At 32.9% G+C, this 72,089-nt stretch overlaps 3 protein-coding genes across 3 annotated transcripts; 2 read left to right on the top strand and 1 right to left on the bottom strand.

Moving 5' to 3' along the window:
* The first annotated feature begins 261 nt into the window (after window positions 1–261).
* On the top strand, window positions 262–3,443 carry LOC124940236 (ferric reduction oxidase 2-like). Its single transcript, XM_047480732.1, has 8 exons — window positions 262–477; window positions 659–758; window positions 860–1,066; window positions 1,149–1,383; window positions 1,477–1,804; window positions 2,176–2,419; window positions 2,504–3,213; window positions 3,284–3,443. Exons 1-8 carry the CDS (start codon window positions 282–284, stop codon window positions 3,421–3,423), a joined length of 2,160 nt encoding a protein of 719 aa, XP_047336688.1. The 5' UTR covers window positions 262–281; the 3' UTR covers window positions 3,424–3,443.
* A 23,990-nt stretch (window positions 3,444–27,433) lies between these two features.
* LOC124909521 (ubiquitin-conjugating enzyme E2 4-like) lies at window positions 27,434–30,205 on the top strand. Its single transcript, XM_047453348.1, has 6 exons — window positions 27,434–27,572; window positions 27,666–27,745; window positions 27,931–28,045; window positions 28,721–28,773; window positions 28,853–28,981; window positions 29,887–30,205. The coding sequence occupies exons 1-6, from the start codon at window positions 27,529–27,531 to the stop codon at window positions 30,015–30,017; spliced, it is 552 nt and encodes a 183-aa protein (XP_047309304.1). The 5' UTR covers window positions 27,434–27,528; the 3' UTR covers window positions 30,018–30,205.
* Window positions 30,206–39,561: 9,356 nt separating this feature from the next.
* LOC124919552 (ATP-dependent helicase BRM-like) lies at window positions 39,562–50,865 on the bottom strand. Its single transcript, XM_047459813.1, has 14 exons — window positions 50,309–50,865; window positions 47,714–49,006; window positions 46,282–47,607; window positions 46,051–46,163; window positions 45,605–45,692; window positions 45,410–45,496; window positions 45,156–45,248; window positions 44,993–45,076; window positions 44,685–44,888; window positions 44,236–44,478; window positions 42,511–44,067; window positions 41,481–42,014; window positions 40,899–41,150; window positions 39,562–40,373 (listed from the first exon to the last, which is right to left on the bottom strand). Exons 1-14 carry the CDS (start codon window positions 50,483–50,485, stop codon window positions 39,768–39,770), a joined length of 6,657 nt encoding a protein of 2,218 aa, XP_047315769.1. The 5' UTR covers window positions 50,486–50,865; the 3' UTR covers window positions 39,562–39,767.
* Window positions 50,866–72,089: the final 21,224 nt, after the last annotated feature.

The raw sequence follows: 72,089 nt of genomic DNA, 5'->3' as shown, positions 1-72,089 counted from the left end.
TATATATACATATGAATTGTGATTATCCTAATTTCACACTAAATCAAAACAACATAGATGTACATGAGAAAACGCCGTGGTCTGAGCAGCATATTGGGAGACATGAATCACGCTGATCTAGAAAACCCCTACACAATTCACACTCAAGTCATGTTTAAAATTCAACTTTGTGCCATGTCATCATGCATCCCTTAATATCTATATATATGATTTACTCTCAACTAGCAATCTCATCATTCTTCATCAATATCACCTTCTCTGCAGTTCATCAACAAGATATCATGAAGAGATCGATATCATCAAACTCCGAACGAGGAATCATAAACTATGTCATTAGAGCTTCAATTATGGCAATGGTGGTGATAATCTTCATAGGATATATATTCATCTGGTTCATGACTCCCACTAATCTTTACCGGCAAAACTGGCTTCCCCTAATGCGAATCAATGCTAATTCAACTTACTTTGGAAATCAAGGTTAATTCTTTTTCCTTCACACCATCCTTAGTTATCAAACATTCTTTACAAGTACTCATCATGACATAATTTATTTATAACATATATCAATCAGTAAATTACACTACAAATTAATACAAGTTGTTAAATATATTATTTTTAATTTGTAACATATTTTATTGTGCACCTTTTGCTTGCGCAGGTCCTGTCATATTAGTGTACACTTTTCCAGTTCTATTGGTTGCTATCATGGGAGGTTTCTATCTCCACTTGGGTGCCAAAAACAATCATATACTCCAAAGGTATATGTATATATACATATAAATTTATGTTTATGTTACATTATTTGAAAACAAGATAAAAATAATAAACGAACTAACGAAAATGAATGAATGAAATACAGTGAGAATGAGAAAAGCAAGTCGAGATTGCGGTTGGGAGGTGCATGGAAGCGGCCCATGGTTATGAAAGGGCTCGGAATAGTGTCTCGTATCGAGTTTGCTTTCTTTTTTATGTTCATTGTTCTCCTCACGTGGTCTCTAGCCACCTACTTGCACAATTCCTTTGTCACTATCACTCCAAATTCGCTTCAAAAGTCTGGCCATAAGATGTAATCTACTCAAATTTAATTATTTATTGTTTTCCTATTAATTATTGATTTAGTTTGTTGATAAATCTAATTCCATACATAGGTGGGAAGAAAAGTTGGAGAATGCGGGTCTAAGGCTAGGACTTGTTGGGAATATAATGCTGTCATTTCTCTTCTATCCGGTTACTCGAGGATCATCCATTCTCCCCATAATCGGGTTGACGTCGGAATCTAGCGTCAAGTACCATATATGGCTCGGCCACCTCACCCTTATCTTCTACACCGCACATGGAATTTGCTATATAGTATATTGGGCCGCCACAAACCAATCATCCGAGGTGATACATTTAAATTTTTTAAAAGAGAAGTTTGTATAAGTACAATTAAGTAATTACAAGTTAGTAAACTCGAAGATGAATTGGTTTTGGCAGATGTTGAAATGGGCAAAGCATGATTTTTCAAACCTAGCCGGAGAGATAGCTTTGTTGTGTGGGTTGGCAATGTGGGTGACCGCGATTCCTCGAATAAGACGAAAGGCGTTTGAGCTCTTCTTCTACACACACCAACTTTATGCTCTTTTCGTCATCTTCTTTGTCTTACACGTTGGCCTTGCCTTCCCTTGTATAATGCTCCCGGGCTTCTCTCTATTTCTCGTAGACCGCTTTCTTCGTTTCTTGCAGTCAAGAAGTTCCGTTAGATTGGTTTCCGCTCGTCTCCTTCCGTGTGATGTCGTGCAACTCGACTTCTCCAAGACCCGAGGTACGCATAACTATCTTATGACTTTTGCTGAAATTATACTTTTTTTTTTCATTAGTCACATACAAGAACAACAACAATGGAGATAAGATTTAAAATTTATTCAAGTTAAAACTTTTCACAAAATCTACCCGGACTATAGTGATAATAATATTTTGTAAAATTTACATGGTCACTTCGTTAAATATATATATATATATACAAAATATTTTGAGTTACCGTTACAACTTTGCAGTAAAATAGATCCTTCATTCGTCACACATGATGATGAAGTCAGAAACCAAATACAATCGAGTCATGACATATATTTGTCATAAATAATCGAGTTATGATAATTCATTTGTTTCTCCTTCTTTTGAAAAAAAAATTATTAGGTCTAAACTATAATCCCACAAGCATAATGTTCTTGAATGTGTCAAGCATCTCCAAGATACAATGGCATCCTTTCACCGTCGCCTCCAGCAGCAGTCTCGAACCCGAGAAACTAAGCGTCATTATTAAATGTGACGGAAATTGGTCAAGAAAGCTTTTTAAGACGCTCTCTAGTCAGTCTTTGGTAGATCGACTCGATGTTTCCGTCGAAGGACCTTATGGACCCGTTTCAAACCGCTTTTTAAGGTATGTACATTGAATTTAATTACCATAAACTTACATTTCCGAGTTTTATTTGAAATTATAACAATTCATATCATAACTTCACAGTCATGATTCTCTGATAATGGTGAGCGGAGGGAGTGGCATAACCCCGTTCATCTCCATAATAAGAGAGCTCATCTTCCTTAGCGAAACCCTAAAAACACCTGATATCCTCCTCATCGCTATATTCAAAAACTCCTCGGACCTCACAATGCTCGAGCTCATCCTCCCATCTTCCGGTTCTCCTACAATTCCCTCCAACTTCAACCTCAGAATCGAGGCCTATGTCACCAGACAAAAGCAACCGCCGCCACCAGGAACCCTAACAAAAGCATCTGTTCGAACCGTGTATCTCAAACCAGCCCCCTCGGATGCTCCGATCGCTCCCGTTCTCGGTCCCAACGGTTGGCTGTGGCTTTCGGTCATCATATGTTCATCTTTCGTAACGTTCCTCATCTTCATGGGTATCATGACCCGATACTACATATACCCGATCGACCACAACACGAATGATATCTACTCTTACACTTCCCGTGCTCTTCTCAACATGGTTCTCATATGCGCATCTATTTCGCTCATTTCAAGTGCGGCGTTTTATTGGAACAAGAAGCAGCTCGGTCGTGATACAAATCAAATCCTGAACGTCGAAGGAGCGACACCGATGGCTTCACCTTGTTTCGTTGTTGGAGCTGAGGAAAGGGAATTGGAGTCTCTTCCTCATGAATCACTTCTCGAGTCCACAGCAGTTCACTATGGTGAAAGGCCTGACCTCAAGAGTAAGTTCAATATATTGATTAATCTTCTTGAGTTATTTCTTGCTTATATGTGTTGAATTCCTTTTGATAGGAATCTTGTTTGAGAGGAAGGAGAGGAGCATTGGAGTTCTTGCGTCTGGGCCTAGGCAAATGCGTGGAGATGTGGCTCGAATATGTTCAGCTGGTCTGGAAGATAACCTTCACTTCGAGTCTATCAGCTTCAGTTGGTGATTATTGATGAAGATTATGATCGATTCCTTTTGTGTTTATGTTTGCACTTTTGAAAGGTATATGTTTAAAGAGGAAAAGAAAATCTCCTCTTGGCTTGTTTGGTTATGTTTATACATTAATAATGTTACACCATGTATACATGAAAGAAAAGAGACATGTACTTGTAAAGGATTAATAATATAGATTCAAGGTCTTGTTTTGCTTATAAAAGTGTTTACATATGTTTTTGTAGCTCACTCTTAGTAGTCAAGGACGACGCTATCTTCATACTACTTGTCTATCTCGTCCCTTTACCAAGTCTCCTACATTGATGGATTTTCTTTTACTGTCCGCACCTTCATGAAAACTACAACTAGTTGAAGCACATTATCATGTTATGTTGAGTTTCATATGATATTTTTATTATTTTCTACACTCATTATATCATCAGAGTTTTATTTGAGGCCTTACTTTTACAAGGCTTTCTATCTCATTATTTCAGTTATAAAATTATTATTTTTTCTTTTGTTATTGCGTCAACAATGTTATTTGTTCTTTGCCGAAACGTGACTTTTGTAGGGGTTTCTATTGTTTGAAATAATGGCGTAGTTTTTGCAAACTTCTTTTTCTATTGTACAAGATATCAACAATATTTTACCATAAAATTTGTGACCATCTTATGCGCCACAATAACCTATCGCCAAGTTTTACGATTTTTATTTCAAAATTTTTAAAGAGATATTTATATTTTAAAATTGGTTTATTAAAAGTCGAAAAAATCGTTTATTCTGAGTAGAAGTTTTTAAACGCGTACACACAAATTAGCATGCTTACAATTTGAATCATTAACTCCAAAATATCTTGAATCTCTACGATATTGTTCACCGTAAATATTTTCAAAATATGCGAACTTAAAATTTCATTAAATTCAAATTTTCTACATAATCAAAATTTTCACACGATAAATCAACTATAACGATATATTTTTCCAAATGATCAATGTTGTTAGTGTATATAATATAATAATATATTATATTGATATAATATTATATTATATTCTATAATATAATATATTATATATTATATTATATAATATATTATATTATATTTTCCTTATTATATTACTAATGTAACTCAAGTATAAATATTTTTATTATATTGAATAAAGATATACACTATTATTTTCTTTCTCTCGATCTTCTAACATGGTATCAGAGATTAGACTCTAAATTTTATGGTCGTTTAAGGTTTGTGTATTTATTTCTGAATATTGATGTTCAAATAAATTCAATTTTAATGAATAAGTCTTCCAAGTTTACATTTTCTACCATTGCCGTCATAGGTACTTCATTAGAGAACATTTTCCCCAAATTTTCTTACAGACATTCAATCACTCTTACAAAAACTTCAATCAAATCATAGTACTACACTTCAATCAAATCATGGTACTACATCTATTCCATTCCCAACTTTTTCAGTGTTATCTACCACACCAGGTACTTCTACCTCATGGTTTTTTTATTCAGGATGTTGTAATCATATGACTTCTGAATCATCTTTTCTCACATCTACTAGAAAGCCTATTATTTTGTATGTTGTTCATACAACTGATAATACTACTTTGAATGTTCAAACTATTGGTACCGTTCAAACTTCTATATTGTCCTTACCTGAAATATTTTTTGTTCCAAAACTTTCGGTAAATCTTATTTCTGTTGGACAATTATGTGATCTCGGTTTTAACATAATTTTTTCGAGTAATGGTTGTGTTGTGCAAGATTCTCAAACAAATAAAATTATTGGAACGGGACGTAAGGTTGGACGATTGTTTGAACTCACTTCTCTATCTCTTCTATCACAATATTTTGTTGGAGCCATCACTTCTCAAATTTGACACTCTCGATTAGGTCACCCTTCTAAAGATCGTTTGAGTTCTTTAATTTCTAGTGGTTCTTTAGGCTCTATTAAGACTGAAACTTTTGATTGTGCTCTTGTGAGCTTTCTAAAGGACACGCTTTACCATTTTTCCTAATGATTCTAATTCCTTAGCACCTTTTGATATTATTCACTTTGATATTTTGGGGTCTTGCACCACATAATACTATGGGTGGTTTAAAATATTATGTGATATTTATTGACGATTTTTCTCGTTATACATGGATCTATTTGATGCGTAATAGGTCTGAATTGTCCTCAATTTACATTCGGTTTGCTAATATGATTCAGACTCAATTTTCCTCCAAAATTAAAAAACTTGCGCACTGATAATGCTATGGAATACAAAGACACAAAATTCATAGAGTTTCTAGCACAAGAGGGCACAATTATTCAAAGATCTTGTCATGTAACTTCTCAACAAAATGGTCGGGTAGAATAAAAACATAGACACATTCTTAATATTGTTCGAGCCCTTCTCATCTCGTCTTCTTATCCCGATAACTTTTGGGGATAAGCAGATTTCACCGATGTTTATACTATCAATTGCATTCCTTCTCATGTCATAGGTAACATCTCTCCTTTTGAACGTCTTTTTAATCGAGCTCCAAATTATCAAACTCTCAAAGTTTTTGGATGTGTTTGTTTTGTTTTATTACAACCTCATGAATATAATAAGTTAGAATCTCGAATTCGATTATGTTATTTCTTAGGTTATGGAATCGAACACAAAGGATACAGGTGTTGGGATTCATTGTCTCAATGTCTTCGTCTCTCTCGTCATGTATCAATGTGGGAACAAAGATATTTTCAATTATATCTAAATTTAGAGTCAATGAACCTCCTACTCAATTTTTTTGTGATCCTACCATACCTCTATTTTCTGACATTTCTTGTGTAGGACCATTTAACAACTCATTCGATTCAACTCCATCTGCATTTCCTACATCGACATCTTCTTCATCTCAAAATCCTACACATATCTCATCTGATCATATCATTCAAGAATCTTTTTATTTTTCACCACCACCATCACCGCCATCACCATCACCATCACCACCACCACCTCCTCATCGTACCAAACATGTAAGTCAACCTTCTATTCGTCTTTATAACTTTCATGTGTACTCAGCTATTGTCTCTCTTTATGAACCTCGTACTTTTCGCGAGGCCAACTCTAACCCTTTATGGCAATAAACAATGAAAAAAGAATTGCAAGCACTTACCAAGACAAAAACTTGGGACTTGGTTGATTTACCTTCACATAAGTCATTCGTTGGTTGTAAATTAGTTTTTAAAATTAAGACACAAGCAGATGATTCAGTTGAACGATATAAAACTCGCATTGTTTCTAAGGGATATACTCAAGAATACGGTATTGATTATGAGGAAACGTTTGCTCCTATCGCTCGATTGACCTCGGTTCGTAGCCTCATTGCAGTAGCTGCTAGCAAAAGATGGCAACTATTTCAAATGGATGTCAAAAATGCATTCCTTATTGGTAAACTAACAGAAAAATTATATATGCAACCTCCACCTGGGTATGATCATCCTCCAAATAAAGTTTTTAGACTCTGTAAAGCTCTTTATGGTCTCAAACAAGCTCCTAGGGAGTGGTTCTCCAAATTTAGCTACACCATTGGTAATCTTGGTTTCAAATCCAACTCTTATGATCATGCATTGTTTTTGCGCAACATAGATCAAGGTTGTACCTTATTTTTACTTTATGTGGATGACATGATAATTACTGGTGATGACACAAATAGAATTTGTGATCTCAAAAATTTTCTACATCAACAATTTGAAATGAAAGATCTTGGACATTTAAGTTATTTCTTAGGACTTGAAATAGCTTCCGACAAATCCGGTTACTATTTATCACAAGCTAAGTACGCAACTGATCTCATATCTCAGGTTGGTATTACCGACACAAAAGTTGTTAACACACCCTTTGACTCCACATAACATTTGGTTGCTGCTGATAGTACTCCACTAAGGGATGAAACACTTTATCGACAACTAGTTGGTAGTCTTATATATCTTACTATCACTCGGCCAGATATTGCATATCGTGAGTCAATTTATGTCATCTCCTCGTACAACTCATTTCTCAATCGTTCTTCGTATATTACGATACATTAGAGGAACTTTATTCATGAACTACATTTTGCTCACTCTTCTCCTCTAGAGTTACGAGCATACTCTGATGCTGATTGGGCAGGCGATCTAACTGATCGTCGATCCACTACTGACTATTGTTTCTTTCTTGGCACATCTCTCATTTCATGGAGAAGTAAGAACAAACTGTTGTTTCTCGTTCTAGTACAAAATCTGAATATTGTGCTCTTGCAGATACAACATTTGAGCTTCTCTGGCTACAATGGTTACTTCAAGATATGGGTGTTCCTTCATCCGCTGATATTCTATTTTTCTGTGATAATAATAGTGCAATACAGATTGCTCATAATGATGTATTTCACGAACGTACCAAACATATAGAAATAGATTGTCATCTGACACGACATCATGTCATTAATGGTACCTTACAATTGATTCTCATTTCTTCGCAAGCTCAGATTGCTGACATTTTTACAAAATCTCATCCTCCTCAACATTTTTAAAATTTAGTCTACAATCTCAAAATGTTCAATGTTCTTCCACTTTGAACTTAAGGGAGAGTGCATGTTAGTGTATATAATATAATAATATATTATATTGATATATTGTTATATTATATTCTATAATATAATATATCAATATAAGATAATAATATATCAAAATAATATATTATTATATTATATACACTAACTAATGTGATCAATGTAACATAATGCAAACTTATTTCCCGTATATTTCTTCAATTCATAATTCTCCATTAACAACTTATTATTCTCCCTTTTAATATCCGGCAATATTGGGTCATGCCATGAAAAGTAATTACATCTACTTTCCTAAATATCGAATAAAATTAATTAAAACTAATAAATATTTTTTATAACAGTTTATTCTAAAATATTTTGTATTAAGAAAACATACTCTTTTTCGTCCATGAGGTCCGTACAGAAGATTTTAATCCACATCAATAAACAAGTCAAGATGCTCGGGAGCTGTTCACAAGCTGCTCGATCAAAAGTCGACTTGGGTTTAACTTTGACTAAGCTCGAATCGAGCTCGAGCTCATATAACACTTGTTTGATGACTTGTTAAATTTTTTCGAGCCTGATAATATATAATATATTTTATTTATTTATTTTAATATTTAAACCTAAATCTAAAATAAATATTTTTTTCACAAATATTTAAAAATTTAATTTTAGTTCAAGTTTTTCAAGTCGAGCTAAACTTATAGGGAAATAGTCGAGCTCGTGCTCAAATTTATAGACTTGTTTAGATCAGGTCGAGCTAATAAATACTTAATCGAGTCGAGCTCGAGGCTTAAGCTCGGCTTAACTCGTTTGTCGCCCTACAACAAAGTATATATATATGATGTTTGACCTTATTCGTCACTCGTTCGTTTGCGAGCGAAAGAAGATGATGATGTGGAGCAAACTGCAATACTATGAAGAATATTATTTTCTGTTTTTCAATCAATGTTTCAAAGATAAATTGTTTCCATCATCATCAATAAGTATAAATAATTTAAACTCAACTTTGGAACATAAAAAACATAAAATTCATAATTATATTCAAATAATAATTTTCATATTTTTATTGTTAGAGTTTGTGGCCCGAATTCTTGTTGGGTCGACGGGCTTTGCCCGCACTATATGGACCTATATATAGACTTAATGGGTCTGACCCCCTTTAATTTATATACATTTTATTTTAGGGTTAGACAAAATATAGAGAATACAATCTTTTCTCTAATAAGTTTTACGTTGTCCACCAAAATTGTACAATCTTCGATTTAGTGAAACCTTCTCTTCTGTCCGTAGTTTTTCACCCGTAAGGATTTTCCACGTAATTATGGGTGTTCGTTTTTCCTTTTCGTCTTTATTATCATTTATTGTGGTTTAATTCTAACAAATTGGTATCAAAGCCAAGTTTGTTTGTTTTATATTTGGTCATGACCACTATGAAGTATGATATTCCACTAATGGATCGTAACACTAGATTTTCGTTATGTCAAGTGAAGATGCGGGCTATTTTGCACAGATGAATCTAGAAGATGCGCTATTTGGCGCTGACAAGATGTCGTCTTCGTGGACTGATAAAGAAAAGCAACGAGCGGATCGAAAGGCTCTATCGCAGATTCATTTACATCTATCGAATCAGAATCTTCAAGATTGTTATAAGGAAAAATCAGTCACTGTGCTCTGGATGAGATTGGAGCAATTGTGTATGACGAAAACTCTGACTAACAAGCTACACTTGAAGCAATGCATGTATTCCCAACGTATGTCTGACGCTATGTCTTTAGAAAATCACTTAAGTGTTTTTAAAGAAGTAGTCTCTAATTTGGAATCTATGGAGGTTAAGTACGATGAAGAAGATTTAGGTCTAATATTATTGAGTTCACTACTCCTTCCTATACTAATTTTAGAGATACTATTCTTTATAGTCGCGATACTTTGACTCTAAATGAGGTTTATGTTGGATTGTTCTTGAAAGAGAAGATGCATAAACTCGTTGTTGGTTTAGATAACATGGGTGAAGGCCTCGTTGCACGAGGCAAATAGAAGCAGAGGTAATCTAGCAGTAATAATTGTGGCAGGTCGAAATCTAAGAACATTGATAAAACGTGTAGGTACAGCAAGAAGTAGGGCTATATTATTGATGAGTGTTATAAGTTACAAAATAAGAATAAGAGGGCTGGTGAGGATCATAAGAGCAATCAGCCAAAGAAATATGACAAAGTTGATGTTGTTGAAAAGTACAATGATGGAGAACTCCTCGTTGTGTTTGATATTGATTCGAAATAGAGCGACGAATAGATTTTTGATTCTGGTTGCACGTTTCATATGTGTCCTAATGGGGACTGGTTCTCTATATATGAAGTGGTTTCTAGACGTACCGTTGTGATGGGAAATAATGCATCTTGCAGAATTGCTGGTATTGATACGTTTAGAGTTAAGATGTTTAATGGCATATTCGAACACTTTGTGATGTAAGGCACGTTCCTGTCATGAAGAGAAATATGATCTCATTAAGTATTCTTGATTTTAAAGAGTACAAGTACACCGGCGAAGGTGGAGTTGTGAAGGTCAACAATGAGTCTCTTGTTGTGATGAAGGGACTCAGGAAAACTGCCAGTTTATATGTTCTGCAAGGCTATACGATTATAGGTGATGTTGTTGTCTCTAGTTCGTCTATGTCTGATTCCGATGCTACAAGATTATGGCACATGCGTCTGGGTCACATGCGTGAGAATGGCATGGTCGAATTGAGCAAGAGAGGGCTTCTTGATGTGCAGGGTATTACGAAGATGAAGTTTTGTGAACATTGCGTTTTTGGCAAGTAGAAAAGAGTTAGGTTCTCAGCTGGTATTCATAATACGAAGGGGACGCTTGACTACATTCATTCTGATTTGTGGGGCCTTTTAGAGTACCATCTAAAGGTGGTGCGTTCTATATGTTGACTATTATAGATGATTTCTCTAGGAAGGTTTGAGTTTTTTTAAACAAAAGAGTGACATGTTTTTTACCTTTGAAGAGTGGAAGTTCATGATTGAGAAGCAGATAGGGAGACAAGTGAAGAATCTCCGAACTGATAATGGTTTGGAGTTTTGTTCTAATGTGTTTAATACTTTATTTAAACTGAAGGTATTGTGAGGCATCATACAGTTCGACATAATCCTCAATAGAATGGACTTGAAGAGAGGATGAATAGGATTTTGACGGAGAAGGTTCAATGTATGCACCTTAATATTGGGCTACCGATGTCGTTTTGGGCTGAGACCATTGCGTATGCATGTCATCTCGTTAATCGCTCTCCTTCGACTGCTATTGATAAGAAAACTCCACAGGAGGTATGGACTGGTTCTCCTGCAGTTATTCTGATTTAAAAAATTTCGGATGTCCTACGTATGCTCATGTGGATAATGGGAAGTTAGAGTCTCATTCGGTGAAGTGTGTTCATAGGGTTCAAGCAAGATGTGAAGGGATACAAGATGTGGTGTCCTAAGACTAGTAAAATCGTCATCAGTAGAGATGTTGTTTTTGATGAGACTAGCATGCTTCAGGGTCTCCGTCTTCAACTCCCTCCGAGGGAAATCAACAGAAGTCAAGTATTCAGTTGGAGTTTGAGATTGGGTTAAAACCTACACCAGAGAAAACTCCAAGGCCTATTCCAATTTCTATGGATGGTTCTAGCTCCTCAGAAGCACCTCCACAACATTCAATTGCTAAAAATAGGCCTCGTAGAGAAATTAGACGCCCTCAGATATATGTAGAGGCTGATTTAGTTGCGTATGCATTAAAAGTTGCTGAAGAGATTGATTCAGAAGAAGAATATGCAACGTATTCAGAGGCGGTTACCTGTGAAAACTCTAGTATTTGGATGATCGCTATGCAGGAAAAGATGGAATCGCTTCACAAGAATTCTACATGGGATCTAGTGAAGCTACCAAAGAGCAAGAAGACTGTTCACTGCTAGTGGGTGTATAAGAGAAAGGAAGGTACGCTGGGAGTTGAAGAAGTCGGGCTAGTTGTAAAAGGATATAGTCAAACTCCAGGTGTTGATTTTATTGATGTATTTTCTCTAGTTGTGAAGCAGAATTCTATTCGGGCTTTACTGGGTATTGTGGTATTCAACGATCTTGAGCTTGAGAAGTTAGATGTCAAAATTGCACTCTTACACGGAGAACTTGAGAAAGACATCTACATGCAGCAACCAGAAGGATTCGTAGCCTTAGGAAAGGAGGATTACGTATGTCATTGAGGCAATGGTATAAGAGATTTGATACATTTATGACCACTCGTGATTTCAGGAGGAGTAGTTACGATAGTTGTGTCTACTTTAAAGTATGTGATGATGGGTCATTCATTTACCTGTTGTTGTATGTTGACGATATGTTAGTTGCCGTCAAAGATCATAGAGAGGTCAAAAAGGTGAAAGCACAGTTGAGTAGCGAGTTTGAGATGAAAGATTTAGGGGCAGCAAAGAAGATGCTTGGAATGGAGATTCTTAGAGATCGGTCGGCTTGTAAATTGTACATAAGTCAAAAGTGGTACATCGAGTAAAGTTATTAGTAGGTTTAAGATGCAAAGTGCCAAGTCGGTAAGTACTCCACTAATTGTTCATTTTAGACTTTTGTCTTCTTTGTCACTACAGTCAGATAGTGATGATGATTATATGTCATGAGTAACATACTCTAGTGTTGTTGGCTCCCTTATGTATGCTATGGTTTGTTCACGGTCTGACTTAGCATATGAAGTTAGTGTTGTTAGTAGATATATGGAAAACCCTGATAAGGAACATTAAAAAGTAGTTCAGTGGATTCTCAGATACTTATGTGGTTCTACTGATGTTTGTTTACAATTTGGGAAAAGTAGAGATGGAGTTGTCGGTTACGTTGATTCAAATTACGCAGGAGATCTTGATAAGAGAAGATTGTTGTCTGGTTACATTTTTGTGTTAGTGGTTGCGCTATTAGTTTGAAGGCTATGTTGCAGACTACAGTTGCTTTGTCTACTATAGAGGCAGAGTACATGGCGATTACAAAAGCTTGCAAATAAGAAATTTGGATGAAAGGATTATTTGGAGAACTTAGTGAAGATTTGCAGATTTCTACAATCTTTTGTGATAGTCAGAATGTTATTTTTTTTACGAAGGATCAGATGTTTCACGAGAGGACTAAGAACATTGATGTACGGTATCATTTTGTACGTGATGTGATTACTCGTGGTGATATTGTTGTGAGGAAGGTGAGTACACACAAAAATCATATAGATATGATGACCAAGTCACTTCCTATTACCAAGTTTGAGCATTGCTTGAACTTGGTTTGTCTTCTTTTCTAAGTTATTCCCTTAAGGGATTTGGTGGAAGAGGTTTGATTTTGTGGTTATGCTATCGAAGATTGGAATTTGTTTCAAGGTGGAGATTGTTAGAGTTTGTGGCCCGAATTCTTGTTGGGCCGACGGGCTTTGCCCGCACTGTATGGACCTGTAGACTTAATGGGTCTGACCCCCTTTAATTTATATACATTGTATTTTAGGGTTAGACAAAATATAGTGAATACAGTCGTCTTTTCTCTAATAAGTTTTACGTTGTCCACCAAAATTGTACAATTTTTGATATAGTGAAACATTCACTTCTGCCCATGGTTTTTCACCCGTAAGGGTTTTCCACATAATTCTGGGTGTTCGTTTTTCCTTTTCGCCTTTATTATCGTTTATTGTGGTTTAATCTTAACATTTATCCAATTTAAATACCAATAAGATAAATAACTAAAAAATGATTTGCAAGAACAAACAAAAGTATGTAGTAATAACAATACCAAACAAAAATTATCATCTACAAAACCATGTCAAGTCAAATTATTTCGAATTTCATTATGAATTTCACCTCTTTACAAAGAAAAATTGAGAATCTATATTAAAAGTCATTCATAATGAAAAATACTAGATTTTTTCTAAAAACTATAAAATTGCTGTTCAATTTAAATTTATAATAAAATTAATAAAACAAAACTAACCATTTCTTGTGCAATACCACTTCCTAACAACAAGAATCAATGAATGACAAAAAAATTCACTAGCCACCTAAGAATCACTAATAAAATAATCCTTAACTAACAATAAGCTTCATCAAAAATATATATAATAGTAAAACAGGTTTGGGTCATTCAAAAAAACAGCTAAACATCTCATCACTTTCTCTGGTTTAAAGCAAAACTATTGAAAAAATTCTATATAAAGATTCTGCAAAATTTGGACACATTTCAGCTTGTTAGATATGTCACGCTAAAGTAGAGAACTTTCTTGTGGAGCTTATACTTTCAATGAGCATTCATGGTTATTGTTGTCTAACTCGAGTAGAAAATCATTTGCTAGCTTTTGTGCTAACCAATTTATTTTTTACAATTTTGTATTCTCATGCCTAAACATAGTTGGGTGGGTAAGAATGTATAATGTAATGGTATCACTAGTGGAAAAAGAGTCATTAGCGACGATAAAAACCGTCGCTAATAGTCATAACGTAAATATCAACGACGACAAATAAAATTGTTTCCTATCGTCACTAAAAACGTCGTCCTTGAAAGTTAATAAGTAACAGCGACGGTGAATGGGGCTCTACCGTCGCTGATATTGTAAACTATCAGCGACGAAAAATCTCCATTCGTTGTCTTTGATAGTTAATAATATCAGCGAATATAATTCTCCATCCGCCGTCGCTGATGGTTAACAATATCAGCGACTCGTCGTCGCTGATAATCCTTTCTCTCTTAGGTTATTGAAATATTTTTTTTGAGAGCAACCTGTTTCATATCTTGTTTAACTACGATTAACAAAAAGATCATTCGTAAATAAAAATCAATTCGTATTAATACAAAAATGTCCATCAATGTATATACTAGGACATTCTAGACATAATCATAATTATATGCGCCCGTAGAGCATCTTGTTCTGCGCGCATATTTACGCGATTATCTTGTTCTATGCGCATCTTCTCCACCTCGTCATGCAGCTTCCTATTCTCCTCGTGCAGTGCTTGCGTCTCTTCACGGTATGATACCCATGGATAGTTGTTGACGCTCGAGTAAGAACTTCCCCGTTAATTTGCGGAAGTTCGTTGGACGTACTTAGGATCCCATCCTGATCACCCTCTTGTGTCCTTGTGCTCCAAAAATAGCCTCAGACACTTCGAACGACGTCATCTTAAGGTTTTCTAGAAGCTACTTGCACATCAAAGCCTACAACCATTTACAAAACTATTAGCAATTTTAAACTCAGACATGCAAATTAAAACGATAAAAAGAATTAGAACTTACCATTTTCTCCTAAACTTCCGTAGAAACTACGGGAGTCAAATCCTCAACAGTCCCTCTCCAACTATGAGCCTTTAGAATGAGAACTGCATAACTAGGGGGTGTCCAGTATCCATCTCTTGTAAAAATAACATAGATAGTTAGATTTTTGAAAATTTAATACACTTAATTAAAGTGCTTATTGTGTGTGATACTCCTCCATCTGTACTGGTATATTCTTGTTCTACTCCATTAGCGTTTCTGTCTGATCACGTTGTTGACGTTGAGACATGCGTGAGTTGTTGACATTGATGGGTTTACTTCTAGCCGCTCACGCGTCACAGTCTACAATCATTTAAAATATTGAACTTAATTAGACATACAAACTAAAACGATAGAAATGATTACAACTTATGACGGCCTTCTGAACTTGGGGAGAAGGCACGTGGGTCGGATTCTCGACGATCGCTCTCCTAGTATGTGTTTGTAGGAAGAAGTGTGCATGACTAGTTTGTACCATTCAAATATTAGTTATTGTGCGATACAAAATTTGTAAAGATAGTATAATCTAGGGAATTACCCAACCAATGTACTTAATCATAGTTGCAATGATAAATGTGATTGTTGACATTGTAAAAATTATTTGAATTAATGATAAACCAAACAAATGCTATAATTTCATTTGAAGATTGAAAGAGTTCTTGTTGGAGATGTTTCTTGATAGTAAGTGACTAAAAACATTTTCTAGTTGACTAAAATTTTACAAGGAATTTCCTTTACATGAGAATTGCAACATATTTAGGTTGAAGTTGTTAAACTATGGGAGCAACATGTGAAACACTCCTTCTAGGAAAGCCTTGTTTAAAATAATAACCTCTTAGTGGGAGCAACATGTTTAATTGTAACTTCTTAGTGGAAGCAACGAATTATATCTTCTTGTTGTTATTGCAGATTATGGAGTTTGGATTGGATAGCTTGGCGAAGAAAGGGTTCGCAATTCTGGTATGGAGAAATTGTTTTCTTTTTATGATTTAGAAAGACAGGCATCAACCTTAACTCTTTTGAAACTTTTATTATCTTTCTTCTTCATGGTATTATCATTATGTAGACACTCATTTTTAACACCCCATTTTTATAGTTTATAAACAACTATTTTTGAAATAATTGAATTTTCAAAAATAAGTTAATTTCGGATATCAAGAAAATTAAGATGATAATTAGCCTAAGTTATAGAAACACAAGGTTTTTATCATACTTAATATATTTAAGATGTTTTATTATTTAATGTCACCTTAAGTAATAAAACAAAACAAAAAATTAAAGAGAAAAAGTATATTTTTTTTATGAATAACGAGATTTTGGACATTTCATTTGAATAATTTGTTTTATTAAGTCTTTTGATTAAATGAGTTATTATGTAAAAGGATTTTAATTAATTAAATCAACTTAGACATGTGATAAAACAAAATAATAAAATTTTACATGAAAACGTTTTTTAATTTATCATTAACGAATTTTTCAAATTTGTATTTGATAAATTTGTTATTTTGTTTAATTAGATTAGTTTAATTTAGTTAAATAAAATTGTTTGGGGTATAAGACTAGGTTTATCGCTTTTTAACTTAGTATTTTCTCCATTAAAAAGTTTTTTTTTTAATGTTACTTAGATTTTTCCTTTAGATTATGAATAAAGAGGATAATTTCCTTTTAAAAAATGAATAATCATATATTGTTTTCCTTTAATCTTTTTTATTTAATAAAATCGTGTAGGCAAAAGGGAAGGAAAACGTGTGGACTTCAATAATTTATAATTCCATCCAAAAGAAGGTGATGGAAGCACCTAGAAGCATCCAACCGTGAGCATAGAGGAAGAGCTTGAAGACTTTGTCATTTTTTAATTAAAAATAAAATGACCATGTATCATTTTTAAAATGATCTTAAATCTCATTGGATAACATTTGACATTAGTGACATGTAAAGTGAATAATACTTCGATTTAAATATTTTTTTACATGTTTAAATGAAAATTCGTTTACAACGTGTATGATAGTTAAATAGGCACTAGACCTTAGGGTTTCCTTGAGATTTCTCTATTTATACACACCCTAGTTCACTTGCACAAATACATTCAATTCTTCTAATTCATGCCCTTGGGTTGTCTCTTTTAAAAACCTCCTTAAGCATGAATGTGATATGAGAAAGTTTTATCCAAAGTCTAATAAATAATTTTTTATTGGTTATGGTGATATCGAGTTTAGTTATCGTTTCTAGGATAATCAAAATCGGAAAATCATTCGCAGCAAAAACGTTATCTTCAATGAAAAGGTTATCTACAAAGATTGTGTTGGGAAGACATCAAATGTTGGTTCCAATTAGAAGAGACTAATATTATAGATTTGAGAGATTTTTCTATTGAATATATACCGATTGTCGAAGAAGACCAATGTGTTGTTGAAGATGAAATCGTTGAGAACGTGACCTTAGCGGCAAATCAGCAAACACCAGTTATACAGTTTAGAAGATCGTCAAGAAATCAAAAACCAATCGAGAGGTGGTCCCCATATATGAACTATATATTGTTAACAAATAGAGGCAAACATGAATGCTACAAAGAAGCAATACAATCTAGTGAATCAATTAAGTTAGAGTCTACAATGAAAGATGTGATGGACTCTTTAACGTCGAATCAGACTTGGGAGCTCATTAAGCTACCAAATGGAAAGAAAAAACTTCACAACAAATGGATCTTCAGTATTAAAGAAGAAAATGACAAAACCATGAGTTACAAGGCAAGGTTGGTTGTGAAAGAATTTCAACAGAAGGAAGGTATTGACTACAATGAGATTTTTTCTCTAGTGGTCAAATTGATGACAATCAGAACTATTTTGAGTTTGGTTATGAAAGAAGAACTTCATCTTTAACAAATGGATGTCAAAACTGTTTTTCTTCATGGTGATTTGGATGAAGAAATTTACATTCGACAATTAAAAGGATTTGAAATCAAAGGAAAAGATGAGCTTGTGTTTAAGCTTCAAAAGAGTTTATATGGTTTAAAACAGGCTCCAAGGCAATGGTACAATAATTTCGATAGTTTCATGAACAGTAACAATATTTTGAGATGTGAAGATAATAATTGTTGTTATATCAAGAGGTTTGATATATCGTACATTATTCATCTCCTCTACGTTGATGACATATTGATTGTTGGAGCAAGCTTGTATGAGATTAACAAGCTAAAGAAAGAGTTTTCTGAAAAGTTTACAATGAAGGATTTCAGTGCTAAAAAACAAATCCTTGGGATGAGAACTTTCAGGGATAAAGAAGTCTCAAGCTTTCACAATAAGAATATATGAAGAAAAGTTTTCAACAGATTCAACTTGTATGATGCAAAATCAGTTACTACCCCCTTAGCTAGTCACTTTTATCTAAAGATCAGTCTCCTTCAACGGAGAATGAGAAAAATTACATGACCATCGTTCTGTATACCTCTTTCATTGGTTGTATTATGTATGCGATGGTTTGCACAAGACCAGACATAGCACATGTAGTGGGAGTTGTTAGCAGATTCATGAGCAACTCAGGTAGACAACATTAAAAAATAGTAAAGTAGATACTAAGATACTTACGAGGAAATATGTTTCTCACTTTATGTTTTCAAAAGTCTAATATGGGTTTGGAAGGATATGTTGATGCTGACAATGGTGGTGATGTTGATAATAGCATGAGCACAACAAGGTACATATATACTTTGGTAGGTACTACAATTAGTTGGGTTTCAAAAATACAAAAGATTGTTTCTCTTTCTAGTTGCGAGCCAGAGTATGTTATTGTGACAAAAACTATTAAGGAGATGATGTGGTTGCAACACTTTTTACAAGAATTGGGTCAAGACTACGAGATAAGTGTTTTGCGATGCGATAGTCAAAGTGACATTCATTTAGAAAAGAATCATGTTTATCATGGAAAGACGAAACATATACAGGTTCGTTATTATTTCATCCGATCAGATTTAGAAAATGGAGTGTTAACTCTTGAAAAGATTCCCGAGAGTGAGAATTCAGTTGATATGCTGACGAAAGTTGTGACAAACAAGAAACTGAAGTTGTGTACAACTTTAGTTGGTCTTCTTTATTAATACACCAATCCATTCATTCAATGCATATTGATTGAGAATTTGTGCATGAGATCGGGTCGCGAACCTTCTCTTCTCTCAGGTCCAGAGGGAAACTCTTAGTTAGGTCCCTCAGCAACTTGGATTGATGTCTATATAGCGCTTTGGTTTGATCACTTGTTCCTTTCGTGGGGGATCCGGAGCGGAGGAAAAATAGTGAATTAACATATATTACCGACATGGAATATTCTTCTCCTCAATCCGATCCAATATCCGTTGGAAACCGCTACCAATTGAGAGATTATGAAGTTAGTCTACAAGTAGAAGATTGTTGAGTTATGGAGCCTAAACTTATAATAAACTCTACAATAGTTAATTAGAGTTTATTGAATTTATATTTGGGTTTGGGTTTGGGTTTGGTCTTAACCAAGAGTTATTTAGATTTTATTACTTGAATATTTACCATATATATATGTTATTATTAAGGGTTTACATTGAGAAGACAAAATTTTAGAGAGATAAAATGTGAGACAAAAACTCTGTATTTCTTCTTCTTCATAGTGAAATTTTGTGGCGACTGAAGTGGACATGGCTCATTTGAGTGAACCACTATAAATTTATGTCTTTTTGTGTTCTTCGTTTCTTGCATTTTTATAGATCGTTTCAAGCATGTAAGATTTAGGGATCCAAATCCTAAGAGCTTGCTGAATTGGGCTTGCTGAAGAAAATAATTGCATGATCGTAGCTTAATGTTTCATAGATTTATTTTGTCAAGGTGAAACTTTATTTCTACTATGTTTCTCCTTGAGGAGAGGATGTAAAAATAATAATTAACGGCTCATTAAACTGTTAAATAGTTAGTAACTAAAATGAATAATTAGTTGTAATAGTTTTTAGTTAGTTATATTAATTGTAGTTAGTTAGTAATTAAACCTCTATATAAGGGAGATATGTAATTGTTTGAAAGAATAACTTGAATAATACATTTTTTAATTTTTATCTTCCTATTCAAGAATTTAACAATAATGCTAGCTTTTTACTTTAAAAAATGTGATATAGTTGAAGTGTTCAAAGTTTGAAAGAAACATATTTTGTTATTTTTTTAGGTGACTATCTAAGAGAATGAACTAATACTAATGCTTAGATTACATCAGCCAAGGTCAACTCGGTTTTTGAAGTCTTAAATACTAGAGGTGTGAATTTATGGTGAATGTTTTTTATCGTGATGTATATTTTTAGTTCATTTCGTTGTCAATTATCATGAAGTGTGAGTGTATGTAAAAAAATTGATCAACTAAGTTATCACCAGGTATGTTATATTTTTATCTTTTTCAATATCTTCGGCTTATGTTTCTTATTCTTAAATCTCTACAATCTTAAAAAAAAACTTTCAGTCTCGTTCCAGAAAAAAGATCAAAGTTCGAGAATTTCAACCTCGATTTGCGTGTAATGAATTTTCTTTTAAAATAAAACATTAATTTTAAAATATGTCGCTGATTCCTAGCAGCTTTTTGAAACTAATTACAATAATTAATTTCGGGGTTCAATTTTTAAATAATTTGGGAATTTAGAATTATCAAATCACGGTTTGATTTTTAGAAAATACTTTAGTTTAAATTAATTAAACATAATTAATTAAAAAGATTATTTATTTTGAAACAGAGTCATCAATTGATTTTTAAAAATCAATAAAAATTGGCATATGTATACAAACGTATTAACCAAAGTTTTCTTTTAATTCTTAGTTTGGTGATACTCGAGAAAAGGCTTTCGCGCTACATCCTCTGTACCCATTTTAAAAACGGTATCTACTTATAAAGTTGGCTTTTGAAAATCGGATGTATAACATTTGAGTTTTAACCGTTTATTCTTCCGATCCTAGTCATGCTTCTAGGTTTATCGTTATTTAAAGTATTGAAACATCAATATTTAAATGTTGGTACCTATTACGGATGATAACTATGGTGGAAATATTTGAAGAACATCAATCATTTTTAAAGGCATTAAGGTTTAGAAATAAACACTAAATAAGCCTTTGTTGAAATATTTTGTGGAAATATCCCAAAAATATCTAAAATTTATTTTCTAATTTTTCGGGATATTTAGAAAATAATTTGGAGTCTCAAAATTATAAAAATAATTTTGGATTTTGAAAATTGGAACCAAACGGGCCTTAGGACTGGAGTCCTAGGCATGGGGTTCATTTTTATCGGTCGAGGTTCGGGATATTTAGTCTAAGGACCAAAGTCCCTTGGTTGAGGTGCTAAGGACTCTCAGTCCTTAGTTGATCTTACCGATCTAGGTGTAAAAAACTATCGGTCATGGGTTAACTTGGGGCTAAGTTTCTCGATTGAGGTATATAAACCTCTCGGTCATGGGCTAGTTCTAGGCTAAGTCCCTCAGTTATGGGTTCGGGAGCTCTCGGTCCCAAACTTGGGATTATCGGTCCTAAGGTTAGAACTTTCAGTCCTAGGGTTAGGGATTCTCGATCCCAATATTAGGACTCTCGGTCCTAGAGTTAGAGAGTCTTGGTCCAAAGGTTAGGACTCTTGGTCCTATGGTTAAGGAGTCTCGGTCCCAAAGTTATGACTCTCGGTCCTAGAGTTAAGGAGTCTCGGTCCCAAGGTTAGGACTCTTCGTCTTAGGTTTAGGGAGTCTTTGTCCTAAGGTTAGGACTCTCGGTCCTAGTTCGGGCCTCTTGGTTCTAGGTGAAAATCATCAATCAGATTTCTCGATCCTATGTCAAGAACATCAATAGGACCTCTCGGTCCTAGGTTTCGGTCCGGACCGAGGATCCTCAGTCATAGGCTAACAAACAGCAGTCCTTAAGAACACCAAGTGCAAGTTTTTAAATTCGTTTTTTTATCTCTGATTATTTGATCCGAGAGTTTGGGTAGCTTCACAAAGCTCTTAGGAACATGTTGATCATCATCTCAAGGTATAATCGATTTGGATGATGATCAATTTGTTCAAATCAGTTTGTGATAAAAATCGAGTTTTTGATTTTAAAGTTGTTTTGAAGTGTAAGGAGCTATCCAATAGCTTTCTTATACTACATATACTTGATGGTACAAAAACATTGGTTGTTCGTTTTGACCATTTCAAGAACTCAGAAATTTTATTTTATTTTGAAAATTTTGATTTTAATCAAAATGATCGAAATAGTTGGCCAATATCATTACAATCATGATGGAAACTTTCTAGACTATGATTCAACACAATTAACCCAATAACAGTAAACCCGTTTTTTATTTTGAAAATTCAAATTTGATTTTTTGTTATTTAGATCGATTAGTCGGTCTATCCTATTGAGATAGTTTATAAATCATCTAGGGATGAATTTTAACCATAAAACAACAAGCATACAACCTTATGCAATTTGAAATATGAAACTTTCAAATTCAAATTGTAAATATGAATTAGAGGGAGATTGGAACATTACCAAAGATTGGAGAACACGTCTTGATTTTTATTATCAGATTCAAGCTTTAAGGCCTCAAACATAAAATTCAAAAAATCTGAAAGCTTCAAGCTTTAAAGGTGGATTTTTAATTTTCTTCGATTTGAAGGGTATGAGTTGGTTCATTGGCTTCAGAATGATCTATGGGGGATATTTATTGCTGCCCAAGGTCGGTTGGAGGAGCCAAGTGGGATGAATCAGCCAAAAACCATTAATGGTGTTTTGGTTGTTCTTTAGTTAATTAGCCGGAATAGGCAGTGACGAGACCTACTTTTGTAGGGAGAATGATCACCATCGTAGGGTGATCATTCTGGGATTTGAATCAGCTGTTTTGGTGGACCAACGGATGAATTCCAAAAAGCAAAGATCAACACGGATCTTGAGAGCTTATCTGCTCGGTGTCATAATGTGGAAGATGACCGGAGCCAAAAACGGTGTCATTTTGATGTTAGGACGTGATCCGTTAGCGTTCTAGAAAACGGGTTGTATGTTGATCCGCTATGGCCCATGTGCACGCTGCTCTGGCTACAACCGGCTACCGGAGGCTTCCTGGACGCTCGATGAAAATTCAGCACTAATCCGATGGTCCGGTGTGCGCTGCAACTAATTCATTTATTTTTGGCAATTCAGTTCACTCTTTTGACTTTAATTTTGATCTTTTTAAATATACAAAATATTAAAATAAATATGGCAAATATTTTACCAAATCTTTTTATTTTGTTTTTTATATATATTTAGGATTTAAAATAAATAATTCTCTTTAAATGAAATGGATAAAACAATTCATCAAAATTATTTATTTTTGTCTTATAACTTTTCTAAAATTATTTTGAGATAATATGGGTACAACATTTATCTCAAATAATTTTTTTTTTTATTTTGGCCCTAAACCTTAATTAATTTGATTAATTAGCACAATAATTAATCCAAGTTAATTGTTTTAAATAGCTTTTCGATCACGAAGTTAATTATTTTAATCTTATTTATTTAAAAATAATTCAAAATAATCATTTTAATATTATAAATTATGATTTATACCAACGCTTGCCCTGAAACGATTATGCTCGTGTAACCACCCATAATAGAAGTATCATAATATAATCTAGTTCAAATGCAAATTGAGAAACATCGTGATGACATTTGAATCCACTACTAAAATTTGAAAAGATAAGTAAGACAACTTAACATCAATCCAAAAACATAATATGCAATAATAGAAATGTGTCAAAATTATGCTCAAATCAACAATAAAAGAAAATTATCTTTGTGGTGCTTTGAAGGAAGATATGGTACACATGAAAACAGTTTCAACAATTCAAATATGATTCATGTTAAAGAAGATTTCATGGTTCTCATCCGGTCTAATGGATGAGTTATAAAATTTATTTGATTTTATTTAGTTTTTTTAGTTATGCATATAGGATTGAACATTTTTCAACTAACCATATAGTATATATCTACACTTACCTTCTAGTCCTATTAATTATTTATAAAAATTAAAAAAGAAATAGTATATTTTTGATTAATTAATGTATAAGAAAAGTTTTGGATGCATTGTAAGCTATTGCCAACCTCAAGATATAGGGTAGGAATCTTGGAAATGGCAAAAGATTGCAATCTAAAATATGCTTTCCTAAAAAAACAAATAATACATCCCAATATAATTAATAAAAGAAAAATGAAAGATGTTCAACGGCCCCTAACATTATAGATAGTTATCATATAAGTCTCTAGACTTTCAAAATATTCGTAAGACCCTTAACATCTATTAGGACTTGATTGATTTCCTTGTTCGGTTCATGTTATTGATATACAACCAATTCTCAAAATTTCTAATTTTTTTTTTTTAAACTTCCCAAACTAATTTATTTTATTAATTCATTCTTCAACTAATTTACTTTACTCTTTAAACTCATTTTTTTAATTAATTGATTAATATATTTACATTTAAATTTATTATATATATATATATATATTTAAATTATTATTTTTATAAATTTGATATATATTTAAATTATTATTTTATAAATTAGATTATTTATATTTTGATATATATATTTTAAATTATTATATTTTTATAAATTTGATTATTTATATTTTATTCATCTCAGTTCGAATACGTTAGCTTTGACCTCGTTAGTTTCATCTTTCTCAAATTTTTATTGAGAATAAAATATTTATTTCAATCATGTGTTATTGGATACATCCAATATGATTTATATCCAATATGATTTATTTGGTTGTAAAGACAATACAATGAAAAAGATAATTAGAAGGCTTATAATAAATTTATTAAGAATATACAAAGTAATAAAAAAAAGTTAGACTAAATTACTCCCAATAAAAAATTGTGTTGAGTAAATATTTATGAAAAAATATAATTTAAATATATTGGCGTAGAGAATATTTTTTCTGGAAAATTGGTGAAAGTGGTTAGTGAACTTATTGATTATCTTAAATATCTCTGAAATTGTTAACGTTAAATTTATGTTAAACTTATTTGTTGAAGAATATTTTTTACTTAATCAAATGATTAATTTCATTATGTTTTAACTTTATTTGATGAATTTTTAAAATATATATATATATATATATATATATATATATATAATATTGGATGAAACTAAAATAAAAAGTTATATAAATTAATAATTAAAATATATATATATATATATTAAAATATAAATAATTAAATTTATAAAAATAATAATTTAAAATATATATAACAAATTTATAAAATAAATATATATATATATATCAAAATAATCAAATAAATATAAATAATCAAATTTATATAAAATAATATATATATATATATATATATATATAATAATGAGTTTAAATGTAAATATATTAGTTAATTAATTAATTTTAAAAAATTGAATAGTAGGCATGTTAATTTGGAAATATAGAGTTAGTTGGATAAATTGAACGAAAAAACTAAGTCATTTTGGGAATCGGTTCTTTAAAATAATTCTAAACAAATCAAACATTATTTCACACTTTTTTCATCAATTACATCGTTTAATTTATTAATTAAAATATAATATATTTTAAATTATTATTTAATTTATTTAATTTATGAGTAATGATATATACTGCACCCTTATTATACAATTATACAGTACCTTCGCATAGCATCTACCTAATTTGGAAAAAAAAAAAGAGAAAAAATTTTTCTCTCTCTTTTATTTTTTTAAGATATATTTTCTCTTCCTTTCCAAATAAGGTAGGTAAAAAATATTGTATAAAAGTGTTGTATGTATCATTACTCTTTATTTATATATATTAATACATTTTAAATATTTTTACTAAAAAAAATATTCCAAACCCTCTTTGTTTTTTAAATAACCAGTTACCTACCGAGGAAGCCCTAAATCATTTCAATTTATTGCATCATCTCAATGTAAATTATTTCAATTTATTAAATGGTCTCATAGTCTGTTACTTTTTAATCAAATTATTTCAATTATGAACTAAATAATATAAAATAGTATAAATGTTAAAGTAAGAACATTTTAAATATAATTTATTTTAAAATAAAATCAAAGAAACACTAAATGTTTTAACGGATTACATAATATATTGAAAATTTAAGATTTTATTTTGTAGCGTAATAAAAAAATAACAAAAATATATAGAAGACTCATGAAAAACTAAAATAAGAGATTATTATATATAATTAAGTCATTCACTCTACTAATTTAGCAGTAACAAAAAAATCATGGGTTTAAACCTGTCAAGTGATAAATTATACGAGTGTGTTTGCGAGTTATATATTTAATCTGTGTCTCATAGTTACTTCGTACTATTTAATATTATATACACTCTTAAATTTCTCTTAGGCCAACAAAGTTTCCAAAAACTTTGAAATAACTATATTCTATTATGCACATTGTCAATGGATTTTTTTGGTAATATTGTAACACCTAAGTTTAAAGTTTAAAATAATTCACAAATATTAATTTTATAAAAATGGAAGTTAAAACCAATTTACCGCTTCATAAATATTAATTATAGAATAATATTAATTAATTTAATCTAAATAATGAAAACGAATGGTTATTGTGAATTATAATCCTAATTCTTCTTTATTAAAAATATATATATATTTTATAATCTACATTTTTGTCCATCAATTATAATTCAATTTTTAAAAGAAAAAAAATAGATCAAACATAATCTAAGCATGAATATAAAATAATTGTTTTAAATTCATGTTTTAGTACTCCAAAACAAATTTTAAAGTTACTTTCAATTTTAAGTATTTTAATTTGGAATCGAATTCACAATTTTTATCACTTATAAATAATATTAACATTTGAGCTACTTTATTAAGGTACTTTTATATCAAATTTTCATTTATTTATGATTTAGGATTTATTCTATAGAGAAAGTTATGACAACCTTTGCTTAAATTAAATTAGACTATGAATTTAATTTTAAAGATAAAATTGTTCCACTTAAACTATTTATTGAATTAAAAAGGAATAAAGTTAGTGATATATAGAGTTTGATATAAAAGTTTAGGGGTGGATATAAAAGTATAAATAATTGAAGAGCTTCTATATAAATCTTCTCATAAAATTATTTGCGTGTTATCTCCAAAGTTTGATTTATTGATGTCTGAACCAACTTTGCTTTCTTAGCATTTGTTCAATCAAAACCCAAATTCTTCTCTTTCTCTCTCTATCCAATTCTAGAGGAATCATGTCTTCTCCGAGCAAACGCAGGGAAATGGACTTGATGAAACTGTAAAATTATTAAGATTCTGAAATCATCTTGTTTAAGAATTTCCCTTTATTGTTCAAGTATTGTCTGACTTTCTTCTTGGTTTGTTTTGATAGGATGATGAGTGATTACAAAGTAGAAATGATAAATGATGGATTGCAAGAGTTCTACGTATACTTCAATGGACCCAGTGACAGTAAATCCTCTAAATCTTAAACTGATTAAGATGTTAACTTTTTTTGGATTTTTTATTTTTTTGGTAGGTTTCTTTTTGAGCTACAAAGATTGAGATTTTGGTATGTTTTCATAGATTCAATTCATGTAGAATATGTGTGTGATTAATGGGTTTTTTTTTTTTATCACATATTGAATCTTCAACAGGTCCTTATCATGGTGGAGTATGGAAGATTAGGGTTGAACTTCCTGATGCTTATCCATATAAATCTCCTTCTATAGGCTTCATCAATAAGATTTATCATCCAAATGTTGATGAGATGTAGGTGATCAAGTTTTAAATTTATTGACATTTTTATCTTCTGTGGGATTCATTTTATGGTAAAGAATTAGCTCATTTTGGTTATATCACAAGAAGAAAATAGAGGGTGTGTTGAATTTCAAGTGTTCAGTTTTACCAATAAGATTTGTTTGTTTACTACTTCACATTTGACCTTATTCAAAGCATTATTTACCTTCTATTTGGTTTGAGTGGTTGGAAGGGAATGAGAGTAGAATGGAGATATTAAAAAACTTCATTCCTTCAAACTTTTTTACTTCTCTAATTTGAAGAAGAATTGAAGTGAAAAGAAAATTTTAACTATGAAAATATCCAAATTTTGATTCCCACTGAAAGTACACCTTGTTTGAAGGATTCATGGGTGGGATGTTGTGCTAGTCTCTTACAGGAATAAACCCTGGTCTCAAAAGAAAACTATGAAAATATCCCCATTTGGAAACACTTTTTTAATCTCTTTCTGTATTTTGACTATGTTTAGTTTCCAAACGTTTTCATATACAGAAACAATAATTAAAAGTGTTTCCAAACAGGGGCATATCTAAACAAGGGTTAGAAGTTTCTTTTTCTTTGTTTTCCTTTTATCATTCTTTCTCCTTTAATGATGCTCTTCCTAACCAAACACAAAGAACTGATATGATTTGTATTATGGATTTGTAGGTCAGGCTCAGTTTGTTTAGATGTCATCAACCAGACTTGGAGCCCAATGTTTGGTAATGTATTGAATACATTGTTCTTCGTGAATAGATAAGATTCAACTATTTGTGTTAACACGAATTTCATATTATCCAGATCTGGTAAATGTGTTTGAAGTGTTCCTTCCTCAACTTCTCTTGTATCCTAATCCTTCAGACCCATTGAATGGGGAGGCTGCTGCACTTATGATGCGTGACCGAGCTGCCTATGATCTACGAGTTAAAGGTACAACAATTACAATCTATTAGGTCTCATTGAAGATCTTGTATGTAAAAAATCATACCAAATCACTCAAGTTTTAAAGGGAAAAGTTAACTTTGTTAAGTCAAGAGGATTTATCAAATCGATTTGGTTAAATTGTGTTAGATCATAGATGTGTATTTAGACCTTGATATTCAAATTATCAAACTAAATACTAAAATACCATTACTTTATTCTTTATAACATCTTAGAATATTAGATTCTAAAGATACTTTGGTCATTTCTATCATTTGAAAGAGTGATTTATAATGTCTGTATGTATATGACCTTATTTGACACATTTTTGGTTAGTTTTAGGCACCGCAAGAATACTTTTTCATTGAGATGCATTTTTGTTAATAGAGTTGTTGAATCTTAATGGTGTTCATTATATTGAAGAATTCAACCATCTTGTCCAGCTGAATTCGTGCACCCCGAAGATATTAATGAGCTTGTTTGAGCTGGGGTTATTTGGAAAAAATCTGGATTCTGAAATCAAAATCATGTTTGATGAAAAAATAAATTATTTTGGTTAAATTACTAAATTATCCTTTATTATTTGACGTTTAAATTTTATAAAAATATTAAGTAGGGGTAATCTATTGATGATGGAATAAAGGATTATTTTGAAAATTCTAAATAACCAAAGATCAAACTAGCTCACAAAGCACCTGAAAGTTAAAACATTTAACTTGATATGCACATTTTTATGTCTTTGATTCATGTGACATGGTTACATTACTATTTTCTTCAAATGAGGATTATAAGTCAATAGAGGACTAGGGAGTTTCCTTGTGCAGATGTCTTATAATTGTGATCATGTGGACAATCAAGTACAAAATTGAACCAGATGAAAATCATAATAATTCAATGTTGGTGTGATTATTCAGAGTATTGCGAGAAATTCGCCAAGCCCGAAGATGCTGGAGCTGCTACAGAAGAAAAATCGAGCGATGAAGAAATGAGCGAAGATGAATATGATTCTGATGATGAAGATGTTGCTGGGCCATCGGATCCATAACTGTATAAAAGAAAGAAAAAAATGTGTTTATGTAGATGATGATGATGTTCTAGTTTATGGTTGTATTTAATTAGGGGAAGGGTGAAAATCATCTCAACCCCTTTTGTCAATTTATTTATCATTTCTCTATTTGTAAATAAATGGAATATTATTGGTTAATGTTTCAAGTCTTGTCTATTTGATATGTATTATCACTTCCATTTGGATTGAATCAGCTTACCAACTATAGGTATCAAATATTTTTTTTTATCATTTTAAGGATGAACTTTGTTTTGAAAAGATAAGAAATATTTTGGGGGTATTTTGGACTTTTACTCTGTTTATATAACTAATATAAAAATGAGTTCTTGAATTATTATTAATATAGAGTTTCATTTTAAGATTGTTATGTCTTGATTTAATTTTTATGTCTTGTTGGAAGTTCATTTTCAAATTTCAATGAGACAATGATGAACAATTTATGGGGCAGCCACTCAAGAGACCCATTATTGTCTACTAGTAGTTAGAATGTCAAATATATATATATTCTGATTTGGACATTCAATGTTTAGTTTTATTTTAGAAACTACGATTCCTTCATTTATTTACTTTTTCTGGGTGTCAAATGTTTTGATTTTTTTTTTAAGAAGAAAGAGTGTTCTATCAAAATTTAAAATTAAGACTTTCATTTGAAACGCTTGCCACGATGAGATTGTCAATGCAGAAAATTTCGTGAACAATCCTCACTAATTCAAACTGTAAATTTTAAGATAAAGAAATCAAGATCGTGAAACATATTCTTCTCAGAAAGTATTTTGGGTATATGATACTGTTAGAGAATAGAGAAAAAAGAAACTAGAGTTTTATTATTGATGAATAATATGGAAATAGAAAACAATGAAAGTCTTATATATAAGCCAACAAAGAGATAAATAATAAAATATATAAAAGTAAAGGTCTAAAATGTTAATATTTCCGTCAAACTCATGATGCAACAGCAATGAGCATTGAGAGTTTGGTAACAAAAAACGAAAACGAGAAGAGGATAGAGCTTTGGTGAACAAGTCGGCGATCTGCACAGAGGAAGAAACAAATGGCAATGTGATGGTACCGATTGCAAGTGATGTCGAACAACATGACAATCAATCTCAATGTGTTTCATCCTCTCATGGAACACCGAATTACGAGCAATCTGGATGACACTCTTATTATTATAGAACAACGAAGTAGGCTCATGAAGAAAGACTCCCATGTCGGCAAATAACCATCGATCGTAACCAAACAGTCTCACAGGTCGTAGAGGCCATAACATGATACTCAGCTTCCGTGGAAGATCTAGAGATCACATCTTGCTTCTTTCTCTTCCATTAAATCAAAGAATCACCAAAAAAATATACAAAACCCTGTGGTGGACTTGCGATCAGATGGATCGCCAGCCCAATCAGCATCAAAGAACACTCGAAGATCCAAGGAAGAAAAGGAAGAAAGGAGAAGGCTCTGAAACTGAGTTCCCCGAAGATACCGGAGAATACGAAGAACAACACTCCAATTAAATTGTAGTAGGCGCAGTAACAAACTGACTAACAATGTGTACAACATGAGCAATATCAAGACGGGTGATGGTGAGTTAAACCAAGTTGCCAACAATAGTACGATACAAGGCTGGATCTGGAAAAGGTGAGCCATCAGTTAGGGAATACCGAGCATTGGTTTCAATTGGAGTATCCACAACCTTATTATCAGTAAGACAAGCACGATCAAATATATCACCTATATATTTTGACTGAGATAAAATATACCTCTTTGGAGATGAAACAACCTCAATCCCAAGAAAATAACGTAGCATTCCCAAATCTTTCATCGCAAAACTACGAGCCAACTCGAATTTCAAGAGCCCAATCCCATCAATATCATCACCTGTAATAATCATGTCATCAACGTATAAAAATAGAAGATACGACCTCGATCTGTACACTTGATGAACAATGCTGAATCATGATGACTACGATGAAATCCTATTGAAATGATCACAGTACAGAATTTCTCAAACCAAGCGCGTGGTGTTTGTTTAAGCCCATAAAGAGCTTTCCGGAGCTTACAAACTTCACTAGGTTTGTGAGGGACACTAGGTGGAGGAACCATAAAAACCTTTTTGAAGATCTCCATTGAGGAAAGCATTCTTGACATCCATCTGAGTTAAATTCCACCCATGAACGGAAGCGACGACAATAAGAGTGCGAACTGTTGTCATTTTTGCAAATGGGACAAAAGTTTCTTCGTAATCCATGTTATATTCTTTAGAAAAACCCCTCGCAACAACTCGGGATTTATATCTCTCAATAGACCCATCAGACTTGGTTTTGATTTTGTATACCCATCGAGAACCAATAGGTCGCTTTCTTGATGGTAAAAAAACCAAATCTCAAGTATGTGTTTGATGTAGTGTTGCAAGTTCCTCAGCCATAGCAAACTACCAAAGAGGATCAATAACAGTCTCTCGATAGGACGATGGCTCATACAAACAATGAATAGATGCTAAAAAGGAAGCAAAAGATGTAGAGTAACATGAATAAGAAAAATCAGGAAGTTTGGTTGACTTACGTATACGGGTTGATTGACGAGATGGAAGATCCACATAATCGGGAGGAGATTGAGAGACCGTGGAGGGAGGAAGATATGTGTCAGGAACTGTATTACTAGAGTCTGTAGTAGGAGGTGTTACTTCTGTAGTACTAAAATCTGTAGTAGGAGGTGTCACCTCATCATCAACTGTAAAAAGATCAATACTAACAAAGTCTAGGTGAGTCATATCATGAGAATTTATAGGAATGGAAAAAAATGGAATATGCTCAAGAAACGAAACATGACGGGAGACATATAATTTTTGACTAACGGGATCAAAACAACGATAACTTTTCTGTCTTATCCCGTACCCCAAGAAAACACACATTACAAATCGTGAAGTCAATTTTCTACGCTCAACGTGTGAACGTAATACAAAACAAGCAGAACCAAAGACACGTAATGAGGAATAAGCAAGAGCATATCCTTAAAGTTTTTCAAACGGTGACAAACCTGAGTTGTGAGATGTTGGAATCATATTAATAAGATGTACAACAGTGAGGATGGTTTCACCCCAAAAGACACTAGGAATATTGGCAAACAATAAGAGAGAGCGAGCTGCTTCAACAATATGTCGATGTTTTCTTTCTGCAACGCCATTTTGTTGAGGGGTGTCTGAATAAGAACTTTGATGAAGAGTTTCGTCAGAAGCAAGTAACCTAGAGAAATCATTAGAGATGTATTTCCCACCCAAATCACAACGAAATCATTTAATGACAGATGAATACTAAGTTTTGACAAGAGCTCTAAAAGTATGAAATATACCTAAAAATTATGAACGACGTTTAATAAGAAAACCCAAGTATAACGAGTACAATCATCAATAAACGAAACATAATAGTGGGAACCCCCTTTTGTAGGTAAAGGAGAAGACCCCCACACATCAGAATGAATTAGATCAAATAGAGCAAAAAAGATGAAGATAAACTTATTTTAAAAGGCAAAGCCGAAAACTTAGCAAGTTACAACCACTACAATTAGAAACATCATCAGTTTTCAAATCACCTAAAACTCCAGTAGAAGCCAAAAATTTTAAACGGGATCCCGAAATATGTCATAAACGAGAATGCCATAAATAAAAGGTAGAAGAAGAGCGACTCAAATGAAAATATGTCAAATCCACAGTAGAAGCAGCACTAGTAGCTATTTTTGGTACTTCAAGTTCATCCAACACATATAATCCTCCTCTCCTATGTCCTGTCCCAATCAGCTTCTGAGAAAGTGGATCCTGCACATAACAAGTGGAATTAGAAAAGAAGACGAAATATCCCAAGTCACACAATTGACTAACCGAGACAAGATTTATGGTAAGACTTGGAATATAATAGACATCTGAAAGAGTTAAATTGTGTGTATTAATAGAACCGACTCCTACTAATGGAATATGGGTATCATCGGCTGTTGCAACCGAGATAGACGAGTTTGGTGACAAAGATTCAAAAGAAGACAATTCAGGATACATATGATGAGAGCCCCAGAGTCTAGAACCCAAACAGAAGAATATATACCTGAGGGAGCAGAGGTATTGGAAGAAGATAAACCGACATGAGAAGATGTTGACATGGCATGAGGTTGCGAAACGAGAAACCTTTGAAACTGCTCAATCATCGATGGATCTATAGGAGGTGGAGTCAATACACTACTAGCTTGGAATGCTTGACTTGTAGGTTTCCATGGGGGCAAATGAGATGATGATTGTGGAGGGCATCTTTGTGATTGCTTTTGTGGTTGCGATTGTTGTTGTTGGTGCGGTTGTTTACCTTTATTGATTAACAAAGGACATTGTCCTTTCCAGTGACCATTCTTCTTACAGAAAGCACATTCATCCATAGCCACTCGTGAGTTCAATCGATTCGGATGATTACTAGAGCGATTATGTGGAGTTGCAAAAACGAATTAGTAGATGTTGGGTTATGCTCTTTGTCAGGTCGAGTCTTGATTCATATATCCTCAGCTATCAACTAATGGACAACCGAATCAACTGAAGGCAAAGGGTTCCGATGCAAGATTGATCCACGCAAAGTCTCAAAATCAGATCGAAGAGCAACCAAAAATTGAACTAAGCGTTGTTGCTCTCGATGTGTGATGTAAGGTGCCAATACCTGTAACTCCTCAGACTCGGTAAGAGCCAACTAATCCCACAAATCAGACATGGAAGAATAAAAATTTTAGATACACAAATCATTCTGCTTGAGTGCATGAATGTTTGTTTCCAATTGAAATTGTCGGACAAAATTAGACTGTGTATAAAGACGAGCAAGATGGTCCCAAACGTGCTTGGATGTATCGTACTTTGCCAACTGAACCCCAATCGAATGTGTGACGGAATTGTTTATCCACGTGATGATCTACGAGTTATCGGCCTCCCAAACATCGAGCATTGTTGCATAAGTCTCTGCAGCCTTATCGGTAGGTGGCATTTTCGTACCCGTAACATAACCCCACATCGATTTTCTCTTCAAAAAAATTTTCATCACATAGCTCCAATACGAATAATTTTTCCCATCCGACTGTACACTAATAGACTGAAGAGAATCGTCTTTACAAACAACCATAACGAACAAGCAAACGAGATACAAGCGACAAAGGAACCAAACAAACAAAATCCCCAATTCACAAGCCAACAAACAAATCTTAGGAGCTGCAATCAATCAGTGCGGAAGCAAAATAAGAGACATACCGTAACAGATTAATCCTTCGGTGTAGAAGCATAAGAATCATTGCAAAACCCTCGATCCCAACAAATCAAGCCCTTTAATTGAACGGTGGCTTTGATACCATGTTAAGAAAAGAGAAAGTAGGGTTTTATTATTGATGAATAATGTGAAAATAGAAAACAATGAAAGAAATATATAAGCCAACAAAGAGATTAAATAATAAAATATATAAAAGTAAGGTATAAAATGCTAATAGATACTCTGACTTATTTTATCGTAGGATTGGATTAATGATTATGATTGTAATATCTTCTTTCTTTCAATTTAAACAGGATATCAATGATTGTGATAGTAATATATCTTCTTCCTTTCCATTTAAATACAAACTGTGAATTGACAATGTTAATTATTTTCATCATCTGTTAGAATGTTTGGAGATGAAAAAAAAGAGTGCACATTTAAGAAAAAGAAAATAATGTGAATTGGTTGACAAATTTGATTAAATCGTTGATTTTTTTTTTACCAATCACTTGAGTCATACGAATAATACAAGAATCAACTATCATTTCGATGAGAAACGGATTCGACCATAAGAGAATTGAATTAAGTTGAAGTGCAATACAGTCATTAATAGTCACACTAAGGACGTATTTGAAACATGTTTGACAAGTGACTATAAAGGCTGAGGTGAATTGATTTACCTTACTATTGAGGAGGACTTAAGTCAACTAAAAAAATAATAATAATATAAGAAGGTAACATTATTATTAAAAAAAATTTAAGAGACCCACATTGATCCACCCGTTTCATCTATAGTTTTTCTTTATCCATCTTAATTTTTTTTTATAGCTTACTCTAACTCTAATTTCTATATTTATCATTGAATAGAGGTGTCATACATGTAATCTGGCAAGGTTAGATCCTTTAAATAAATATAATTGCCCTTGTTAAGTGATTTTGGCTTCTAATTTGGATTCTTTCTCATGTTAGTTTTAGAAATAAATCATTATTTTTTATATTTATAATGATCTCAAATAGAAAGATTATCTTGAATCTCTATTTTATTTTTTAAATGTTTAGAGAATTTTTGTTTCACTTTTGTTAGAAGAATGACTAATCTACTTATAAATGTCATCCAAATCTTGTCAAAAATACGCGAGTAAACTACAATTGAACATTGAACATTAAACATGTAATTATAATATGAAATTATAGTGTATTGTCAATAATAATAATAATAATAATGTATTCACTTTAAGCAAAAATGTGGTCGAATAATGTTTGCAAAAATGAATTCGCGTGACAAGAATTGTATTTTGGACTTTGTACATGTCAAAAAGGTCATTTTTTAAAAAACATTATCAGAACATCTTTTTGCGTCAAATGATCTCTTTATTAGGGTATTCCTTCAAATTTCCCCCATAATGGTAGGAGATAAAAAAAAAATTAGTTAAGTATTCAGGTTTTGGGTAAACAAATAAAAAAAAACTTATGTTTAATGATTATATGGAAAAAAAATGTTAACAGCTTTAATTTTTTTTTTTCCTTTAGATAAATATGATACAATTACAAGATCATCCATACCCACCATATATTTTTAAGTGACGGCTAAATTTATGAAAAAAATTCATTGAATTTTTTTTTTCATATATATATATATATTTATTTGATAAATAGTTACTTAATTCAAATAGAAAATTAAAAAAAAAATTAAATGGGAAAGTTCCAAATACTTGAATGGTTTTTTAGTGTGACTCCAAATGCAAACTCGTTTGAGTTTCATAACGATGATTGAGGAAGTAGAGCAAACCGAACAAACCAATTAAACGGTGTCGAAAAAATCTCTACAAAATATTTTGAGTGACAGTGAAAATTGTGTTTTCCCGTGGATTAGAAAAAAATGTCGAAAAATGATATACTAAGTGATAACTGACCATTTACGTTTAATGACAACTCATCTATTTTGTTTCTAAGAAAGAGAGGGATACAAACTAGATAAAATATCACTAAAACAATTGAATAATATAAACACAAACGATTCAAAAAAGTTAGCAGTATTATTCGAATTATAAAAATTTGGGACAACAAATTAATCCGACTAAACAAGATAAATGACTGAACGAAGGACAAAACCAATCCAAACTAAAGTTGTGGAAAAATAAAAGATTCGATTCTAAAAAAATCAAAAATCAAAAATATTTTTTTACCTTTGTAGTGAGTTTTTTTAGAGAAAAGAAAATAATAATAATTCAAAAAACAACTTGTTTAATATATTTCAATTGGTTTAATACATTAGCCTAGTTTTTCTGGAATTTTGAATATTTTATTATTCAAGATTCATTTAATGCTTATGAATAATTGATCTTAATATTTTAATTATTATTTTTATTTCACATTTTACATTCAAATTAGTACATATACAGTGCAACAAAACAAATAAAAACAAAATATTCTAAGTTAACTACAACCCACAATAGATCTTTAAATTAAAATAGTTAAGGTGGTTATTCAAGTTTCAATATTAAATAGCATTTAAATTATTTTTTTTTCTAAATTTTGATTTTTTTTTTTTAGTTTACTATACATAAAATTATTTGAAAATTACACATAATAAGAACTCCACTATACATTTATAGTGACTGGGAAAGCAAATAAATCAAAGTTAAAGAAAACTTACAAAAAATAGTGTTCTAACAATCCATTGTCCTACTTAAATATAACTAATAAAATTCTTATTAACACTTAAAGTTGTTATTATGAAAACCATTTTATGTAAGATTGTCTACATATATATATCAATTGTAATCATCAACAACTAGGGGCGTAAGCGATTCGGTTCAGTCAATTTGTTTATAAAAAAAATTTATTTTGACCGTTAGTATCGTTTTTTCAAAATCTCCATCCGTCGGTTGGCGGTTAAAGGTCGATTCAGTTTGATCGGTTATAAAATGGGTTCGGTCGATTGATCAGTTTAATCGTTTGAAAAACAATCAATATATATAATATAATAAACTAAAAAATAAAATAAAAATAGTTGAGTTTTATAAAAATAATAAATATATATAATAAACTAATGAATTAAAAATTAGTTGAGTTTTATAATAAAATTTAATAAATTAAGTAATAAAGTAATTATTTAATTTAAAAGAAAATATATTAAAATATTAGTTAAATCAAAATGAGTTTAAGAAAGAAAAAATATCAAATATAAAAAATAATAAATATGTCGGTCAAGATTCGAAGTTTTAAAAGAAGAAAATGTTAGGTTTATCATTTACCACGGTTAGAAGAAATTTACAACTATATCAAAAACGTATATATATAGTCGGTCGATTAAACCGTCGTTTTCTTATTAAAAAAATTGCCAACCGCAACCTGCCAGAACCACTTCGGTCGATTTATATTTTTTTCAGTCAGTTTTTCAATGGTTCGTTTTTTTTTGTTTTGTAAGATTAATAATAATTTGGAGCAAAATAAAGTGACTTAAACCTTCTTCAATTCACACTCAAACTCATCCAAAAATGAGTTTTTTTATTCCAACTTACACTCAAAATGTGTTTACTCATTTTCTTTTTTAAATTTGATCCTCTCATTATTAATATATTAATATAGATCCTCTATTTTTTTTTTATTAAATAAACAGAGTTAGGAAAATTAATTTTTTATTTATTAAGGTATATTTTTGTTTATGTATATAAATTATTGATTTATAATTAATTTTATCTAATTAATAAAAAAAATATTAAAATTTCATTTAAAAAGTTGATAATATATAAATGATATTAAAAAGATTAAAAAATTGATATAAAAACAATATTTAAATGGATTGGAAATGAATTACAAATTTGATGTTGCTTCCTTTTCTATCTCTAATCAAAAAGTCTTTTAAACACAACTTTTATATTTGAAGTCTTTGTAATATATCCTTTAATATTATATTTATTAAAAAACAGTAATTTTATAAACTAAAAATATCTTAGATTTATTAAAAATTTATATTATTATAAAATATAAATAAAAGTAAACTTACAACTCTTCAAATTATGAAGAACAAAAAAAATAAAATGATGTAAACTATTCTGTTATATCTTTCAAAACATGTAATGAAATATTTTACTTAAAAAACAGTATTTTCAAGAAAATTTATGTTTTCTGGAGTCCTGGCTATCCGGGTCAAAACGAATAAAATCACCCCCCAAAAGGGGGCAAAATTTGTATTGAGGATCAACTGGGTCAGATCATTCCTATTTGCACCTCTTAACACACTCATTTTGGGGCTAAGCCTATAGTAATATTATTCAACATTAGAATAAAAGTATCATATTCAAGTAGATTGAATGATCTTTAACATATTATATCTACATATAAACTATATATGTCAATAGTAATAGACTTACAGACATGCCCGGGCTGACTCTACAAGGACTGACCCGACCCGGCCCAACAAAAGGAGCAGCTAATACGGGCGGGCAAAATATAATTATACACTCTGTCATAAGTGACTTGCCCGCCTCCTACCTGAATCTGTCCTCAATCTCTTAACCGGATTCGCCCAACCCACACCACTATCGCTAGCCTGTTGTTGGATTGAATGCTGACCGCTAGATCTGGTCTCCCTTTGACTTATAGGAGTTGAGCCTGGACTAGCTCGGCCCAACTTCTGAATCGACGATTTCTCCCTATCTTTCCTCTTCTTCTTACATATAACTAACTCCCCTGGATGAGCTAATGCAGCTGCTGCTGCTGCTCGAGTTTCGTCTTGCAGTTGAACATGTTCTCTTCTTGATGAGCTACTGCTGCTGCTACTGCCGAGCCTCGAATATTCCTTCTGAAGTAATTGGCTACGTGTCAACTGTTTCTGAATGGGGGTCGGTCCAGAATGTAGGTCAGGATGATCAGATTCTACGTCGTTGTTGTTTACTGCTCTTTGCCGCTTCCCTTGGCTGCTGATAACTGTCTGCTGCCTTAAAGTTGATGGTGACATCATTGGGCCAGAGAAAGAAACCGAATTTCTGGCTTCTTGGAAATCATCTTCTGGAAATGCAATCTTTAAGATGTCGAAGAACAGTTCGTGCACTTTTCTTGCTTCAGATCTCACCTGTTAATGTTTTTCATTTGCACAAGTTGAGGAAGGTATCTACTAAACTGACAAGAAAATAAACTATTTAACCTGTTAATCTTACTAAGACCTTTTTTTGATCTAGGGTTATTATTTGGGATCATTTTGGGTAAGAAGATTACAAGGAGTGTATAAAAAATGGGTATTTTTGTTAATGATTTGAATAATGTAATTGATGAGTAGATTGAATATAGGGTTATTTGAAATTAATCTCAAGTAACCAACATCAAATTACAAGCCTTGAATTTAATCCAAATAACCCCTCACTTCATCCATCAAATTATTTAATCTATCAACTAAAATACCTACTTCATTTATTTCATTTTCAAATAATAAATACAAACAATGTTTTAGTCATTTAACAAGGATTTTTTTATTTGTTTTAAAAATTGATTTATTTCAAAACGACTTCATAAAACAAACTTTTGGGGGAGGAACACATTTCAAGAACACTATACAAAGTTGAATAATAAACAGGAACTAAAACATTATTATTATATATACCTCATGTGAGAAGCCAAAATACTGCATTGCACTCTTTAGCATGAACTGGACATCAATGACGAGCTCCATCACATTGTTATACTCGAATTTCTCAACCCGTTGATCAATCTTTCTCAAATCTAAAAGGGAGTTACCAACTGAACTAACGTAGCCAGAATTCTCAATCCTGTTCCATAAATCAGTTAACAGGGGAACAATTTGAGGGCCTTCCTTATCTATTCTCCTCTGTAGCTTGCTCATGACATTCTTGCACTGCAAAAAAAAAGTTTGGTGCAAATTATTCCTTGGGCCTTGTTTGATGTGGATTATTTGAGACCACAATCCAATCAACTATCTACTCAATCAAATTATATATTTATACCCCTGATCTCTTTTTTAACTAAATAACCCTTGCTACCTCAAAAACAAGGTTTTTTTGAAATAACCACTTGGTTATTCAAATAACCGTAGACCAAACAAGGCTCAATTATTGATCAAGGTACAACAAAAGAACCAGTAAAAAAAGTGTAGCAGCACCAAAGAGACAAATGTAAGAGCATCAATAATCAGAAATTTCAGAAAATAATAAAAAAGAAAACATACCCTTCTTTGAATGATATCAGGCATCTTACTGCTGCCTATTCCAGACCCACTGTTTTTGGTAAATTTTCCTTCTGAACTTCCGGAAGTAGTAGACAATGTAGTTGATCTACCAACTTTGATTGGAGTATGTGATTTGGATGTGTTTGATAGTTTCCCTGCAGGTGCATTTCTCCTACCTTTTACAGATGAATCATATTGATCATGTTTAGGAACAACACTTGACTCTATAGGTGTTTTGGGTTCTGAGACAGCCGCCGCTTTAAGCTTAGCCTTGTATTTATTGTCCAATTGAAAAGGCAATTGTGAAGAATCGCTCCTACTGAAAGATAATTTTTCATTTGGATATTTCTCGTCAACTCTCTTCACCATAGGACGAGGACGGAGACGGATACTACGCTTCCTTTTTATTTTGGGTTGCAAAACCTGCTGCTCATCTTCACCCTCATCGCGGTCTTGAATCCAGCTTCCTGACTGCTGGGGGTCTAAGGGAGAATCACCAGAGACAGCAATTTCCCCTTCCTCTAAATCATCAGACTGCATAGTTTATAGAAGAAAATTAGGCCTTGTTTGATGTGGGTTATTTGAGATTAATTTCAAATAACCCAACTTCCGATCAATAATCTACTTATTAATCACATCATTCAAATAATAAATTAAAACACCAAAATACACTCTATCTTTTAAAAATAAAAATAATTGTAAATTTACACACAAATAACCAAGATATTGTTTGATGAAGGGTTATCTGAATCTAATCTAAATTATCCCTTATCTCAATCAAATCATTCAAATTAACAAACTAAATACTAAAATACCCTAACTTTAATTTTTAAAACTTTTAAAAGTATTAAATGATAAAGACATTTTAGTAATTTAACACAAATAATACATTTTTTCATCAAATAAGGTTTTCTTATTTTCCAAAATGTCAGATTAATTCAAATAAAACAAACTCTTAATGAGTAATAGCACAAACCAATGATTTTAAACATGAAAGAAGTAAGCAGATATGAATAATAATAACACAAACCAGCTTTTTTGAAAGAGAGCTTGGACGAGCATCTAAAGCAGAAAGCGATCCAAATTTCTGAGAAGATATGGTAGGCGACGCCACCTGCATTTGTTTCCCACTCTCAGGTGATGATCCTGAACATGCAGCTTTTACACGAACCGGATTTCTTCTTGCATTTTCACGAGTGCGATTGGTGTACTCATAACTCCTATTGCAGATTGGAACATCTTCATCTGATTGGTCTTTATTAATATGAAGCCGTTCAACATTGCCACCATTAAATTCTTCGTCTTCTTCAAACTCCCCTACTCCCCCCTCTTCTTCCTGTGGAGAATATCTATTATGGCCTTCCTCAGAGCTAGCTTCAGAGAACTCTCCATTATCATCATCCAACTCCTTGTATATAGGTACTTTTTTACCCTTAGGACGTCCCCTCCTTTTCTCAGGTAAATCAGAAGCAATTCCATTTAAAAAGGTATTCTTTGACGGCTTCTTTGACAATGCCGCAACAGTAGCATTTACCTCTTTGGTAGTGGCTCGAACCCATTTGGGTACCTGATCATACCTTGTCATCTCCCCAGTCCAATCGAATTCTTCATCCATTTGGTCGAAGATCTCAACTTCCGATTCACTTCTCGCAATCATGCGATTCACTTCCTGTAGAGAAGGCACATCATGCAAAGTTTCTTGGTACCTTTCCTCATCATGCAACAAAGTTTCCAAAGTTGAACGTCTCTCTTCGTGAGTAGTCCTCTGGTCAAAACGACCCGCATTGATGACCTCATCCGCCATGTCAATCTTGTACTGTTGGATATTGTTTCTGATAAGGCTCTCAATGGAGCCCATATATCTATCCTTACCAGCTAGGTCATCCTCGGAATCAACTATACCTCCACTTCTAAATTCATCCTCTTTCTGATGGCTCGAGATTTTATCAACCACAGCTTCCATATAAATAACCTTCACTTCTCTTTTCTGCCCAATGCGGTGGGCCCTAGCAACCGCCTGCTCCTCATTTTTAGGGTTTGGATCAGGGTCATATATGACCACAGTATCTGCAGATTGCAGATTGAGACCTCGCCCTGCCGCACGAATACTAAGCAAAAAGATAAAGCAGTCTGTGTCAGGGCTGTTAAAGTCTACAATAGCCGATTCACGATCTTCTAAGGAAGTTGTCCCATCGATTCGTCTGAATACAAGTTGCCGCCACTGCAGATATTCCTCTAAGATGTCAAGAAGCTTTGTCATGGTACTAAAGAGAAGAACACGATGTCCTGTTCTCTGAAGCTTTACGAGGATCCTATCCAGAATCCACAATTTGCCACAGGATTGCACAAGGAAATCCTTGGAGAAGTCATTGAAATAGGGGTAGTTGAGCAATGGATGATTGCAAGTTTTTCTGAGTTCCATGCATCTGTTATTGAGGGTTTTATATGTTTTAACCTGATACTTAGGATTTCTTTCAACCCTGAGCTTCTCTTCTTCAGGATCTACGCGAAGAGTGCCTGTGGATTTAACCCAATCATAAACAGAGCTTTGAATAGCTGACATCCGACACTTCAGAACAATGGAAACCTGTACAAAGTTCATGCACGATACAATTTAGCACAAGAATTAGAAAAAGTCAATAAATGAAAGTAAAATAATTACAGCATATAAAAGAAATAGTAGCTTCAGCTGCTCTATGAAATAGAATAGACTTTACAAAATACACTACAATTAGGAGCAACTATATTAGAATACCTTGGCGGGCAATGAACCTTCTACATCCTCAACGCGACGACGAAGCATGAAAGGCTCCAATATTTGATGAAGTCTATGGATTATGATAACTTTCTTTTCAGTCTCAAGCCAATCATCCTCCACATTATGAGTGGGGACTTCTTTTTGAAATGGTTGTGAAAACCAGTCATGAAATGCTTTCTTGTTATCAAACACCTCAGGAAGGAGAAGATTTAGAAGAGACCAAAGTTCTTTAAGATCATTCTGTGGAAGAGTTGAAACAAAAACTTAAGTTACTCTCATGTGAATTCAGAATTTAAGAAGAGTACGTAGAGATTTTATCTCATGGATACATTGAAATAGCTAGATGGTCATTCCATCGTAAAGGCAAAAAGGTGTAACAAAACTCCATTCAACAAACAAGTTGCATTTACATTTTTTTGCCCAAAAATAAAGTTGTATTTACATACCTGTAAAGGCGTCCCTGTGAGAAGTAGGCGCCTTTGGCAACGATATCTATCAAGATCTCTTGCAAGAACTGATTCCCTATCCTTCATACGTTGTGCTTCATCAATAATGATATATCTCCAATCAACTTTTGATAGTTTTGAGCGATCATACATGATAAACTCGTAAGTCGTCACGAGGACATTGAACTTCATTGCACAAACCTCCTACATTAAAATAACATGTATATTTACAAAGGCAAATAACAAAGTAAAAGAAACTATACAGGCCACCTAATAAATATAAAAAAAAAAACGTCTAGCCATCTTACCTGAGAAAACAATCTCGATCTTTGATCCTTCGTACCAACATAGTAGATGCAGGAAACAGATGGTAACCAAGTGTGTAACTCACTCTAGAAGATCAGACACATTGATGGTATTATGAAATGAGTTGCAAATTGTAATACAAATGGAATAGAAAAGGAACCATACTTTCCAGTTCACCAATACGGCATTAGGAACTATTATAAGATGTGGGCCATTATTTCCTTTGAATTCCATCAGATAAGCAATCAAAGCCATCACCTGTACAGAGAATGGACTATAAGAAGTCTCATCTAACACAAGACACTCAGAGCTGGTACACTAAAGATCATACCTAATAACCCAAGGCATGATACAAATTGCTGCAGGAAACTAGGACAAGGATAAACATGAAAAACTATAACCTAATAACAGTAACTCACCTGTACAGTCTTCCCAAGGCCCATCTCATCTGCCAAAATTCCATTTAACTTGTTGTTATACAAAGAAAGCATCCATTGCAAGCCAACCTGAAAGGAGCGCAGCAGTCAGTCCTTTAAACTCTTATTTGCACCATCAGAATAATACAAATCAAACATGGTCCTGTTAAGGATATGAAACAGGTTTTTGTAACCTACAAGTTGATAGTCTCGTAATGTTCCAGCACGCAACATTGACGGTTGCCTTGTTACCCTTTCATTCACCGCATGTGCAAGGCTGTAATACCTGACAGCAGCAATAAGAAGTGGAATCATGAGACATCTTTGACGCCATCCTAGGGATATATGGTCTCAAGGATACTTTCTGATTAGGTATTATGATGACTATAAAAACATACATATTGGGGATTCTACTACATACTGATCAGTGTTGACTAGATAACTTCTAGCAAATATTCCGTTCAGAAAATTCAAAGGAAAGAAACTTTTCAAAGCACGATTGTGAAAACATGTCATAGAGACTAGATATGACATGATATGAAGTAATCCACATACTAATACTAATCAGTATCACAGCTTAGACACCATTGACTACAATACACTCTATAACACTAAATTAAATCTACTAATGATGACAAACTTACTTGTTTACAGATGAGCCATCCTTGGGTGCATTCATTTCAGAAAATCGATTTCTGATCACCATTTCTTCTCTTGTGCAAGCTGCAGCAGCTCTCACTTCTTCTTCAGATAATCCCTTTACGAACAGCAGGTAAATTATGAAATAAACAAAGCACAGATGTGTAAGAAAGACATAAAGAACAAACTGAAAAGGCTTCAAATTGGATTAGTCAGCTGAGGAAGAGAGTGTGTACCTGAGATCGAGCAGTTAGTGCTGCAGCATTGGCTGCCTCCTCAACGTCCTGGTGATTCTTTGTAGCAGTTATCTTGTTTCCCAGTTTATTGAGGTATTCTTCTGTCTGGGTCAAAAACGATGAAAGAACAGCATATCTCTCAGCAGCAGCACCAGAAATGCTAGTCTGCTGCTCCAGCAACATTTCCCTATACCTCTCAACATCATTATTTTTCAATGCTTCCATCCTTTTGTTTCGATCGTCATCTTTTCTCTTTGAGAATTCCCTCAACATTCTCTCATGATATTTAGCAACTCCTCTATTTCGTGCAGTTCTTGCATCACGAATTGTCCAATGAGCCTCAAGGAGCTTCTTGCGCCACTGAAATATGGACTTAAGCTGCTTCTCTCTCATGACTTTCTGGGAGGCTTGCACTTGTCTAATAAGTTCCATACGCTGACGTTCACAAAGTCGAACAAATTTCCTGTATGGCCTATCAGGCATTGCCATTATCTCCTGCTGCTGTTGATCAACCTCATCCCTTAAGCGTGCCTGACGATCTACTAACTTGAGTTTTTTCTCTTCTATTTGTAATCGCAAAACAAGATCCGGCCTAATCCTTTTCCTCTCTAAGTTCACAGCAAGTAATCCACCAATCTTCTTTAAACTTTCTGCTCTTCTCTTGCCGGGGAAATCACTTCCTTCCTCCAGAAGGATGTCCTTGACATCATATGCCAGTGTCAAGTTACTATCATTGTTCATCATCATCAAGCCCCCAAAGGAGTCATGTTTCCGGGTAAAAAAGGGAAAATCAAACAGAGGCCCATGATATTTTTTGGCAGCGCTGACATCTTTGGGCAGAGAAATATTGCTGCTTTGAACTGAATTTTTGGTTTGAGTATTGTCAGGAACTTGTGGTACAACTGCCTTTCCCTTATCTACCGGTATATCAAGTCTACTGGAAGTTCTCTGGCTACTTCTTTCACCTTCCTGTTCAGGATTGAGGGAAGCAGCAGTAGTCTGCTGCTCATCCTTTCGATTAGAAGCTATTGGTGTCTGATCCTTTGTTACAGATGCCTTACCTTGAATGAACATGGTAACATCAGTTGGTTTTTCCTCAACACTTAATGGTTCCTCCTTTAAGTTCTTAGGTGCACTTGATGATGCTATGACCTGAAGGTTGTTTTCATTTGCTTCCAATGGACTACTTCGGTCTTCTGTAGTTCTCCCACCAGATCTGTCATGATTAGTTGCCAAAGAAGGAGGAATTCCTTGGTGATGTTGCATTTCAAGAGGTGGCGGTGCAATAGCTTGCAGAAGTTCCTGTGGAAGAGTACCATCTCCTTTCTGCCAACAAGCACAAATAAAAGAACTTTTGCATTAGGAATGATGTACTAAACAGCATATGCTACTTATTAAACGAGAAAACTAAATACCAAGACTAAATAAATACCTTAAGACGCCTGAACGCTAATATTTGTGCCTTGAGAACATGTAGTTGTTGTTTACTGAATCCTAAACGCTGAGGCACCTGTGCTGCTCCCTCAGATGAAAAAGGGTCCAGCAAACCCCCTTCTCCAGACCTAGGAGAAGATTGGCTCAACTGTCTGGAGCGTTGCATTTGATATGTTGTTTCTGAACCAGCAACTGGATTTTTCATATTTGACGTATGATCTACACCATGATTCAAACTCGTAGGTAGCTGAGTATTCATCAAGGCTGGAGTCATTCCATTACCTGTCATTAGCTTCTGACCAGGAGGTGCCTGGTTCTCTCTACTATTAGCTGGAAACTGTTGAGCAGGGATACCAGTATAACAGTCAACTGATGCAACATTCTGTGTCATGCCAAAATGAACGGCAGGAGCTGCTTGCCTAGATTTCGCCAGGGAAGACTGCCCTGAAACATTGGTTGAGGAATTACCAGGAAGAGAAGTCTCAATTGCAGCGGATGGTGGAGTAACCTGCTGTTTTGGTACAGAAGCAGGCAAAGTCTGTGAACTCACATTGCTTTCGTTTTGCTTCTGTTGAGCAAGCATTCTAGACTGTACGAATTGTGTCATCATATTAACATTAACAGGATTTGACAAATCTATGTTATGCTGAAAGGCCAAAGCCTGAATTTGTGCAGCCATTGTAGCTTGGCTGTTTGCCATCTTTTGAATGGATGGTTGAGCCAGATGTGTTTGTAAGGGCCTCGAAACATTTCCATGAAGTAATTGTGGCATAGGCTGCATGGGAGGCTTCATATCATTCCTCTGTTCAATGACTATATGTTGAACTTGATCTGCTTGTTTTTCAGATTGAGCAAGACGTTCTAGGGGCTTCTTTGATGATGTGGACTGTGGGTGGTTTGTAGCCTGAATAAACTCTTGCATCTTTAAATTTCCTATATTTGGGTCTTGATCCTTGGCAGGTGGTGGGGGCCCTAACATACCTGTTTTTATTCCTTGTTGGGATTGCGGCCCCATGGCAGATTTTTGCTGGGTTGCCTGAAAAGCATACTGAAGGTATGCTTGATGTAGAGGATTGTGCATTGGATGCTCAATTCCCTGTCCCCTACTTTGACCCTCATCCCGAGAAAAGGCACCACTGCTTTGTTGAGCCAACTCAATGAACTTCCTAGACGGGTGAGACATCTGAGCGGCTACAGAAGGTGAAGCAAAATTGCTCTCACCCAAGGCTCCTTGGAGACCACCAGCTTGGAATGCTAGAATGGACTCATTACCTTCAGGTTTTCTTAAAAACTGTTTTTGCAAAGACTGAAAGTATTAACATGTGATGACTAAAGGCATTGTTGCATGAATAACTCATCCATAATACATAACATAAGAAACAATGCAGGAATTGCTTCAATAAAGATGAAAACATACATGTATAAATGCAGTTACAGAATGATTCCTATATCTCCATACAAGTGAAGCACACACACAAAAAAACTAGATACAATCTAAATAATTATCAGTGGAAACATCCAGATGTCCTTTTGTCAACTTATATACTGGATTACTTAGTGTCTGAAAAGAAACCATGGTTCCAATATGATACAGAATAGTTTGAGCAAACTTCAGTTCAAAGCTAGAAACTGCCAAAAGAGACCATGATAATCTCATTAAAACCTAGTGCTAGAGACTTAAAAGATGTGGACAGATATTGCCATTTGATATTAGATGTATCTTGCAAGAGTATCTAAATATCACAGCAACAAAAAAATATATATATATCATCTGCTAAATCTGGTTTAGCAACAGAAATTACTAGTACAGAGAACAAAAGCTATCTTCAACACTTATTCTGACAAACAATTTTGCAAAAAATCACAATGAAGGTGACTACTGGATCCCTGAGCAGATATGAACAAAAAAACTAAAAACAACACACCAACTTAAGGCACAATTTCACTAAGCTTTCATATCAAATAATCAACATATTCCCAAAAATGCACTCTTTTGGATTGTGCACACATAATTGTAAAAAGGAAAATAACAAGAAACAAAAGTAGAAAAACTATAAATACTGACAATAGACTTTTGCCCCAATAATAGGCAAGCAGGGGTTCAGACAGGACAGTTCATGAAGCTGGCACCAAAATCGTAGGAGAAAAAAGAGCATATGTAGAGTGATAGATTGTTTTAAACAGCTCAAATAATTAAGTTTTACCCACTCATCTATGTAAAGATGTGCCAAGTTGGACCAATGAGGTGTCAAAATGATTGTTTAAGAACATAAATATTATAATTGGACCATTAGCTCCATAAAAGGGTATGTAATAGATTTTGCATTGAACATTTAAGCATAGTAAACTACATTTTAGAGAGAGAATATACAACGGTTAAAATGAATAAATACTGCACACCAGGACTCGAAATCAGTGTCAATGATTAATGTAAGTGAACAAACAAAAGTAACCAGCTGAAAAAGACAAGATTTAGCACTCACAGGCCACAATGCAGCAAAATAAATTTCAAAACTTTAGCTGTTCAATTCATTTAAGTGATCGAATTCAATTTCAAAACTGTGTCATCCATTAGGAGAAATCGGACCCTCACCTGTCTTGGCTGCTGCTGTTGCGGAATGGAATCAAATCCCAACCGCGGTGTAGAAACAGCCGAAGAAGAAGATGATGGCGATGCGGATGAACACGATGGCCCAATAGCCGCCGGATTCCGTCCATTTCCGGGAGCTCCGCCACCAACTCCCTGTTGGTTCCCCCCACCCGATTGCATACAAAAAATACTTTATTTGCACAGAAATCGAAACAGTACTCGAACTATCAAATCCCTTCAAAATCAAGCGGATTTACAAAATCTCTGCCGTTTAAAGACCCTCGGCAGTCCGATCCCGTCGTTCAAATAACATCTCGATTATTTCCTCTATATATACGTACGTAATCACCGTTCCTCTGGGCAAATATGCGAATTTTTGGCTGCAGTAAGAGGATAGTAATTTTGGCGCCAACATGTGGGTCCAATGAGAGATCGATCTTGCAGTCGGCGAGACTCCGAAGGTGCCGGAATCGTCCGATGCGTCTTCTCTCTCACATACACACACAGTTACTCTCTCTCTATCTGGATTTCACACAATCACCATTTCTCAGTTAAAAGGCCAAACCCTAAGCTGTACATTTTATCATTTTACTCGTTATTTCTTATTTCAGTGAACGACCCATTTCCAACCCTTTATTTATATATTTTTTAACTATATTTTACTATTTTAGGTTTCAAATATTTCTATAAATTAATAAACAAAAATCAAAATATATTTGTCCATAAATAGACATAATTATTTAAAATGCACAATATTCGTATATATTTTTTTTGAGAAATGATTAGGTGAGGGAATGACTTGGCATAATCTTGCTGAAAAAATCAAATAATTTCTTTATTTTCTCTATTTCCTCCCACTTTTACATTTTTTAAACCAATGAAGTCATTCCCTCACCAAATTCCGTCTCTCTATCACTCCTCATATTTTTTATAAATTTATAAAATAAATAATTTTGAAATGATATTTGATTTGTTTTACTAAATCTATATATATTATTTTGTAAATTTTAAAATAATTAAAAGTTATTATAAAAAATCTAAAAATCTTACCCAAATTTTAAATGGGTTAATATGGAGTGTTCTAAACATTATTTTCTTTTTCTCTAATTTTAATACATTAAAATTAATTTCTCTATAAATTTCATAGACCATAGCTAAAAAAAATAATTAACAAAAAAAAAAACTTTGAAGAGAAATAATCCTCCTAATCTATTTAGTTGGAACATTAGGGATTCTCATTATTTGGTCAATAATTTGTCAAATGAATAAGGGAGTGTACAATATGGTTCATAATTTCAATATCAATCATTATACAAAATTATTTGATGTTATTAATATTAATTGTGTTTACATTATTATTTGTCATGTATTTTTCTTGAAATGTCTTTTCATACCATAAATGAATCATATAAATAAATGGATTAAAACTATTGAAACTGAAACAAAATCGGTCAAATTAAATCAAATATTAAACTGAATCGTACAAAAAGAAAATCAAATAATAAATTGAATTGCACAAATCGAATTTATTGTGGTTTCTTTTGTGGAACTGATCTCAACGATTTGGTTGATTGATTTTGATCGTTCAAATCGATCAAATTTAAAATAAAAATAAAGGTTATACAAGATAAGAAAAAATATGTGTATTAAAATCAATGAAAGTCATGTTTTATAATTGTCATGAAAAAATTTTGAAATGTCATCATTAATATAAAGACTTCTTAATACATTAACAAGAATATTAACTATTATATGTACTAGACAACTTGGTTTCAATGTTGAGTAAAAAAGAAAATATTTGTACAGTAAAATTTTGGTGTGCAACTTTTTTTTTTTAATATAGTGAATGTAATTCATGATATTGTTGTCACGATATTTTCTATAAATATATATATATATATATAATAATGTTTAATTTAAATTGTTTGATTTGTCGAGTTTATGATTAATTTTGATATATATATATATATATATGAAAATAAATGAATATTTGAGTACGTGGGTTGACCAACTCACACACTTAAAAGGATTAAATATAAAATTAAAAATATTATATATATTTTAAACTTATCTCTAACAAAAACAAGTTTTTATATTTTAAACTCATTTATCTTCCTTGTAAAAACAAGTGTTAGGCTAGGGAAGAGAGATTTTTTTTGTTGGCTGATTTATGTTTTAGCTTACAAAATTTTTTTCTGTAATATTTTAGGGTCCATGACCGAAATTTTTAATGGGCTCAATTTTAGTAATCTAAATTATTTTTGCAATTTTATTTTGTATCATAATGGGAGTTGTTATTTGTTATGTGATGGTTTTATTGAAGAATATGAAAATAAACAAATTAAAGTAACAAAATTTGTGTGGATATATAGACTTTTGGATGTTTGGTACGTGAGTAATGAGAAATGGAATAAATTGAGTTATTTAATTGATGAGTTTCATTCCAACAATGATTTGATTATCTGATATTTAGAAATCATTCATTCCTTTCTAAATTGGGAGATTTAGAAAGGAATGAGTGTGATCTACTATCTCTTTCAGGATGTTCACTCTTTTATCTTTTCTCTCATAATTATAATTATAATTCTAATATTATATATTTTATTCTTTTATAATCATATTAGACGATTCTTTTATAATTATAATAATAATAATTTTTTAATTAATTTATTTAATAAAATTATTTAAATAATATTAAGAAATTATTTAAAATAAAATATAATTAATAAAACAAAAATTTAATAAAAACTAATAATAATATAATCATTTTTATATGATTAATTTTAAATATTATATATTAATAATAATATTATAATAAATTAATTAAAATATAAAAACATAAAAATAAAATAACAATTATATATATATATATATAAAAAAATATTAGAAAAATAAAATATGAAATATTTTAATAAAAAAATATTATTAAAAAATTATACCATGTTATAATATATGTTATTAAGTAAATGTTATATTTAATTTGATTAATTATTAATAATATAATATTTTAAAAACTTTTTCTTATAGTATTTAAGTTTAATAGATTTTTTTTATTTATAATTAGAAAAAAATTGAAACATTCAACAATTTTTATATGTATTTTAATATATATATATATATATATATATATATAATTAATATGATAAGATATTAGATGCTTGGTTTAAAGGAATGAGAATAAGAATGAGATTGATAAATGTGAAATATAAATGAGTATTAAAAGAAATTGTTGTCATATTTGAATACATGTTAAATTTTTTTAAGCAAATTGTTGAACAGATTGTTGATAAAGAGTACATAAATAATAATGCAGAAATGATTATTTATATTTTTGTGTCTCACTTATAAATAATAAATATTAAATCAAGTAATATAATATAAACACACAAATTTTAGCACGAAAAAACATTTCAACAAGAGTAAAAACGAGATCTTTTAAGTCGCTTAAATTATTAACTATATTACTTAAATTGGGTTATACAATGTATTTACAAATTCAAGTTTCAATCTAACAAATTATATAAACCTTCAAAAAAAAAAAAATATAAAAAAAATATTATCATTAAAAATGATAAATACATATAGAAAGTATATTCACCAATAATAAAAATATATAAATTAATATAGGTGTCTAAAAAGTAAAGATAAATTAGTTTTTTCCTCACAGTTGTTTTGTTCTTCTTTGTTCTATCTTGTTTTCAACAAACCCCCTTCGGACTAGGGCTGCTCGACTCGATTTAATATTTATTAGCTTGACTTGAACTCGAACTCGAACGAGTTTATAAATTTGAGCTCGCACTCGACTCGAAATGTTTGAACAAAAATTAAATTTTCAAACTCTAGCTCGAGCTCGAACTCGAACTCGAATCAAATTTATTTGTAAAATTAAAATATCAAATTTTCATACATATTAAACATTTAAAACATGATATTTCAAAACAATCATAACTATTCAAAATTCTAAAACATGATAATCCAAAACATTAAATTATCATTACTAATCAAAATTCTAAAACATAAAATTCAAAAATTAAAGTACAAACATTCAATATTTTAATATTTTTTAACTCATATTCTTCAATCATAAAACACGTACAACTACCAACTACCAATTACCAACTACCAACTACCTGTATTCAATAATATGAAATGTTTAATCTTAAAAATAATTAATATAAAAAATAAATGTTAAAACAAATAACCAAAATTTAACTTATTTTAAGAGGTAGATACAGACAACAAAATTTCTTGGTATGTTATGTAACATAAGAATTTAATAATGAAAACTTACTTTAGTCTTCTTTTTCATTCCATTTATATGTCGAAGCCAATCATTCCCCAAAGTAGAGTTTGCATTGTATTCGTAGATAGTGATGAATATTATCATGACTCCATTATTTTTTTCTCTAAACAAATTATATATAATATATATATCTTTTTTTCTCTCTATATTATATATAATAAATATATTAACTTTTTTTCCTTTAAATATTATATATATATTAAATATATTAACTTTTTTTTCTTTAAATATTATATATATTATACCTTTATTATATAAAATATATACTAATTGTTATATCCATAATATTTATTTTTATTATATATAATATATTAATTTTTTTTTTTATCTCTTTCAATATTATATAATATAAATTTATTATATATAATATATTAACCATTTTTATTTCTTTCTATACTAAACTAATTATTATATCTTTAATATTACTTTTATTATATATCACTAATAGAAAAAGAGGTATCAGTAAGGTGAAAACCGTTACTAAAAGCATCAAAAGCCGTTACTGATAACTATCTGTAACGACGAATAAAACTGTTACCATTCGTTACAAAAACGACCATTACTGAAACTTCTCAGACATCAGTAATGACTTTCGAAAACCGTTACTGAAAGTCCTTGGACAATAGTAACGGTTCTAGCCGAGGTAAAAACCGTTACTATTGTTGAATGAATTTCAGTAACGACTTTCGAAAACCGTTACTGAAAGTCCTTGGATAATAGTAACGGTTCTAGATGAGGTAAAACTGTTGCTATTGTCCAAGGACTTTCCGTAACGGTTTTCGAAAGCCGTTACTGATGCCTAAGAAGTTTCAGTAACGGTTTCTTATTTGTTAAACCGTTACCGATAAACTTATAGTAACGGTTTTTCCACTAGTGTATAATATTAACCATTTTTTTATTTCTTTCAATATTATATATAATATTACTTTTATTATATATTATTTATCCTTTTTTTATCATCAATTAGTGTTATTCTATATATTCATCCAACCTATGTATAGAATACATGAAAAAAAGTTATATAAGCATAAATTTCTTTTAATACATATAAAAAGGATAAACAAGACTTACCTTACCAATGAGTTAACCAATAAAATATTTTTTTTCCTTTTTTTGTTGCAGCATTTTCTTAAAGTAAAAATAAATCACAGTTAAATAAAAATAAACAATAGTTATTATAAAAGTGAAAATAAATTTTAATTACATGTATGTACTGTAAACCTCTTCTGAATGATATTGATGTTAAGACTAAAAAAGAAGAAAATAAATAGATGAAGAGTGAAAAAATTATGAAGATTAAAGAAAAAGAGATTAAGAGCTAAAGAAATGGTGTAGAATGAATGAAGAAAAGATGAAGAGTGAAAGAAATGGTGAAGAGTGAGTAAAAGAAATGGTGAAGAAAGAAGAGAAAATAAAGGAAGAATGAAAGAATTAAAGAAGAAGCACGTAAATTAGATTAGATGAACGAAGAGTAGGTTAGATGAAGAGTCACATATATATGTTAGGAATTAGGATTTTACTTTATGAATTGTGGACCTTCATATGGGTTTTGAAGAGAAAGAGAGGGAAAAATATATTATTTAAATTTTGAGTTTTAATATTAAATAAATAAAAAATATATATTATATATTATGAGGCTCGAAAAGCTCGATAAGCCATCGAGCAAGCACTATATGAGCTCGAGCTCGACTCGAATATTAAACGAGCCGGCTCGAGCTCGGCTCGAACTCGGTCAAAGTCAAGTTCAAACCGAGCTTTGACCGAGCGACTCACGAGTAGCTTGACTCATTTGCAGCCCTACCTCCGACTCATATGGTGGAATCAAATAGACCCGCTCTTTGTCGAAAAAGTTTTCCACTCGACAAAATCTAATTCAATTTTTCTAATCCAATCTTACTAGTGTACACTTTTGTCAAATACAATTATTTTGTTTCCAACATTTCTCAAATCCAGTGGTATCTTACTTATATTTCTTTTGATTGAACACACAGGCCTTGCAACTGAGTCAAGATTCATTTTCACGTAGCTTCAGCAGTCAAATATGTCACATGTGTTTGCGTTATGACCCACTTCATCATGTAATGGAGCAATTGGCAAAACCAGGCATTCGAAATTAAGCTTATTGTTGTGGAGGCTGACAGTAAACATGTAGAAGGTATCATAATATTGAGAGACGTATTCATATATTTTTTGTAATTAAAAGAGAATTAACATGACACCCACAACCATAATCCTCCGCTTAAACTCAAAGCACTTTTAAATGAAATCAAACCCATGACATTTTGGTATCTTAAACCGACTCTTACCACTGGCCTACTTTGATACAGTCGACGTATTCAGATTTATACTTGTCTAGTTGGATCAGCATCGGGTAAAATATTTGAAAACATATTGATGTTGGTGTATCTTGTGACGGAAGGAGAAGAAGATGTTTCCGTCCCTCTTATGGAAGATTTGTTATTAAATATTAAAATTTTCTTATTTATCAATATAATTTTGCCTCATGCTTTTTAGGCCTCTCTGTTAGGCTTGATCTTTTTAACCCATATCTGTTTTTATCTTTTCATCCCCTTCCCTCATGTTTAAATGTTCTGCAACCATTTCAATGCTATATCTGGTGGAAATAATTGGAGGTCATTTCTGTACTTTTCATATTATAAATGGTCTCAAAGAAGCACCAAGTTTCATTCAATGAAAATTTGGGAAGACATTATTCTTTTGCATGATTTATTTGCATGATTTATGTTTTAGTCTACCCCAAATTTTGGGTTCTAGAAGTGGGAATGGGAACAATAAGTATTTTTGTAATTTATTGTGTCATAATGAGAGTTATGTTTTATTGTAGAATATGAAAATAAATAAACTAAAGTAACAAAAATTCGCCTGGCTCTTTAAAGTGATGGACCTTTTAACATTTTTAAAATCTCTACAATTCATGCCTGACGAAAATTTTGCTTTTTTCAACATTTTCTAGTTAACCCATGAATATCTTTTCAAGAATGTTTAGAGTTCTACAAGAATTGGTTAACCATGGAATTGATTTTTTTAAGCATGTATTTTGAGAATTTATTCATTAGGTAAGGATATCAAATTTAATTAGTTTTCCTTTATAACTTGTGAAAGGGTTTTTCTGTCTATATGTTAATACGGATTTTGTAGTTTTTTAAATAAATTGTTGAACATATCTTCAATGTTTCAATTAAAAAAATACATAACTATGTGTTATTGATGATTTTCTTCTCATTTGATTAGATTTTTGTTTAACTTTTGCAACATGGTTGAATTGTAGTAGAGGTCGGCAGTGGGTCGAGCTAGTCCGGCCCGGCCCGGCACGTCCACAACCCATTTTTGGCCCGGCACGTCCACAACCCATTTTGGCCCGACACGTAGAGTTTTGACGGGTTACGGGTCAGCATGATAACATATCATGGGTTGGGTTGGGCTGGGTTTGATTTTTTAGCCCATAGGCTCGGCCCGGTCCGACCCGCTAATAGCCCATGGCACGGCCCGACCCACAATCTGGCACGACCAGAACCACAGCCCGACACGGCACGTTAGTAAATATAAAGACAAAAAACGGTAACATTTATAGAAGAAGACAAAAAACGGCCACATTTCTACAGACTCTGTAAATTGAATATTTCTCTTCATTTTCAAATCACCTATTCTTCTCTCTCTTAATTATCTTTTCTCAACGGCTCAACCTCATTAATTGATATTCTCTCTCAAGTTTTAACATTTAATTATCATTTCTCATTTAATATACGTTTTTTTTATACTAATCACAAATTTCGGAAGTTCTTTTTCTAGTGATGCAACAGGTGCACGACAAGAAGATATGTCATTGAAGATGTCTCACCATTTCATCATCAAGAGGATGAAGATGATGAACTCCAAGCCGATGATGAAACCCAAGAACAAGTTCCAAATATGGTTGCGCCTTCAGTTGATCAACATGATCAGGTAACACTAACACTAAGAGACGTCGAACTAGTGAGGTATGTAATCATTTTGATATATTAGAATCAGGCACTATAACTAAGTGTAAAACATGTTCACAAATTTATTCTTGTAAAAATTCTAGTGGTACAAGACATTTAAAAAGACATATATTAACACATGCAACTCTTGAAACTACTCAAACTCAACTAATTAATGCAACCATTTTTTTTTAAATTTGATGCTGAAATTGCTAAATATGAACAAACTAGGTTGATTATAACAAATGAATATCCATTTTCCATGTTAGAATCAAAAAAATTTCTTAGGGAATATGTTTAATGAAGAAAAAACTAAATTAATGGAATATATTTTATCTCATAAAATAAATTTTTCAATAACTAGTGATATTTGAGATACTTGTTTAGGAGATCATTATTTGTGTATAACTACTCATTTTGTAAATAATTCACATATTTGTAAACGAATAATATATTTTAGAAAATTTAACACTTTACATACCGACACTAATATAGCTTCTATAATAGATGAATGTTTAAAAGAATATAATTTTACAAATAGATTAATTTCAATAAGTTTTGACAATGCAAGTAATAATAATAATGCTATTTTTAGAGAGAATGTTAGAACTAGTTTTAGATGTTTCTTTATTTCACGTTAAATGTATGTTTCATATAATAAATCTTATTGTTCAAGATGATTAAAGTGTTTTCAACCTATTATTCAAAAAATGAAAGATATAGTATATGTTTTACGTTCTTCCACACAAAATTATAATAAATATAAAATAATTTGTTGCCAATTAAATGTAAACCCATTAAGAATTCCAAACATTTGTATTACAAGATGGAATTCAACCTATATAACATTAAATAAATGTGTTAGATTAAGAAGACCATTAAAGATTTATGTTGATCAATATTGTTATTCTCTGATTTTATAGTAGAAGATTTTGAATTTGATTTAACTGATAAATTTTTTAAATTTGTAAAGTTTTTTTCGATACAACTATTATTTTATCAACTATTTATACACCTACATGTCATAAAGCTTTTCGAACTATAATCGGAATGGAAATTCATGTTCAAAAATATAAAAGTGATCCACTTTTTAATGAGTTTATCCCTCACATGGAATTAAAGTTCTTAAAACACTTTGCGAATATTCCGCTATTATATTGTATAGCTTCTGTTTTAGATCCTAAATCTAAAATATATGTAGTAGCATTTTGCTTAGATAACCACTATGTAAAATTATTACATCAGATCCAAATTTAATTACTAAAGATAAATATAAACAATATTTAAATCCACAATTATGTACTCGTAATAAAATAAAAGAAATAAATGAACTTATTAAAAATTTATATAATAAATATGAAACAAAATATTTTCCATTACTTAGCCAACAAACTCAACAATCCAAAACTCAAAATTTTCAAAATGAGGATGACAACCCTTTAAACATGTTTTTTTTATATAGACATTCTCATGCTAGTAGTAGTAGCTACGGTGTTTCGTCAGATTCTTTTGACGAAATCGCCGCTTATAATAATATTTTTAATGAGGATCCAATGTCTAATATTGATCTTCTAAAATGGTGGGGAGACAAAACAAATACACTTCCAGTTTTATAATTAGTAGTTCGGGATATTTTCACCCCTCCTTTATATACTATTCCTTCAAAACAAACATTCTCTAGTTCCAAGAGATTGCTGAGTCCGAAGAGGACGAATATGAAAGAGTCGAATGTACAAATGTGTATTCTTTTGAAGGATTGGTTCGATGCGAAGATTAATGAACAATATCAAGGTTGTATGCGAGAAACTGAAGACACATCTGATACCGATTCCGACGAAGGTGTAGGAGACAACTGATTATAGAACATTTCAGATTTAATCTAAGGTAAGTTAGAACTACGTGAGGATCTGATTTATACAAATTTGAGGTATGCAAATTTGTAAGATACATAGGCAACTCAAAAGGGTGTGACCCCATATTTTTTAAAATTATTTTTTGAGAAGGCTAACAAGGTTGTTATACGGTCCGGTCTAACTCGTCGGTACGGCACAACACGGAATGGCTCGGCACGGGAAGCACGGCACAGTACAACACGACACGACACGACTCGGCACGGGAAGCACAACACGGCTCGACACGACATGGGCCAACAAGCCAGACTGGGCTGAGATATTTTACTGTTAGATAAGACACTATGACGACACAATTAACATGAGGCACAACACAACAAGACACGTATCACAGTTTGGCACGACAGGCCCGGTCCGGACCGGGCCAGCCCGATGTCGACCTCTAGATTGTAGTTACTAAAATCATCTTAAAAGTAGGTAAATTAATTATTTTTATTTTTATTTTTTTTGTTTAGAAAGTCATGACCCAATTGGGAAATTTGATGAAATGACCCTGATAAGACCCCTAATTCTAAAAAAGGCCGACACTTGATAAACCTTGCAAAAAGGGCCTTTTCACATTGCAAAATGCCTATCTTGCCCCCAAAACGTCCACTTACCGCTCAAAGACGCTAAATAACACTCTCGCATTTTCATTTAAAACGCCTTTATGAGCTCACGCGTTTTAGATGAAACTCGTGAGTGTTATTTCACGTTAATGAAAAGACGCAATTTACAACTATCGTATTTTATTGTAAAACGCGTTTATGAACAATAAAATGCAATAGTTGTAAATCGCGTCTTTCAACATATATATACTTATTTTGCCCCTCATTTTAAAAAAAATCTTTCCATTCACGACTCTTGACTTTCTATTTACGACTCTCGACTCTCTCGACTTTCCATTCACGACTCTCCAACTTCCAACTTCGTTCAAATAAGTTCAACATCATCATCGATCAACTTTCATTATCGTTCGTCCTCCGTCTCTTCGTTCATATATTCAGGTGAGTTTATGGTTTAGGTTTAATCTGTAATGTTCTTATTATTCTGCCGTTTATATTGATGGATATTGATGTATAATCCTTAACTTTTAGGGTTTATGTAGCTTTTAGGGTTTATGTAGCTTTTAGTGTATATGTTGTTGCTTATCCATTGTTCTTCACTTATGAGTATTATATTAGTGTTCTTATTATGCATGCATAGTTTAGGGTTTATAATAACCGCGAATTGCTATTTCACGAGCATTATACCTATATGTATTGTACGTTTGTACTTTATTTGAATTGTTTGTTAATGTTTTATCAAATTTCCTCGTTTCTTTGATGTTACTTACTTGAGTTGTTATGTTCTATAGTTTAAGTAATTATAATGTTCTGGAGTTGCTTACTTCAATGTTTTTTTAGATGGAGTCCACCATAATTCCTGAGTTTGCTGGTAGGGTCTCATGGAAAACCAATATCTCAAACATTGCCACCAAGTTTGCTGCAATGGATCTAATGGAAAGGGTAGAGCAAACCCAATTCCAATTTTTATTCAAAAGATTCACGTTACTACGGTTCTTAGGAACGATAATCATCAAATGCTCCTTAAGAAGAGCAACTCAAATTCTATGGAGATGAAGTTCCTTGTGAAAGGAGAGGAGTTGTGCTTCGGGATAAAGGAGTTTTCAATGGTCACAGACCTCAATTTTGTGAGATTTCTATGGTAGAAACCATTTTTAATCAAGTTGAAGGATATCCACCTTTGGTTATCAAATATTTTAAAAGTAATATGATTGTTCAAACAACAAACCTTCACTCAAAATTTGTGTCCTGCTCTGATAAGGAAGATGCATGGAAATTGGGACTGGTATACTTGATTTGCCATTATCTCTTCGCCCTTGACCCAAAGAGAATAATAAATATCAAACTCCTCAGCATGGTCGAGGACATCGATACTTTCCTCCAATTTCCATGGGGAAAGTTGTCCTTTAGAGCAACTCTGAAGGGTTTGAACAGGGACCTGGAACACTACATGTCGCTATATCTAGGGGTGTTCATCGGTTCGGTTTTCGGGTTATTTGAGTTCCTCATTTCAGTTTATTCAATTTTTTGCTAATTCGAAAACCGAACCGAATTCGAATAAATTCTAATTAAACCAAATTCGATATTCGGTTCGAATAATGAATCATTCGAATTCAATTTTTATTTTATTTTTTGGAATAAATGAGAACTAACATAACTCAAAATAAATTGCACTAGCTAAGTATTGAACCCAGGTCTGTACCATGGCAAAGTACTATTCTACCACTAGACCACGTGTGTTTTTATTTCTTTTTTCTTTTATTATTAAATCTGCATTATTTTGAACTTTTTTTAAGCTAAGTTCGGAAGAATAAATAATAAAAAATGAATTCAGTTTTCGGTTTGGTTTTCGAGTTGAAACCCAAACTCGAAAACCAATTCAAAAAACTTATTTGAATTCGAATTGGTTTGATATTCGATTCGAAAACCAAAAATGAAATTTGAATTCGGTTTATTCGAATTCGGTCGGATATTTAGTTCAGACCAAATATTGAACACCCCTAGCTATTTTAGAGAAGAAGAAAGTCATGGGGAAGAAGAACAAAGACAAGAATGTCTATATTTCTTATACCGTATATGGGTTCGCACTAGTATTACAAGTGTGGACCTATGAGGTTATCAAAAAGTTTATCCCCAAACTTGCAAGGAATACGATGCTTGAAGCGCATGAGCCTGTCTGCCCAAGGATAATACATTACAAATCTAGTAAGAAGAGCACCGCCTCTGATCTTTACACTTCCATACAAGGCAAGATTGTCAAGAATATGGAATTGTCTGAAGAGGTGAAGATCTTATATGCCGGAGAGGAATTTGAAGATATGGGAGGTAGTTTTTATGATTGCTTATTTGAACTTGATTGCAAAAGGAGGAAATTTAGAGATATTGAAGATGTAGTTCCTCCCAAACCTTACATGAGGAAGAAAAGACAAATTACTCACCCCAACACCTCTCATTTTGTTCTTGCTAAACCTTCAACGAGGAGAAGAACTCGCATCCCTACCCCTAGCCCTAACAACTCTATTACTGTCGAGAGCGCCACCAGGACTCAAGAAGATGATGACGCCTCTCAAAGGACTCTAGAATTAATAAATCCCCATGATGATGATATCCCTCAAATGACTCCAACAACAATAACTCCCCATGATAGATGTAGATTGGATCAACTGATAAAATAGCTAAATGAACTAAAAATTGAAATGAGAACTAAAATAAATCTTATAAAAGAGATGTTAAACCAATTACAAGAACAATTTGGCATATTATCAGCCACGATAGGGAAGGAACAAAGTAGGAGAATATTGAATTAGGAATATGTGGATGTTCTTGTGGAGAAAAAGAAGGTGAATGAGGAAGATTTGAAGGAGATGAATGAGGAATATTTGGAAGAGGTGAATGAGGAAAATTTGGAGAAGGTGAATGTGTTCATTGAGGATCTGGTGAATGAGAATATAGAGGTATGTCTAATTCAAGCATTTGGTCTAATTCAAGAATTTTTTATAATTCATGCATTTTGTTTAATTCAAGCATTTGGTCTTTTTTTAGGATGTGGTGGATAAACTGAATGATAAAGACAAGGATGGGCTTGTGGAGCTGAAGGATGAGGATGTGGTGAATGAGAAGAAGAATGACGATGTGGTGGAGAATGAGGATGTGCTGAAGATTGATGATGTGGTGGAGAATGAGGATGGGGTGGTGGAGAAGAAGGAAGACAAGCTGAAGAAAGATGTATGTATAATTCGAGCATTTTATCTAATTCAGGCATCTGGTCTAATTCAAGCATTTGGTCTAATTCAAGTATTTAGTGTAATTCAAGTGTTAAGATTGGTGTTAATAATAGAGACTGGGGTCTGACTATTGTGAACAATTTACAATAAACGATTCGATAATAATCTTGTGAGGGATTAGTATTTGTTTATATTCTTCGCAAATCTTCACAAACTCTTGAAATAGATTCAAGTGCGAAAATGTTTGTTGGATTTGAAGCTTTAGTCAAATGAATACAAATTGTAGAAAGTAAAGAAAAAAGGGAGTTTTATGGATTTTCGGAGATAAAACTCCTACGTCACCCCTTCTTACACAGCTGGAAGGATATCCACTAAGAATTTAATTACAATACAACTCACTAAACTAGCTAACTCTCTGTTAAACAGAACACCCTCTATTCAACTTAAAACACTAAGGTTTCTCACATAAAAGACAATATGCAATTACATCATGATCACAACTAGACAGTGAGAGATTTTTGATTTTGCTTGAGAGACTTTCTTGAAGAGAATGTGTAAATCAGAGTAAAAGTGATTCGACCATTGTCCTTGGGATTCTATTTATGATTGAAGTGCACCAACAATCGAATATTCTTCATGGACATGTGGCATGTGTCCGTTGGACGGTCGCCTATATTACGAGAGTACAACAGACTCTGAGTACTTGGATCGTGGCCGTACCGAACAGGTAGTGCGCCGAATATCCTGTGATCTTGTCTTGTATTATGAATGCAATTAAGAGATATCTACGTACGTGACATTCATTCATTTGATAGAATCAGCTAGCTTGTCAGACAACTGAAGGCAGGAACAACTGACAACTAAGTGAACGTGGTTAGACGGATGCTTCCTTCAGACGGATGCCAAAGCAAGACATCAAACGTTCTTCTTTAGACTACGTCTAAAGGAGTTAGACTTCCTCGTTTAACTATGTTTCCCTTTAGACCGCGCTCAAAGGAGTTAGACTTCCTTCTCTAACTACGTTTCCCTTTAGACCGCGTCTAAAGGAGTTAGACTTCCTCGTCTAACTATATTTTCCTTTAGACCGTGATAGGATCAGTGTGATCAATAGAGAACGGGGTCTGGCTATTAATAACAACTTACGATAGACGATTTAATTATAACTCTATTATAAGTTAAAATCTGTTTATATTCTTCAAAAATCCTTTAAACTCTTGAAACGGTTTCAAGGGCGGAAGTGTTCGTCGGATTTGAAGTTTTGAACCAATGAAAGATGAATGACAGAAAGTAAAGAACTCAGAGAGTTGTTTATAGATGTTCGGAGCAAACCCTCCTACGTCACCCCTTCTTCCACAACCGGAATGATTTCACTTAACTATTTGAATCAAAATACAGTTTACTGATCTAGCTAACAATCTATTGAACAGAACAATCTCTGTTCAACTTACAATATTAAGAACATATTCTCACAGCTAGACAATGTTTTCATTCTCTCTCTTGAACTTGAATGATGTAAGAAATCGGTAAGGAAAGAGTAATTCGGTAAAATAGTAAGGTGAGCAAAGTAAATAGTGATTTAGCCGGTATCCTTGAGCATCTATTTGTAGTAGAAGGACACCAACGGTAGAATTTTCTTCATGGACACATGGTAAGCGTCCATTGGAAGGCCGCCCATAGGACAAGAGTACAACAGACTCTTAGAAAATGGATCATGGCCGTACCGCACTGGTAGTGCGCCGAATATCCTCTCGGATATTGTCTTGTACTGGACAAACTGTTGGAAAGACTCTTGCGTACGTGGCGTTCGTTCATTGGATATAATTAGTTGTCTTGTCAGACTACACAGGAGTGAGTGAAGCATAATAGTAGACAACTAGTTGATCGTGGGTAGACGTATGCTAACTTCAAATGGCTTCTGAAGCGAGGCATTAAACGTGTTCCATTAGACTACCTAGTTTAAGAGAGTTAGACGTTAACATCTAATAGCGTATTCTATTAGACCGACAAATCTAATGGAGTTAGACTGCAATGTCTAACTACGCATCCCTTCAGACTTGTCTGAAGGAGTTAGACGTCAACCTCTAACTACGTACCCATTAGACTACCACGTCTAATAGAGTTAAACCTCAACGTTTAACTACGTATCTGTTAGACTGCAACGTCTAACTACGCATCACTTCAGACTTGTCTAAAGGAGTTAAATGCCAACATCTAACTACCTTACCCATTAGACTACCACGTGTAATGGAGTTAGACCTCAACGTCTAACTACATATCTGTTAGAATGCAACGTCTAATTACGCATCACTTTAGATTTGTCTGAAGAAGTTAGACGTCAATATCTAACTACGTTACCCATTAGACTACCACGTCTAATGGAGTTAGACCTCAACGTCTAACTACGTATCTGTTAGACATTAACATCTAACTGCGTATCTGTTAGACCTCAACGTCTAACTACGTATCTGTTAGATCTCAACGTCTAACTACGTATCTGTTAGACCTCAACGTCTAACTACATATCTGTTAGACCTCAACGTCTAACTACGTATCTGTTAGACCTCAACGTCTAACTACGTATCTGTTAGAACTCAACGTCTAACTACGTATCTGTTAAACCTCAACGTTTAACTACCTATCTGTTAGACATCAACTTCTAACTACGTATCTGTTAGACTACAACGTCTAACTACGCATCACTTCAGACTTGTCTGAAGGAGTTAAACGCCAACGTCTAACTACCTTACCCATTAGACTACCACGTGTAATGAAGTTAGACATCAACGTCTAACTACGTATCTGTTAGAATGAAACGTCTAACTACACATCACTTTAGACTTGTCTGAAGAAGTTAGACGCCAACGTCTAACTACGTTACCCATTAGACTACCACGTCTAATGGAGTTAGACCTCAACGTCTAACCACGTATCTGTTAAACATTAACATTTAACTACGTATCTGTTAGACCTCAACGTCTAACTACGTATATGTTAGATCTCAGCGTCTAACTACGTATCTATTAGACCTCAACGTCTAACTACATATCTGTTAGACCTCAACGTCTAACTACGTATCTATTAGACATCAACGTCTAACTACGTATGTATTAGACCTCAACGTCTAACTACGTATCTGTTAAACCTCGACGTCTAACTACCTATCTGTTAGACATCAACGTCTAACTACATATCTGTTAGACTGCAACGTCGAACTACGTATCACTTCAGACTTGTCTAAAGGAGTTAGACGCCAACGTCTAACTACGTTACCCATTAGACTATCACGCTTAATGGAGTTAGACCTCAATGTCTAACTACGTATCTGTTAGACTGTAACGTCTAACTACGCATCACTTTAGACTTGTTTAAAGGAGTTAAACACCAACGTATAACTATGTAACACATATAATTAGCCTACTTAGACCACGTCTAAATTAGCCGAGTTTGATGCACCTGCATAGAAACAATTAGACAGATTAACTTCATTCATAACTGAGTTTTAATCACAATTATGTTTTAATCACATATCATCAAAATAAAGTTGGCATAGAATAAATTTATTCTCTTAATTATTTTAATTAAAATATTTTGATCCAATAATTTCCCCCTTTTTGATGATGTTAAAACTTAAATAAAATATTAAAATGAATGGGCACAATCAATAGACATCAAAGTAGTAATGAACAAAAGATCATATATTCATTCAAAATATCTGGGGAAATAAACAACATAAGCAAAAATTTCCCCAAAACAAAAGGATTGGTCTTTTCTTATCCCTTTCTATCCTTAGTTCCCCCTAGGCCTAAGGCCACTTCTTTTACTTTCCCCTTTTAAACATCATCAGGAGAGATAGATTCCTACTAATCACTTTCGTCCAAAAGAATCTCCCGATTTCTTTTCTTGAGCTTAAGCTTTCTAACTCTAAGATCGTAGTCAATAACCTTTTGGTAGGTCAAGACTCTAGAATATTTGATGAGGATCCCAGGTCCCTAAACACTTGAGAGCAGAGTAGGAAGCAGCATGCTGAGCGGGGCAGCATACCTAGGCGTCCTCCTTTTAGGAGAGAGCATTGCCATCAAGTTTTTGAAAATGATCCTTGACCAGTTGATTGTTGTTCCCTTAAAGATATCAATCATCATCTCTAAGACCATCTTCGAGTAAGAATTTGAAAAGCCCTTGGCCAGAAGGGACTTGGAAATGATATCGTTGAGTAGGAAGAACTCAACTTTCAGAGCGGACTTCAGTCCGTGAGTTTCAACAGGAACAAGAATCCCATAACGATAGTTGTCGGAAAAGGCAAGCCTCATTTCAGATAAGACTTCCTCGGAGGATGTCGGGAACTCAAATAGTCCCTCTGTAGGAAGGTTGGAGAAATGAGCGAATGAGTCTTCAGTGAAGGAAGCAATGTGATCAAAAATCTTGGATACGGCAATCCTGTTGTCGTATAAACCTCCATACATGAAGAACTCACAAACCTCGGGTTCGTGAATAATGACAGGAGCCTTGAGAAATTTTTCAAGGCCCGAAGCTTTTAAAGATTCGAACATCGTAACCATTTCAAGAGTGATTACGATAGACACTGAATCGAAGTCTATCTGAAGAATAGATGGCGCTAAAGAACCCATTTCGATAAGTTGAAAGAGAACTTAGGGATTCAGAATATTAAGAGTCACAATAGGATTTCTTAGAGAGAGCGCGCTAAGAGAGATATTCAAACCCTTTTGAATATTACCGTTCTTTTATAGAAGAATACTAACGTATGATCATTAAGCGTAATGATTATATGAACCGTCAAAAACATAAAAACATGTTCCCAAGAGAAGCATCATTTAAGATAAGCAACATTTAAGAATAATCATGAAAGTTTGTCATTAATGCGATACGTGCAATAAAGGAACATCAGAGGTTTTAGTCATTCTTTTAACATTGAGAGACACCTGTCTTTAAGTTATTGAAGAAATGACTGTTCGATTTTTTGCGGGAATAGTACATAGACATTCAATGTAGTAGTGGACAACTGTCCCACTAGCTTGAAGATAAACAATCCAAATACACATGTAGTTAGACGTTTTAACTTACTGTCTACATTCTTTGCCTGTAAGCTGGATATGCGTCTATTAGACGTTAATAACGCATGTCTTCTAGACAACCAATAGTCTATTAGACTTCAAGCATCTAATTACGCATAAACAGCACGTGCTAGACATGTGTCTGGTTAGACGTTATAGTCTAACCGCGCTAGTCTTATAAACGTCTAAACATCTATTAGACTTCGACGTCTAACCACGTAGGTTTTAAACTAAGACATTCCAACCTAGAAACACAGACTTCTTAAGCAAGTATACGTCTAAGTATGTGTATTCCTTAGACTGCTGATCCATTAGACAGATTGAGAACTCCGTCTACACGAGTCTGTCCTGTTATATTTAAACAACATGTTCCCCCTCAATTTGTGCATGATCAAATCAGATAAATTAATAAAGATCAACAATCCCTAAAATATTTCTAAAGTAAGAAAACTTAGTCTCAGATAGTGGCTTTATGGACACGTTTTCCACTTGTTGATCTGTTGGAACATATTTAAGGCGAATATGCTTCTGGCTGACATTATCTCGGATGAAATGATGTCTGATTTCGATATGCTTTGTTCGAGAGTGCATAACTGGATTGTATGTGATATCAATTGCACTTGTGTTGTCGTAGAAAATCGGAGATTCATTTGCTTCAATCCCATAATTCCTCAGTTGATGTTGAATCCACAAGAGCTGAGAACAACAACTTCCTGCTGCAAGATATTCAGCTTCAACTGTAGACGTAGCAACCAACGTCTACTTCTTGCTGAACCAAGAGATCAAACGATCACCAAGAAACTAGCAAGTTCCACTGATGCTTTTTCGATCAATCTTGCAACCTGCATAATCTACATCTGAGAAACTCTTTAGATTGAAACGGGAATCCTTTGGATACCATAGTCCCACATTTTGAGTTCCCTTTAAATATTTCAAAATACGCTTAGCTGCAATAAAGTGAGATAGTTTAGGATTATCCTAAAATCTTCCACAAACACCAACAACAAACTGGATGGCTAGCCTGCTGGCAGTAAGATAGAGCAAATAGCCGATGAGTCCTCTATAGGTAGTGATGTGACTAGGGGTGTTCATCAGTTCGGTTTTCGTGTTATTCAAGTTCCTCGGTTCGGTTTATTCGAATTTTTATATTTTTAGCCGATTTGAAAACCGAACCGAATTCAAATAAATTTTAATTAAACCGAATCGAATTCGAATTTGATATTCGGTTCGAATTTCGAATAATTCGAATTCAAACCGAATTCGTTTTTTTATTCTTTGAAACTAGCATAACTCAAAATAAATTGCACTAGCTGAGAATTGAACCTAGATCTGTACCATGGCAGGGTAACCATTCTACCACTAGACCACTAGTGCTTTTGTTACTTTTTTTATTATTAAATCTTGAGTGCAAAATATTCTAATTTGATTATTTTGAATTTTTTTAAACTAAGTTTGGAAAAATAAATAATAAAAAAATTAATTCGGTTTTCAGTTTGGTTTTCGAGTTGAAACTCAAACTCGAAAACCAATTCGAAAACCATATTTGAATTCGAATTGGTTTGAAATTCGAATTGGTTTGAAATTCGATTCGAAAACCGAAAATGAAATTCGAATTCGGTTTATTCGAATTCGGTGAATTCGAATTCGGTGAATTCGAATTCGGTCGGATATTTGGTTCAGACCAAATATTGAACACCCTTAGATGTGACGCTTTGTCCATCTTCATCTTTGTCTAGCTTGCTAGAAGAACTCATTGGAGTGGCTGCAGCCGAACAACTCTCCATTCCAAACTTCTTTAATAGCTCATTGGTGTATTTGGTTTGGTTGATGAGGGTCCCTATTTCAAGTTGACGAACTTGAAGGCCTAGGAAGAATGTTAATTCTCCCATCATACTCATCTCAAATCTGTCCTGCATCAACTTGACAAATTTCTCACATAATTTGGGGTTAGTTGATCCAAATATAATATCATCATCATATACTTGAACTAGCAGAATGTGAGAGTCTTTAACAAATCTGAACAATGTTTTGTCAACTGAGCAAATAATGAAGTCATGATCAAACATAAACTTAGTCAAAGTATCACACCAAGCTCTTGAAGCTTGTTTCAAACCATATAAAGCTTTGTCAAGTTTAAAAAACATGATTTGGAAAAGTATGATCTATAAAACCAGGAGGTTGTTCAACATAAACATCTTCATTTAATTTTCCATTTAGAAATACACTTTTCACATCCATTTGAAAAACTTTGAAATTCTTAAAAGATGCATAAGCTAGGAAAATTCTTATTGCCTCAAGTCTGGCTACAGGAGCAAATGACTCGTCAAAGTCAATTCCTTCCTCCTATCTATAACCTTGAGCAACAAACTGGGCTTTATTTCTTACAACTAAGCTATCTTCATTAAGCTTATTTCGAAAAACCCATCTTGTTCCAATAACCGATAGATCAGTCGGCCTTGGAGTTAGATGTCACACTTTATTTCTCATAAATTGGTTTAACTCCTCTTGAATGGCATTGATCCAATCTGGATCAAGCACAGTTTCACCAATTTTCTTCGGCTCGATTTGAGAAATAAATACGGAGTTAGCCATTTCATCCAACAATTGACGTCTTATCCTATGAGGAGAGTTAGGATTACCAATTATCAATTCTGATGGATGATTTCTGTTCCATCTAAAGTTTGATCCAAGAGGATTAGACGTCGGATTAGTTGGCTCTGCGACGTCCGAACTATCAACAACCTATTGAATTG

The sequence above is a fragment of the Impatiens glandulifera genome, chromosome 1 (genome assembly GCF_907164915.1).
Source record: "Impatiens glandulifera chromosome 1, dImpGla2.1, whole genome shotgun sequence".
NCBI classification, from domain to species: domain Eukaryota; kingdom Viridiplantae; phylum Streptophyta; class Magnoliopsida; order Ericales; family Balsaminaceae; genus Impatiens; species Impatiens glandulifera.
This window is presented reverse-complemented; position numbering and strand designations above follow the sequence as displayed.

Bases quoted from the DNA above. Each gene is read 5' to 3' on its own strand.
- LOC124940236 (XM_047480732.1), top strand. From the start codon at position 282: ATGAAGAGATCGATATCATCAAACTCCGAACGAGGAATCATAAACTAT. The intron at 478-658 runs GTTAATTCTTTT...TTGCTTGCGCAG, and splicing joins AACTTACTTTGGAAATCAAG to GTCCTGTCATATTAGTGTAC. The intron at 759-859 runs GTATATGTATAT...AATGAAATACAG, and splicing joins AACAATCATATACTCCAAAG to TGAGAATGAGAAAAGCAAGT.
- LOC124909521 (XM_047453348.1), top strand. From the start codon at position 27,529: ATGTCTTCTCCGAGCAAACGCAGGGAAATGGACTTGATGAAACT. The intron at 27,573-27,665 runs GTAAAATTATTA...TTGTTTTGATAG, and splicing joins GAAATGGACTTGATGAAACT to GATGATGAGTGATTACAAAG. The intron at 27,746-27,930 runs GTAAATCCTCTA...AATCTTCAACAG, and splicing joins CTTCAATGGACCCAGTGACA to GTCCTTATCATGGTGGAGTA.
- LOC124919552 (XM_047459813.1), bottom strand. From the start codon at position 50,485: ATGCAATCGGGTGGGGGGAACCAACAGGGAGTTGGTGGCGGAGCTCCC. The intron at 45,077-45,155 runs GTATGGTTCCTT...CTGATCTTCTAG, and splicing joins CCGTATTGGTGAACTGGAAA to AGTGAGTTACACACTTGGTT. The intron at 44,479-44,684 runs GTATGTAAATAC...ACTCTTCCACAG, and splicing joins TCACAGGGACGCCTTTACAG to AATGATCTTAAAGAACTTTG.